This window comes from Aedes aegypti, chromosome 3 (genome assembly GCF_002204515.2).
Source record: "Aedes aegypti strain LVP_AGWG chromosome 3, AaegL5.0 Primary Assembly, whole genome shotgun sequence".
NCBI classification, from domain to species: Eukaryota; Metazoa; Arthropoda; class Insecta; order Diptera; family Culicidae; genus Aedes; species Aedes aegypti.
The window spans coordinates 87,407,659-87,468,606 of NC_035109.1; the positions used below are offsets into that span (position 1 = coordinate 87,407,659).

Sequence of the window (60,948 nt, forward strand, 5' to 3'; positions counted from 1 at the left end):
CCACTGTCGATCGCCAATTGCATTCCTCTGCACTGCCGCAGTGTTCCGCTGGCCAATCCTGTAGCGTATCATCTGGTGATCGTTATGGCTGTACTCTTCACTTACTCTTCATTTCATGTTGCCCGCCAGTGAGGGGTTACAACATGTTAGGTCGATTTTCTACTCCCGTTCGTGCCTTCGTTGCACAATCGTGCGTCAAGCTTTGCTAGAGCTTCCATTAAGTTGTAACCTCTGGAAGCCGCCTCCAACCAGCACTGATTTTCGATCAACTATCTCGTCTGACAACTCCTCCAACATTCGACTAAATTCTTCGAGCCTCCATCTTGGAAGCGCGTAGCAGCTGCAAAAGTAGATTCCGTTGGTTTTGGCAATCACAAACCCCACGTTTGAGCTGGCAGCCACCTCATGGATAGGAAATCGCCATTCGATTGGCTTTATTGAGTGGTACTCGATACGGTTCAGATATTATCGCAACGTCGCACATAGTTTTTGTTGTCGATTGCCCCAACAGCTGCTGTACGGTGTCGCAGGGATTCAGGCTGATCAGCGCTACCTCCGTTATTGTTGGGCTGCGACCGCCTTTTGGTACGCATGACCGTTGAAGCTGCCCGTCGAATGAGTATTTCCTTCCTCCAGTGAGCAGAGCAGGCAGATTGGTCGATTCTTGCAAGTGACCTCTTTCTCCACATTTCGACGACGAGTCTCAGTGGGCATATCGACCGGCCAAATCTCATCTTGCCTTTCTTTAACAGTTTGTTCGCTGTGTCAACTGGTAGCCAAATCGTCGCTGACAGTGTGCCGGCGTACGACTTCCTAAGACGGATTGCCATGGCTTCCTCTCCAAGGATGTTTTGTTTACGCAGCTCCTCACTCACCTCGTCCACGGTTATCTCGTCCATATATCTGCACTCAACAACTGCTTCCTGAGTAAGCGCTTTTACGTCCGCCTCTTTCGCCAAAGATTTCGCGACAAGCTCCTGACAGGTCGAGCTCGCGATCACTGGGTCACTCTTCAGCTCAAACAGTATTTCCCCTTTCTGGGTGCGCTGCGTTCTAACCACGTTTTCTCCGAGGTCGTTCAGGTACGGATCGTCCTTAACTTTTCGAATGATTTCAGCGTACGTTGTTTGGTTATTTGCCTTAACAAGTATGGCATCCCCTTTCAACTACTAAGGCTGCGGGCGTCACTTCGCTTTCTTCTGCCCGTCCTTTTTCTTCTCCACCTAGCCATCCGTCATCGTTCCCGTTGATCTTGAGTTTTGAGTGTTCATCTTCTCCTGGTACTCTCTGTCTCGCTCTTCGTAGGTTTGTCATCTCGTACCTTCGAGGTACTAAGCTTGTCAGCCGCTGCTTGCTCCGTAACCTTTTTCAATTCCTTTTTGGCAAGCTCTGCTCGCATCCTCAGTGCTTTCTGCTCGCTCATGGCAGCGTTGACAGAGGATTCGATGTTCGTCAGCCTGATCTTGATCGCGGTATGCACATTGTGCCGATCCCTCACGAACTGGATGAGCTCATCGACCTTGACATCCGTCAACCTCGAATTTTCAGGTTGTTGCCTTCCTTGAGCAGCGTTGTTGCTCGATTTCTGGACTATGAATACCTAATCCTCCTTGTAGTCCTTATAGGAACTCTGAAGAAATTCCTATAGGAACTATTGAGCAAATCCAGAAAGAACTCTGAAGAATTTTTGGAAGAACTTCGTAAAAATTCCTGGAGGATCCAAAGAGGAAATCCAAAGGAATTCAAGGCAAACATTTTGAAAGAATTCCTGAAGAAATTTCTAGTGGAAAGAAACTATGATAAATTCCGAAAGAATCCCAAAAAAATCATAGAGGAACTTCGGATGATTCGGCGAGGGAATTCCGGATTGATTATTAGAGGTGCTCCGGAGACGTTCCTGTAGGAACTCCAAGGTTATTGAGCAACTCCGGAGTAACTATGGAGGAAATGCGAAGGAATTCTCAGTAGAGCTTCAAAAGAACTACCGACGAATTGCTGGAGCAATTCCGGGGTTAGGTATGGAAGAACTTAGGAGCAATTCCCGGTGGACCTCCGGAGGAACTTCCGACGTAATCTCCTGAGGAATTACTAAAGAAAATCCCCGGATGAGTTTTAGGAAAAAAAAACCTTTGAAGCAAATCGTCAGAGGAGTTTCTTTAGGAATTTCTCGACGAAATCCCTGGAAGTCTAGACAAAATCCCGAGAGGAATTTCAGGAGAAAATCTCCGAAGGAGTTCTTGGGAGGTATCTCCGGAGGAATCCTTGAAATTTCCAGAGGAAATCCCTGGAATAAATCTCCGGTGAAATTTCTGGAGAATATCTCTGAAAAATCCCGGAGGATTTTTTAATGAAAACCCCAGAGGTAATCCCCAAAAGAATTTGTGGACGAAATCCCCAGAGGATTTCTGGGACGAAATCCTCGCAGGAAGTCTTGGGGAATATCCTCAAAGGGATTCTTGAAAAAAAATCTCCGGAGGGATTTCTGAAGCAACTGCAACTTCAAATGAAAGCTATATCCTTTCTCTATCAATGCCACAAAATTTGCTATGTGTTTCAAAGGAAACATGCGACACATCGCGTAAAGAAATACCTAAGATTTATCAAAAAATGAACTTTTTCGCAAACTGTTTAGCTGGCTGGCGTACGAGGGGTCCACCAATTTGAGAAAACCGAAAGGACCACCCTTAAGTTTTATCAAAACTAGCGATCAGTGACATAAAATTGGAATTCTAATGATGGGTGGCGATGGCGGCCTGGTTTCAGCGAGAATTGCTCATTGGGAGAAATCTCCGGAGGAATTACTCTTAGAAATCCTCTGAGAATTTTCTGGAGGAATTCCTAGAACAAATCCCCGGTGCAATTCCTGGATGATAGCCCCGGAATAATTTCTGGACGAAATAACCAGAAAAATTCTGGAGAAAACCTGCAAAGAAGTGCCTGGGGGCTATCTCTGGAAGAATCTTTGAACTTTCTGAAGAAATCTGTTGCAAATCCCAAGTGAAATTTCTGGAGGAAATCTTTGGATTCGGGTTCTCTGAAAAAAATCGTCGGAGGAGTTTTATTATGAAATCCCCTGAAGAATTCCTGGAGAAAATCGCCTGAGTGGTTCTTAGGAATAATCATCAAAGGAATCCTTGAAATTTCCGGAGGAATTCCTGGAGGACATCTCGGAGAAAACCTCCGGAGAATTCCCTGGTGCGAATTCCAAAGAAATTTCTAGAGGAAAACTGCGGATCAATTCTCTAAAAAATCCCCGTAAGAAGTCCTGGACGAACTCCCCGCAGGAATTGCTTTTGGAAAACCTCTGTGAAATTTGTGGAGAAAATCCTCGGTGGAATCCCTTCAGGAAATTTAGTGCAAATCCACAGCGAAATTTCTAGACCAAATCTCCTGGAAGAATTCTTAAGGAATACCTGGAGGAACTCCTCGAAAAATCCTTAACAATTCCAAAAGGAGCTATGAAGGAATTCCAAAGAAATCCCCGATTGATCTCTGAAGGAACTTCGGAGGATGTGGTGGGTAAAATTCAGAAGAATCGCTGAAGAGGAATTTCAGTAGCAACTCAGGAGGAATTACCGATGAAGCTCCGAAGAAATTCCCGGAGGAACTCCGATGGAATCCCTGAAGAAACTCTGGATAAATCCTAGAGAATCATCAAAGGAAATCTTGGAGGTAGTACGGAGCAATTCCTGGAGGAACTCCGGATGTGTTTCTGTGGGAACTCCGGAGGCATTTCTAAAGAAACTCCGAGATAATTCGTCAACTGCTTTTGGAAATCGAACGAATTGCATTTGGAAATCTCCTGATGAATTCCTGGAGAAAATCCCCGGAAGAGTTTTTGATGGAAATCTCTCTGGAGTTCTGGGAAAAAATCTCTGGTGCCAGTCTCCAGCAAAATTCCTAGATGAATTCTCTGAGAAAAAAAAACCTCGGAGAAATTCCTAGATTAAATTCCCGGGGGAATTCCTATGGGAAATCTCCGGAGAAATTTCTGGAGCATATTTAAAAAAAATATCTTTGTTTTGAAATTTCAAACTGCTCTCCATCGTTCCTAGAATGGTTCCAAAATCGTTAGCTTTCTTCCGGTATCCTTTGCTTTCCAGCCTTTCATTTTATATCACTCTCAATCTTTGCACCTTCACCTGTTTCAGGGTTGGACCAAACTAGTGATTTAGACTACCAGTTTTGCAGTTGTGTAAATCAATAAGACAAAAAAAAAGAAACATAAGTTTTGGCTCTGCAAAGCGTTATACGCAATAGGGTCCTAAAATGTTTAATAAAATCTTGTTTTTATTCAAAAACACGAAAGAGCATGTTACTGCAACTATTTTAGCAATTTTTCCCGCTCAAATAATGGCTATATCATATTTAAACTTTAATTTGAAAATTGGATACATAAATGAACCTTGACACTTCTGATCATGTTTGACGTTCGCTTAGTCGACAAAAACACCACAGGGGTTTTATTTTTAACACTGGGGTTGTTCCTATCTGACATTTGGGAAGGGACTCGGAAAACAAAATACACCCAAAATTTGAGTTTAAACCAAGGGGTGTGACAAAATTTTAAAAAAATGTTTTTTGTGCTCAAACAAACGAAAAACATTGAAAATTGAGTTAACATGTGTTTTTAGCCTTAACTTAGGGGTTTGGCACTAAAATGGGGACAGGGCTTTAGGACCCTATTGAGCCTTAAATAAACGAACTAGTAAAAACAACATACCGTCAAACAGGGTGACTTGCAACACTTTTCAACTACAATCAGCCAAAACCATGTTCTAAACATCATCTAAAAATCTAAATTCCTTATTGAACTTTTAATGGCCGGCCCGCCTACAGAATGAGATGACAGAAGATTGAATCGAATTATTTTATCATACAAAATTAATAAAAAAAGATGAAATTTTTTGAATGTCCTCGTGCGGGGTGACTTGCAACACTCAATGCTAATTTAGATTTTGGTAACAAAATGCTGATAATTTGTATAAGTCTCACGTATTAACTATTGTTATTCATGTATTTCAAATATCCGAACCAGTACAAGAGCGTTTTGATTACTTATTTGTAAGAAAATGATTGGAATATTTATGTATGGGAAAATGAGTTATTAAATCATCAAGGTCCAATATCTTAAGCAAACAATATTTTTAATGAGTGTTTGTAGTTGATTGATGAAATATTACTCTTTTGATAATAAAGTAGACCTAACGCAAAACTTTTCCACTTTTATAAAACTCAAAATTGCTTGAAAATCAAGTGTTGCAAGTCACCCCGCATTGGTATATTCTTATAAAAAGTACTTTTATTATAAAGTTGTTGCTACAACTTCGTAAAATAAAATGCGTCATATTATCACTTATTAGTTATAGAAACGCCATGTAGAGTATTAGTTTTTAATTTATAAAAATATATCTACCTCATTTTTTTAGGTCACGATTTGGACCTTCCATCAAGTATCAGTTTTCAAGACATTTAAAACAATAATGTTTAATTTGTAAAAATATTTCTCATAACTGCTTTAACTGTGGCCACTACTTGCATTGTGAGTCACACGTATTGTAGCACCAATTTATAACAAATATCCTTTTGATATTTGTGTCGTCCACAAAGTTGTATGTGATCGCTTACTCTAGAACGTAGCCAAAGCTCCAGAGCTTCATTGATTTTCGACGGACTTGTGACAAACGAATCAGATGAATACTATACAGTAGCCTCTACTAGAATATGATTCCATACTAATCAGATCTTTTCTAGAGTCAACTAACTGTTTCAATAGTAAACAAAATTGATAAACAATCAACTTACTATTAAATGACAAGGAAATCTAGTTTTGAAAGTTTAGTCCATTTCCACTTGATAGTTTTGGAGTTGTTCTATTTTTATCATGAAATCAACGATTTGAACCACTGTGTCTCCCAAGAGTCGGGTTCATACGTACGTACTAACCTACCTGCATGGTCGGAAAAGTGGTGACCGGAAGTCGAGCTTGTAAACTTTCAATCAACGCTCTGCTCGTTGCACCACCCAAACAGATGTTGAAGCAGCGTTTTCCATTTACAACAAATCATCAGAGATTAAACCAATCGTCTGCTGTTGTTCATAATTGGATTGCTCCATGCAATTTGTTTGAAGTTCAAAAGATGTCATCGGCTCCCGATACGATCAATCGGATTTCCACCGGGTCGTGCAATGATTTGTGAACATGCAGGGAAATTTGATATTTTCACGGTAACAAAACAAACTCATCATCATCATTCTTCGTCTGCTGATAGGCCGGAGGATACGCGAAAAGGACACAAATGCTTCTTTGTATATGTACCTAATTCTGAACCGATACCACCTTGACTGTTGCTCCAACCGAGCGATGAAATATAATGCTTTTCTCTGGTTGAACAGCCAGGCATCTTAGGAATTGATTGATGAACCTTAGTCACGAAAACGTGCGCTCGTTACATTGTTGAACATTTTCCATCCCTGACACTTCAAGTGGTTATCCCCAGAACCTCTCACTCCGTTGCACACTCTTCTGGAAGTGATTTCCAAGAAATGCAGCGAACATTTTCCATCACAAGCTTTTGATTTAGGATGCTTCACGCACATTCACGACACTGATGTAGTTGGTGTTGTCTCTGGATGTAGAATAATAGTGGATGTCGTCGGAGCTGGTTTGCAGTGCTGGTGACGAAAGGTTTCACGGATGATGCATCTTTGGGTTGCCAACTTGTCGTAAGCAGCTCGACTGAAGATAGGGAAAGCATTACAATGTAACAAACCGGGTAATGAACGATACAGCCAAGTAGAAACTTAGCTGCGACGGCCGGAGTATTTCCATTTGATTTGAAAAATAATCGATTGGTTATAGTGGGAAGACAGTTTGAAGGGGATGGACTGAAATTACCTGCGGCAATATTTACAAAGCAATTACCTTGGGTAAAACCATTCCAAATTAAAAGATTAAAACGTTTACCCGACGGAAGAAATAAGCTTCTGAATGAGCATGATTCAAATTTTCCTGATGAGTGTGATTATTCAGCAAACGATCGATATCTGAATAATGAGAATTGTTGGAGATTCTGCTTGGGGCATTCCGGCTACAAAAAACGTTGCCATTCATCTGCTCTGGTCTGCCTGGCCAATTCGTTTGCGAGAAAGACAATCCCAATAGTTGGACTTATGGTTATGCGGATACAAATTTTGGGTAACTTCCTTCACAAAACAGATGTCCTTAGCGTGAGAAGAACCTCCGCAAATCATGCATTTCGCATCCCTGCGGCAATATTTTGTACCATGCCCAACTTTTGGCACCGATAACACTGAGGGGTGTTCCTAAAATTCCCTCCACGTTTCTGGAACTATTCCCATGTCACACGTACATCGAACATAAGTCTTGCTTTTTTCTAAAGCTTTATTTTTATTAGGTTCACTTTTGCGATTTTGCAGGCCATGTTCCGGCAAGTCCGTGAACAACAATCATCCAACGGGAGGCTCAAGGTGCCCGACCTTCAAACGAGCCATTAACGAAAAGTCACAGTGCAGGTAACGCAGCTGAACCTGGACCACTGTGACGCAGCTCAGCAACTGCTGTATCAGTCAGTTGCTGAGTGGGGGACGGACATTGCCATCATATCGGACCCATACCGAGTACCCGCCGGCAACGGCAACTGGGTCGTGGATGGATCCGGAAAAATGGCGGCGATATGGACAACGGGTAAATACCCTGTCCAGCAGTTGGTGTCTACTACCTACGAGGGCTTCGTGATCGCCAAGGTAAACGGGGTCCTCTTCTGTAGCTGCTATGCGCCTCCGAGTTGGTCGACCGAGCGGTTCACGCAGATGCTGGACTGTATGACGACCGTGCTGACAGGGCGAAGGCCAGTAGTAATAGCGGCTGACTTCAATGCCTGGGCCGTAGAATGGGGAAGCCGTAACACAAACCAGCGAGGTCAAATCCTGCTAAAGGCACTGGCCGTGCTAGATGTCGATCTGGCTAATGTTTGTACCAAAAGTACCTTCAGCCGTAACGGAGTGGAGTCGACTATCGACGTTACTTTTTGTAGTCCTGGCCTAACGAGTAGTTCGAACTGGAGGGTAGACAAAGCCTACACTCACAGCGACCACCTGGCGGTTCGCTACAATATCGACTACAACAACAGCAGGCAGCGGGTTGAGGAAGCGGCTAGGTCAAGGCCAAGCCCTTGTAGGTGGAAGACATCGTACTTCAATGATGAAGTACTTAGGGAGGCGCTCCGCCGTGAGCGTAACCTACTCGGCCTAAGCGGGGACGAACTAGTAGCGGTGCTTACGCGTGCATGCGATGCGACCATGCCTAGAAAAGTCCACCCTAGGAATGGGAGACCACCGACGTACTGGTGGACTCAAGCTATTGCGAACCTGCGCCGTGCCTGCCTACGGGCCAGGAGACGGATGCAGCGAGCACGTACCGAGCAGGAGCGTGAAGAACGACGGGCGGTGTTCACCGCTGCCAAAGTCGCGCTGAAGTCCGAGATAAGGGCAAGCAAAAAGGCCTGCTTTGAGGGACTCTGTCAGAGTGCCAACGCGAACCCGTGGGGTGATGCCTACAGGATCGTTATGGCGAAGACAAGAGGTGCAATTGCTCCTACGGAGCAATCTCCACAGATGCTGGAGGGGATCATCGAAGGGCTCTTTCCGCGCCACAACCCTAGCCCAGGGCCTCCTTTTGTAGAACAACCGGGGATTGGGGCTGGCGATGAGGATAGAGTAACCGATGAGGAACTTGTAGGGATTGCAAAATCCCTAAGCATGGGGAAGGCACCAGGTCCGGACGAAGTTCCAAACCTGGCCCTCAAAGTCGCAATCTTGGAGGCTCCCGGTATGTTCAGATCTGCTATGCAGATATGCCTGGACGAGGGAGTATTTCCAGATGCGTGGAAGAGGCAGAGCCTGGTACTATTGCCAAAGGCGGGGAAACCACCCGGTGACCCGTCGGCGTATAGACCAATATGCTTGATTGACACGGTGGGGAAGGTGCTCGAGAAGATCATCCTCAACAGACTGTCGAGGTATACCGAGGGTGTAAATGGTCTCTCAAGCAACCAGTTCGGCTTCCGGAAAGGGAGGTCCACCGTAGACGCTATTCTGACGGTTAAGAAAACCGCTGAGATAGCACTCCAGTAAGAGGAGGGGTATTCGCTACTGCGCAGTAGTGACTCTGGATGTAAGGAACGCATTTAATAGTGCCAGTTGGGCGGCTATTGCTGATGCGCTCCTGCGTCTGGGGATACCCGAGTACCTGTACAAGATTCTCGGAAGTTACTTCCAGAATCGGGTATTAATCTATGACACAGAGGTGGGTCGGAAGTGCTTTCACATAACCTCAGGAGTCCCGCAAGGTTCCATCCTGGGTCCGGTGTTATGGAATGTCATGTACGACGAGGTGTTGAGATTAAAATTCCCGGCGGGTGTGGTCATCGTTGGCTTTGCCGACGATATTACGCTGGAGGTCTACGGTGAATCGATCGAAGAAGTGGAATTGACTGCAGCCCACTCGATCGCAATTGTGGAGGAGTGGATGAGCTCCAGGAAACTGGAATTGGCTCACCACAAAACCGAGGCTGTTGTTGTCAACAACCGAAAGTCGGTGCAGCAAGCAGAAATCAGGGTAGGCGACTGCACAATCGCTTCGAAGCGCTCCGTCAAACACTTGGGGGTGATGATCGACGATAACCTTACCTTTGGTAGCCATGTCGATTATGCCTGCAAGAGAGCCTCCACAGCTATTGTGGCACTGTCCCGGATGATGTCCAATAGCTCTGCGGTGTACGCCAGTAAGCGTAAGCTTCTGGCCAGTGTCGCCTCGTCCAGATGAATGTCTTAAGTTACATGAATTTAATAAATGAAATAAATAAATAAATAAATACTGAGGTATGGTGGCCCGGCTTGGGGCACGGCTTTGAGTACCGAGCGGGTTGCGAGCGCGTACCGTACCGTGTCAATATTTGGATAATTGTAGGGTTTTATCGTAAAACAATTAATTCTCGCATAATCTGGGATAACGCCCTAAAAGCCATTGGTAACCATGAATGTAGCTCGTTGTTTCTGAGCAAACGAACGAATAAGCATGCAAATCAACAATACTGACAGGTAGGAAATGATCCTTTCTTCACCATAGCGTTGTTAACCCCTCTACCGGCAGCTTCACGTATTACCGCTAAAAAAAATATTCAAACTGCGATATCTTTTTTGTTGCTCGATATTTTTGCACCATTTTTTCACAAGCTCTCAAGAAACTCTTCTAGTTTAAGAATATGTGTCGATATTGATAATTGATTATCTGGATCCTGAGATATTCCAAAATTCCTTGGGGGACCGACACATAGCCATAATCCACGTATATATAACAAGCTACAGATTTTTTATCGTATTCGGATATTCATTCCTCGGAATGGTACATTAATACGAGTATGTTGTGAAAAAATGAAACAATTTGGTGAAGCCGTCTTTGAGTAATGACCATTTATGTTTCTGGCACCACGCTGGACAAACAGAAATTTTGAAAACTCTAAAAAACCTCATATTGTAATTTTCAGATTTCTCCAGGAATACTGAACCGATTTGTATGTTTTTTTTTTTTTCTTATTAGCTTCTTATAACCTGTCGGTGTATAGCACACATTTTTTTTTTTTTTTTGATAAATTGACCAAAAACAAAATGTCCGCCAATAACATTTTATATGGAGAATGTCGGTCCCCCAAGGAACATCGAAATATTTTCAAAACTAGATCACCAATGATTAATATCGACACGGACTCTCAAACTAGAAGAGTTTTTTTAGATCTTGTGAAAAAATGGTGCAAAAATATCTAGAAACAAAAAAGTTATAGCGATTTGAATATTTTTTAGTGGTAAAAAATGAAGCTGACGGTAGAGCGGTTAAATAACATGTAACTTCATTCAAATACTCAGAAACAACGAGCTACACACATGGTTACCACGGAAAGCAATTCACATACCAATTGTTATATGATGTATCATAAAAGAAGATATTCGTGTCCATATCGACCAAAATGCGGACAGTATTGAGGTTTCGAAGATTTTTTTGCGAATCATAGGAAACTCAAAGTCAGGTAACTGAGCGATACTAGAATTTTGCGCCCTTCAAAAATATCAAATGATATTGCGATATATCGATATTTTGATTCAATATATCGGTGGTATCGATACTTCGATTCGATATTCGTATCGAATGAAATATCGATACTTCGCAATATTGGAACGTCCCTACTTAGTGGTCGACCCTGCCCGCTTTCAGCGGACAACGGGAGGTGAGGACCACCCGGGAAGCTGGCAATGCGCCAGCATGCTACCTTGGTGGACCCCCCTAAGCGTGTTATCGATGTTCGTTGCTGCATGGCTACGCAGCTAACCTGGAGGATGCGATGTGCAATAGTCCCTCTCCGAAGCAATGCCTTCTTGGTGGTCCCGGAGAGACGAAGGGTTTGGCGGCAATGGAAATGGTTTAGTGGGTCGGGAGTTCTGTTTGATCTTCCGACCTTGACGCTTGCTCCTGCGGGAGCGGGTGACGAGGGCAGGATCAAATATGTCGCGCGTCGGTCGAGTGAAGTGAAAAAGTTCCGCGATCGGTTAGTTCTGTTTGATCTTCGACCTTGACGATTTCTCCTTGGCAGTGCGTCAAAAAAGCCCGAGCAGTCGTCAGTTGTTTTCCCTCTCGGGTCGTGCGCCTATTTTCTCTGAGTGCTTTTATATAGCCGAGCAAAAGAGTTAAGCTGAATGTGGATTGTTGCTGCTCAGTCAAGGATGACGGATCAATTGGTGAGCTCGTTTCATGCTACTATTTCTAATCAATAAAATATGTATGACTGCACATTTAATCGATACAACGGTAGGACGTAAATATGATTTTTCAACAAACTATGAATGGTTCGTCACTGTGAGTGTCGACATTAACTCTAATTCATGAATTATTTATGTTTAACATTTTTTTGTTTACAAAACACCCCTTTCTTTTTATCTTTATTTTTGTAATTATAAAAAAAACTTTGAATGGTTCGACACTACAAGTGTAGACTTGCGAAAGGTTCACTTTATTCAACAAACTTTGGATGGTTCGCCACTGTAAGTGTCGGCATAAAAATAGGAGTGTTCTATGATGTTCCAGCCAATCGAGTTTTTGTTTCTTTTCAAATAAGTAAAATATAATAACACATGCTTTCGTCCTGACAGCTGTAGGAATGTTACATTTAGATATTTTTTCAACAAACTTTGAATGGTTCGTCACCTCAAGTGTCGGCATAATTTTCCTTTACATAGAAATTGTTCATATCAAATGAAAATATTATATTTTCATAAAAGCATATTTATATTTGACAAAAAACTATTTATCATGGTCTAATCACTTATCAAAGTGAATCCTTTGACCCAACGATCCTCCCCATTAACAAACATCCTTCCCAGTAACCTTTGTGGAGATACAGAGGCAAACACGGTCTCCAAATAGCAAAGGTTACACACTAACATTCCTTCCCCCAATCTTACCTGACTGCAAGGACGTGGCCGGCGCCGTTATTTAACCTGTATAAATAGAGGCACTGAATTATGCACACCGAAGAAGATTATGGCCAATCCCAGCCGAACTTCTAGTTGATTCTTTGTGCATTTTCACTGACTTCGGTCAATCACGGAATAGCAACCATTGATATGTGTAGTCAGTCTAAGCTAAGCTAAGCTAAGCTAATGGAAATGGTTTAGTGGGTCGGGGGTGTAGTCCTGTTTACTGCTTGCATGTAGTAAATGGTCCCCAACCCTACACTCCCGGACCTCGGTCCGGAGTCTGTTGAGCAGATTATCCCCCCATTGCTTAGAAGGAAAAAAAAAAGGCCATGAGTCAAGGCATTACGCATTATGAGACCATCGTGTCTGGAAAGTTCCCGCTAGAAATCTCGTTAATGCAGATAGACAAACAAAAGTTTCGAAAATCAGACAAAAACACATGCCAAAGCGAATCACTAAAGCACCTGAGTGATTCTTTATCCTATCATAATTTGATGTTTTTGCATCAGCAGAATCAAATTCAACTAAGGTCAATCGTGACTATACTATATGATTCGAATGAACTTAGGCTTCATTTAATAATGGTGATTGCGATGATCCCAAACCACATTCTGGAATAACGCCAAATTGTCGATTCTATCACCCTTCATTGTTTGCTATGAATGTCGAGAGCCACATAAAAAAGCGTTGCATTATGCTGCTCAACCTATGCTAGAAGAATGCACAACTGACCGGAAGATGTCCGTTTTGGAACCAGAAAAAAAAATAATCTAGAATAAGTGCACTTTTTGATTTCGCATTAGCTCTACACTTTTTGCCGCCGTTGGGACAACTTTTGACGCTGAGTATCATCAAACATTATCAGGTTAGCTATCGTTAGTGCATTTTTTTCTCGAAGGACTGCTATACTACTCATCCATTTTTGCTTCCCTACTGAATAAGGTATCAGATAGAAGCACGTAAATCGTTCTTCGGTATCATGCCGGTGCATCGAATAGGTATGCTGTTATAGAGCATTTCCAGCATAAGACGCAAATAAAAGTTGTTTTTTCAAACCAACTTCTCTCAATCTAAATGAAGCTTTGCGCATATGATAGTGGCTATCCGATATAATGGGTGGCATGAATGAAATGTAATAAAGTACATTATCGGTAGTAAACGCTATGGAACACGAGTGAAACTTGTTTGTGTCATTTATCTTTCTACACCTTTCGAACATACTACAAACAACGTGTTACTATGCATAAAGATAGCATTTACTACAAAACTACTGGTAGTTAGTTTGAGTGGTTGCTCATGTTGTACTCATGCTTTGAGATTGTTGAAATGAATGGAATAATTAAAATATGAGTAAAAATCACGGGAAAACGTTTTCAGCTTTGATATTTCGAAAGGTATTTTGAGATTTTTGTAGAGAATTAGGAATTACGAACATAATCATGAGATTTCGGTAATGAATTTTGAATTTATTTGTGAGATCTGGTATTCTTTCTGGCATTACATCCCAACTGGAACAGAGCCTAATTCTCAGCTTTGTATTCTTATGAGTACTTACACAGTTATTAACTGAGAGCTTTCAAAGTCATGGTATTTCTGTAATAATCTCTGAGATTTCAGTGAGATTCCTGCATTTTTGTAAACTTTAGATCCCTTTGATTTGCAGTTCCATTGGGATTGTATAAATGTAAAAGAAAATCCTTAATTCAACCACTATTGTGAGAATTTATTTTAATTTCTAAGAATCCCAGGGATACAACCAGGAAACCTACTGGAATAACGAGAATACCAGAGAAATACTTATACTAACAGGCCGTTTTTTTTATTCACAGAGGAAGCTCACAATTCTACCGCTATTTCATCAAATTCTCAGTACTGGAATCGTGAAAAGGTTAGGAACTTTATAATTTCACAATTGTTGTAATCTAGGATACAGATTTCTAGCTGAAATTCAAGAATTCTCAGAAAAATCCTTGTTGTCGAATCATTATAAAACTCACATGCGCATAAGGGGAATGGTTATCGCAAATGTACACATCAAATGTAAAGTTACATAACCTACATGGGCTTGTGTTCATGATCGATTTCGCGATGTCTATATTATTCTTCTTCTTCTTCTTGGCATTAACGTCCTCACTGGGATAGAGCCTGCTTCTCAGCTTAGTGTTCTTATGAGCACTTCCACAGTTATTAACTGAGAGCTTTCTTTGCCAAAGTTGCCATTTTCGCATTCGTATATCGTGTGGCAGGTACGATGATAATCTATGCCCAGGGAAGTCAAGGAAATTTACATTACGAAAAGATCCTGGACCGACCGGGATTTGAACCCAGACACCTTCAGCATGGCTTTGCTTTGTAGCCGTGAACTCTAACCACTCGGCTAAGGAAGGCCCCAATGTCTATATTATTATGTAATTCAAATCAGCATCCAAATGTTTTTGTGAAAGTTCATTTTCTATTAGTACGGTCAACAGTGAAGATTTTCTTACTGATGGAAGTTTCAGCACGATATCTGTTGACGTTGTCACCACCATTACCAACACTCTTAATCAATTAGTTTCTAAATCTTGATCCGGGTAGATGGGTGCGTATCTTCTACAGATGCAATGGATTTGATTCTCTTCTCAGAACAAACATCCCGTGGAAAGCTGGTCAAGCACTACAATTCTCATTATTCTTATCATTGGAAGGAGATTTTTTTTTCCCGCGGCTTTTGCGTAACTGTCTCTGCTTACGCCACCTCCTTTTGGCCCTTCGTACAACGGTATTATGAATTCAAATTAGCTACATACATAAAGTGTCTATCTACATACATATAATGTCATTGTATTTCTTTCGGGCTTGTTGGCACAATCTGTTATTATTTATTTAATATTATTCATCTTTTATTCATCGATTCTAGGTCAAACCATTGAGTTATTGCATGTATTCATGCATATTTTTATATTTTAAATTATTGTATTTAATTTTATTACATAACAATCACTTAATTCAAACATGGGTGATATAGGGAGGGTGTATCAGGGCATCATTGAAGTTACAGCTGGACAATGGAGTGGAGTGCCAGCCGAAGTCAAGGGTTGAAGTAACCATAACATCCTTGTAGATGGGTTCTTCTATCCCAGCAGTTGTAATGAATTTGACGCGCCCTTCTTATAACAAACCATCCCGTGGATAACTTGACAGGTATAGCAAATTTTATTATACTTTCCGTTGGATCATATTATTGGAAGGAAATTCTCGACTTCTCGCGGGTTTCGCGTGAGTGTCTCTGCTTACGGGTCCGCCACACCCCATTTTGGCCCTTCATACAATGGTATGTTGAATTCAGATTGATAATGAAAATTGACTGCACTGTTAAGTGGAACCGCATGCAGAGCAAAACTCAAGAGCTGGGATGGTGGCTACCTACATACATACCGCGTGCTCCCAACATTGAAGGATTATGGGAAGCTTCCATACGCTTAAGAAAGAGGTCGGCTTGAAACAGCTACATTGAAATCTAGACCTCTGTCTCCTTTATCTAACGATCCCACAGAATTTCTTGATTGGTTCAGTCATGAAAGCCCTTCCTGAGCCTAACCCAACTACCATTCCCACAAACCACCTTGACCACTACCAGCAAATACAACAAATGTTCCAACTTTTTGGCATCTATGGAGCAATATCTCACGCAGCTGCAGGTTACAACGAACAACTTGCCAATCAGGTTGGAAGTATCGCACAGTGCGTTGCTCCATAGACAAAAATCAAATTTCAAGTTATTTTATCTGGTGATAATAAGTGTCCACAAGTGCTTATAGAAAGCATCCGTTATTGAAACAAGTATTTATAAGCTATACAAAGCACTAAAACTACTACATCAAGCGTCGAAAGTGACAGATGTCGGAGTAGCAGAAAAACTAAATTTTGTCGCATGTTTTCAGCAATCCTTTTAACTAGCACGGAGAGTGCTGAAACCAATCTATTCAATCAAAATATTAAAGAGAACATGGCTGAAGGTTGGTAAAGTATATTTGATGTTATAAAAACACCAATTTTTACTTTGAATATGAGAAATCGGCACGATTAGTTGGCTATGGAATCAAACTTATGAAATACTAACATGTAACTTTAATTATCGATTCAAAAAAAGTTCCACCGAGTTCCACCTTAAATCACGCCCAGACATGTTTCTTAGAGTGTCGTCTAAGAGGCCTGAAAAATACAGTTGCAACTACCTGCAACTCTTCGAGATTTTTGACTATTTCTAGATATACTTCTTAACTAGCACAAGCATGAAAATGAGTAGTTTGTGAAAAAAATCCGAAAATATTGCAACGTTATGTGGTCGCGGCTCAACCAAACATTACACCAGAGGAGGCAAAGGCAGCACGCTGCTCTAGAGTATGTCACCGAACTCTGATGATGTTGAGGAGAATTATCAAGCCTGGTTGGCGTAATAAATAACAGCCTACACCCGATTCTGTTTTTGGACGAATTTTTTTTTTTTACACGGCCGTGCAAAAAAAGTTTCCATACGTTTTTTTCCACCAAAACCTTATTTTTGGATGAAACGTCGAAAAATGGGGTTACTTTTTTGCACGGTTTTTGAAATTTTGAACTGAAAACTTTTTTTGCACGGTACGCATCCCCCGTGTAAAAACAGAATCGGGTGTATTACGATGGAAAATTAAAAAAAAATATTACGCAGTACAACACAGAGGAAGAACACGAATAATCATATGTGTAGGTAATAAGCCGAACCATCAGGTAGCTTGTATGGCTAGGAAAGCATTTGTTCGGGTTAGTAGCCAATAAAGTTTTTGTTGCATCTGGGTTCGGAGTTTTAGTGGATGTTAGAGGCAAAAGTGGTTCTTGCAAGTATTCGTCAACCAAGTTTCGAAGAACTTTGCCGGGGTTTTATGCGGAAGGCAGATTTTTCCTACGCTGAACAGCTTAGAGTAGCTGTGTGAGACCGATTCAAGGCTTGTTGTAAGTTCAAGAAATTGAAGGAGCTAAATCCAGCTTTTTTTAGATAGTATTATCAATGAACTAAAACTTACAGCTAGGAATAAAAAGTTAAACATTTATACTGTTATACACACCGCAAAACACATAACATGAAATATCTATTTAAGTACACATGCAGCTACTGATAACACTTATAAAATTGTTACCTACCTTTTTCCGTGTGGGCCCAAGAGTGTATTTTTCGTTTTAATTCCTTGTTATATGCTGAAACCTCTAATAAGATATCATTTTTATCAAACGCATAGTTTTTCAGTTATAAATGTTTGCTTTAGAAATATTAATTTGATTTGATGAACTTTTTTTTCAAAACGTAGACTATGAAATTCAGATATATGAAAAATTGTTATTTAGGCTTCATTCATTTCAATCATTTCAGAAAATGGAGCGTCTGTGCGATTTGCATTTTGAGCTGGAAATGCTCTGTACCTATGTGAAATTATGACATCATGTAGAATATTCTCCTGCTTCGGCAAAAAATAGTACCCCGCTTATCGTCGTGCCGGTACTATACTAGGAAGCTATGCAGCAACTTTTACGCATCAATTTTCGGTCCGTTGTACAACATTAAAGCGAAAATTGCGCGGTACTCGAGTGAGAAAGAGGCAGTCGCGTTTATCAACTTTGTCATCTCTGGGTTGTTCCTGTTGTCGCTGCTGCCACATCACGGATGGAGGAACTACATCCATAGGGTAAGGTGGGGTTAGAGTTTGATCTTGGTGGTAATATCAATATTTCCAGTAAACTATGACAGTTCAGCGAATGTTCAAAATACTGGCTATAATTTTGCTGTACAATTTTGGTTTAAGTTAAAATAAAATTTTAACATAAAATTTGCGTTTTCTTAAGTTCAAAAAGTGGTTCAAAGACTAGTTAGTTATACCATTTCTATTAAAATGTGGAAAACTCTAATTTTCAATAAGGGATGGTACACAAATTATTAAGGGTATGCGATATGGATTTTTTCCATGTCGATACGAAACGAAACGATACGCGGAATATCTTGCGCTGATAATGACGAAACGAAACGAAATTTAAAAATATTTCGTAAAACTCGATACGAAATCAAATATCTCACGGAATTTTTCGAAACGAAACGAAATTTTTGAATTTGTTTCGCGGAATACACGTTTAAGTTTTTTTTTCTTGTCAAAAGCTGGAAATTTGACAATAAGCATAAAAAACGTCTTTTTAAATCCTCTCTCATATGGAAACCTTAGCGTTGCTCAGTGGAATCCCTACATGTTTTGGTAAGACTTTTTTCTGTTTGTTTGAAATCTTCATTTCAATGTTTCATTTCAATATATCTGGCACCCACACAAGGCAATGAGTGGGTTTATTTTAAATGTTACAACTAAGATGTGGGTTGAAAAGCACTTACCAACATTTAAAACAATCTCAAAAATATTAAGAGGAGCCTAACATTAATTTGATTTTTAGAAATGCCTTACAATTTGTTTAATCATGTGGATGTGATGTTATGCTAATATATACCATAAAACATGGAACAATGATATTCATTTTACAAATTTTTGCTGTAATTTATGCTTTGTGGCTTGAATGAATGTGGTTGGGGACACAAGTCGATAAGTGATCATGAAAACACTAAACTGAGAAGCAGACTCTGTCCCAGTTGGATCATAACGCCAGAAAGAAGAAGAAAAATAAGTAGAACAGAGGAATCACTGGAATATTTAGTAATTGCTTTAGTATTTGCTGGAGTATTGATATAATTAAATTTTAAAGAATCCATCAACACATACCTAAGAAATCAATCAAGATAAATTGAAAAGAACTGCAAAAATAATAAACTCCAAGAAATATTGCGACAGCAACTTAACCAGGATTGCCTGTTAGGGTTAATTTAGAAATTCCTAATAAATTTTCTGGAAAAGCCTTGCATAAACTGTAAATTAATTCTTGGAGGGATCAAATCTGGATGAATGCAAACTTTTAGAGTAAACCTTGTAGAAAATACTGAAGGTATTTCTATTATTTTGTAGAGCAAATACTGGAGAAATGATTCTATTCCAAAATCTGTGGAGGAATTTCTGGACGATTTCTGGAAGAATTAAGGATTGTTGATATTATCTCATTTTCAGATTCTTTGTTTAAAACTGACTACAAAATCACATTTTCACTAAATTTTTAGCCTCGAGAGTAATTTAAAAAATATTTGAAAATTTCTAAAAAAAAAGTTTTTAACCTGGACTTCATAGCATAGAGGAACCGCAAATAAGATTGACAAGTTCACCCATGTTCGTTCAGACAATCCGTCTTTCAATGAGCTAAATTTAATGTTTTGCTTATTTTTTTTCTCGAGATTTAGATGTGCGAAAATCGAAAAAAAATGCGCTTTTCCATTGTGAAATACCCTAGGTACCCCACTAAACTTGAATCTAAATCCGGAAACAATTTTGATGGTGCATGCAAATTTATAACTGATTTGTGATTTTTACTAAAACAAATCATCAAAATCGATCGAAAGATGGAAAAACTAGAGAATTTTGTAATGATATATAATCAATATTCGCATTTTTTTTTTTAATTGGAGGTCGAGAGGAAATTTTGTCACGTTATAAGAGGAGATAGGGAGTTGGTGTTGTGGTACAGCGTGAATAAACCTAGATTCATTTTTTGATATAAAATAATGTAAGGTACCGCGGGGCAAGTGGGAACGAAAAAAACGATAGTTCAAACAAATTGTTCAAAAAAATTTTCAAATGTCAATATTTTTCAAATCCAACAACACAATCACGTTTTGGCAACATATTTGCTGGTATGTGCATCGAATAATTTCGAAATTGTGAAAACCTTGGAAGAAAGTTTTAGAATGAGCCAATGGATGCAGTTACCTCGTTAAGCGGGGCAAGTGGGACACATCCAGTTCCATGCGTCAATCAACATCAGTAAGTCAACCATTACAATAATAGGATTGACAAGTCATAGATTTTTAATTTTAAGTACATATTTGATGTACATAAGGGATCAACCATAAAATACGTTACGTTTTAGGAAGAAACCCTTTATTTAATAGTATGTCACCTCACATTTAATATTAACTGAAAATTCCTCAATAAAAGCGTAAAGAGGAATAAAAAATGTAAAAATATATCATTTATAAGTTATTAATTAAAATGTAGCACATAAACAATCAATAATTGACGAAATTATAAATATGTTTTGTTATTATTTATATGCATGGTAGAAAACCACCTTATGGGATGGAATTGTTTTCCATCACTAGGTACTTAATTTGGTAGAAATAACAAATAAAGTTCAAATAACATAGAAAAGTAATCGTTCTCATGATTCATTTAAAATTTCAGCTGTGTGTTTGTTCAATTTCGGAGTCGTATTTCAAAAATAAAACATTAATTAAAAAATAAAGAATAATAACACTTTTCTTCTCCCTTTTATGCATTTACGTAATTTAAGGTTGATTTTTTTTGATAAAAATCATTTGTTTGAATGTTTTAGTGCTACACTCTAGCAAAATGTATGAAACGTGTACGAAAAGTTTTGATTCTGGTTTTTGTTATGATAGGTCCCACTTACCCCAGATACAAATATATTTTGGGGTAAGATAAACCATCGCAAATTTCATATGAAATAAAAACAAAATACTGGTTTATCGTTATCAGCTTGCAATAATACTAAAAATTATAGCTTACTGATGGAAATTCGATTTAAAACACATTTATTTTTTGCGAGTCAATGCAAGACGTGAAACGTGTCACAATTTGTCATGCAAGTTAAAAATGGCGCTGAATTTACAACTGTTACATGAACCACATGGTAATAAAAATAACAATATGTTTAGTACTAAATACATTCCTTGTCATTGTATCTTCAACTTTCTAGAAGAATACCCCCATGAAAAACTTTTCCTAGTTGAGCTATGACGAAACGCCCCACTTACCCCGGATTCTCACTTGCCCGGCGGTACCTTATGCATCTTCCTTGTATAAGATGAATATAAATCGAAGGCATATTCCAGAATTTCAAGACCACAAATCTAACGTACCCGACAGCGGTACATGCTGAACACTTGATCGATTGGCCATCGAGTAACCAAACGATAGAGTATTCAGCTTGAATGGACGTCTGGTTCTTTAGATTTGTGCTCTTGAAGATTTGAGGTGTGGCCTTGGATCACCCAAATCAACACGATTTTTTTACGGCGACAACGACAAACAATCGCTGCGTGCTACATGTAGAATTTTATGACACAACAACGAAATCGCGGAGATCCTTTACTCATTGATGCGTGCTATTAGTTTTCTCTTCTATACTCCACTGCACTGTGACGTCACGCATCAATTTTGACAGGTACTGGTCCTGTTGTTTACAGTTTGGACTTAGTACTTTTTTCGAATCATTCTTAATTTCGTGAAAGTTTGCTGCGAGGAGAGGTCAAATCCACTGCAGATACCCACGGATCGTATTATTCTATCATCCTACCGTGGAAAATCGTCACCATCAGCATGCTGGTGATAGAAATGCAAAGATGAAAAAATGATGGAAAAAACGACTAAGTCCGAAACGTAAACAACAGGACCAGCAGCTGTCAAATAAGTGAGGTTATGCTCGTCATATGCAGCGCTCTATTCTCCCGCTGTTCTTATGCAGAGTTAAGGTGAAGATGAATCGAAGCCAAAGTTCAAATTTTCAAGAGCACGGATCTGGAGCGCTCCGCAGTTGAAAATCTATCCCATTGGTCACCACCAGCAAGCAAGCATTTCGATTAATTTTCAAAGCGAACTGTTGTCAGATTTTCTCGTCTTGTGCACTTGAAAATTCGAAGTTTGGCTTTGTTTCATAATCACTTTAAACACATTTGTTCCATTCGTAGGAATTAAAATGTCATACATATGCCTAGTAGCGTTGATTCATATTTGTGGGGCATTGAAACCCATACCACAGTTATGAATCTAAGATAAGGGCTTATTCACAAATTTCATAACGCTGAAGGGGGTGGGTGGGTGTCCTCACGATGTTACGGCTCATACAAAATTTATAGAATATTCATACAAAAAGCGTTACGAAGGGGTGGGTGGGTGTAGGAAATTGCCATTTTCAGCGTTATGAAATAAATGAATGAACCCTAAGACGATTCCTAAAGAAACTAAGATTCCTAAAGGTAGGCTTTCACTAGCACACCATTCGTTTGCCTCGCAGATAATTTGCTGTTATAGTGTTCTGATTCATGATATGAGTCGATTTGATCCATAATACGGACCCATTTTTGACTGTAGCTAGGAGTAGAAGCGAACGCTTTGCTATTTTTTTGTTCGAAATTAAACTCGAATTTCGCGAAATTCCGTTTTATACCGTTTGTTTTCAATTTTCCGTGGAAATATTTTAACAATTTGGCGAAACGAAACGAAATAGCAAAATACAAATTTCGCCTGTGCGAGTTCCGTGGAATTCCGCGGAATTTCGTTTCGAAGCGTATTTGACGGAATCATTCGGTATTTCGCATACCCTTACAAATTATGTCACGCTAAATTTCGACTTTTTAGACCCCTCCCCTCCCCTTTGTCATGTTTTTTGTATGAATCCTTTGCAAATTTTGTAAGGCTTGTCACGCTTGGCTTGACACAACCCCTCCCCCCTTGCAGCGTGATAATATGTGCATGACCCCTAACACCAAACAAAAGGCCTAACTAACACAAACAACTTTGAGGATAACATCTCATTCTAAAGCTTAAAATGCAACTTTCCGTGTAAAACTACTTTCTGGACCATAGAGCAATGGATTGAAAACTCAGAATTTGGTATTTGTGCATTTTCAACCGCTATAATTTTTCTGGAAATCTGGATTATTCCACTGAAGTCGAACTGTTGCCCCACCTTACTCTACCTTCTATCATAGAGCCGACACACCCAGTGACTGGTTGGCTTGAAGCTGTCTTGTTGCAACACACCGTTGAACAGACAGAGCATTGGGGACATGACACGTGGAACAACCGAACAAGGACCCGAACGAACGTTCATACTCTTCATGCTGCAAAATGTGACACTTGTGAAAGTGTAGATGCTTGCTTCTGGAAATTTTAACCTTCAACAGTGAGGAGCGCGTGTCCTAGACCGAAGGCAACAGTAAGAGTTCATAAAGTTTGAGCTCATGTGTGATACGTTTTTATGCCTTTTTTGATGGTGTCTAACATGGCCTGGGACAACGACAGGACATGTGTCAAATATTAGTGAATAGTGGGTCTCAAGCAAAATAGCTGAGAGGGTATACCTTTGAAACACGGAAGTGTGTGGAGAAAGATTGATAATGAATAAAATACGACCACGTAGTTTAAAAACGATTCCTAACTTTATTTCTATGTTATCGACGCTTGGAGAACGTTATGATCAGGTTTGTTTAAGTATTGAGTATTGCTTAGGTATTAGGAATTGCTTAAGTATTGATCAGGTTAGCTTAAGATTTTAAGGATTGTACCCCGTTTGGCATAAAGTCGTTTGGCATAAAGTCATTTGGCATAATGGCCGTTTGGCATAATGATTGGATATCGGCGTTTTCGAAGTTTTTACGAAGATCAACATCACCCAGCCAAAAGTAAAATTTTTTCGTAGGTTCTCAATAAGCGTGGTGCTTGTTCAGAATTCCAAGATATGTATGTCAATAATTGTAGTGACATTAGAGAGAGTAACTAAATAAAGCTCGTGACCGGTCTGGTGGAAGATCTTTTCGGAATAATAATTTTCTCCACATCCCAGAACATAGAGTACCGTCAAACGGGGTATCTTGCAACAGGGGTGAAACTTGCAACACTTCGACATGTAACCGAATAGTCGTTTCGTTTAGCATTGAGTTGAATTATTATGATTTATTCCGCCGTTTATTGACCTTAGGTATACAACAGAAGGTTTTGACAAGGGTTTGGGTATCGTTTCTTTTTTGGTGAGTTTGCTGGAGGTGAAAATCGTATTAAAATTTGGATTGTATAAAACTAATCTTGAAAAACGTTCTTCGTACCACACAAACGGTAGATATATGTCATTCGAGGCATTTGTAATCAGTTACAGTACTTAGTAGTGTACAAATTGACAACATCAAAGTTTTGATAATTTTTTCCTAAAACACTATAAAAAATCAAAAACGTTTTTGACTACCCTTGGGGGGTAACTTGCAACAGCAATTTTGATCTCAATTGTTTGATATTTCCTGCCGTTTGTCATCGAAAACACATGAAAAGGCAAAATTGAACATATATTTAACATGTAATTTAATAATTTTTGAAAAATTTAAATAATCGTATTATTATTAGATTTAATCTTATTTTTTTCATGAAAATAAAGAATAATTTAGAAAATCTGCAAAAAAAAAATAACTTACAGATCAGTCATTGGGAACTCTCTGCATAAAATATGATGAAAGTTATGTCAAACCAATTTTACAGATCAATATGTTATACGTTGCTTTGATTTAAATATGTCTAAAAAATAAGTTAAGTGAAGTAAAGCCTAAAATACCATTGTATTTGTAAAAAAGGTGCATTAAAACGTTTTGATGGCTTTCCAATAACTGTCAAGACTTATAATATGCTAGAATTTTCCAGTGTGGACACCCTATGCAATGCCAATGAAGCATTCAATCAAATTGATTCAATACTCATAATACAATCGATAATAATTAGTTTTCTAAGAGAAAAGCAGCCTATTTCTGATAATTGTCATGCTTTAACTGTAGACAATTATTAAATGACCATAATAACACATTATACGATACATTTTTAATAGTGTACTTCAGGTACCATTGTGTGTTGCATGTTACCCCACATCAGGGGTAGCATTAAAAATGCATATTTTTCGTCTCTCCTGTTTCCAGAAAACTAAATACTGATAACATTAATACCGCGTGGTATTCTTTACGTAGCGATTAGGGTACCAGATGGTTTTTGTCTCATCTGAATCCTCAATTTTTTCGTCCATATAGCTTTGAAGTTGAAAATTGTTGCAAGTTACCCCGTTTGACGGTATCTTTGAGCTTGTTGCGATATACATATTTCAAAAAAAGTAAATTGGCAAAGAAAGTTTGCAATCATCAATAAACGGAACGCTCAAAGAATATTTCGCTGCAAATCCAGCGTCCCAGTTTGGACGTAACATTTGATGAAAATTACTTGGTTAAAGAAAGGAAAATGTATTTGCAAAATCTTATCCCAAGATCTATAATTGCAGCATTATACAAAAATAGTCTATATAAGATTTTTTGTTTAAAATGTTTAAGACTCTAACGCAAAAAAACTTCTTACACCATAACTTATATGAACAACACATTTTTGAAAGAAAAAATTTGTAGCAAAACTTTTGAATTATTTAATATAAATTTTAATTTTGAAAGTGTACATCAAAAACACTCTCTTTTATAGAAAGAAGGTAAAATTTGTGTTTGAAATAACATTTTTTCCATCTCGAAAGGAGATCATGTGTTTGCAAAAAAAATGCGTTGAACATTCGCAAATTCAAAAGTAATTATCATTCTAACAGCAGATCTTGCAAGAATTGATAAAACAGGAAAATATAAAAATGGTTAACACATAGCTTAAGTTAATAATAAAATATATAAAAAAAACAGTGCAAATATAAAGAACAGCCTATTTTTAAAAGAAGGCTAAATTTATGATTAAACCAAGAGAAGATTCGACGCGTTCAGCATAATCGAAGTGATTGTGCTACTTATCCCCGAATGTCGTTTCTCCGAATGCCAATTCCCCGAATGACCATTTTCCCTGAGTACCCTTTCCTCCGAATGAAACGTTTCCCCCAAAAATCAGAGGGGGTTGTGTACAAGACACGACCGCATGACGTTAACTACGCCAATTGATTTTCTGCATTTGAATTTTAGTCGATTGTCAAAGTTGCAGCCTTCCTATAGTTCGAAATCTAACATCATATCATGACGGTCGCATTATTTTAGATTTTCAATTGACACCCAGTATATTGCCGTAAGACGTAGTTAACGTCAAAAGAAGAATGCGCAAAGAAGCAGGAATCGGTCTGCTTTTATAATGCTCTTACCAACCCAAAGGAATCTTGGGTTTGTTTGCGTAAGAAAGGAGTCGACATTTTCCCAATTTTCGACAGTCTATCGTCAAAAATCGAAAATTTTCTCCATTTGAGTAAAATGTTGTATAAATTTCCGACCAATTGGTGGGAAAATATTGAAAATCTACCGATAAATGGCTGAGTTAATAGAATTCAAAATCTTACATAATTTCATGACGGTCGCATTACTTTAGATTTTCAATTGACACCCGGTATATTGCCGTAAGGCGTAGTTAACGTCAAAAATTTAAAATCTTTCAATACATGGGGAAAGAAGGGGAACCAAAGCTGGCAAATTTTGCGTTACGTAATATTTGAATCATTCCTTAACAATAGAAAATATATTGCATCTCAACGGCACTGCAGCAGCGTCCTCGGAAACATCCTCAAATTGCCATATTGTCCATTATTTGTAATAAATCAATTATTGTATGCTGCTATGAGATGAATTAAGAAATTATAGCAAGTATGTGGTACACACATTAGGGAATATTACACAACTAACTCTTTAAAACACATTTGTTGGCTCTGGAAAGGGCCGATTGAATTGTTGAATTTGCGAACACGGACACATTTTGATGGGGCACTGGTTGCGTCCTCCTCGCCCGATGAGATTTGCGGTGCGGATAACGATGTGCGCTTCAACAAGCGGCTTTGGTCGATTTTCTTCAGCCATCTCGTACAAACAGCTTGCCTCTGGTAGCGAGGAGCTGAGCAGGTTTGGAGGAGCTCTTACCAGCTCGAAAGCGAAAACAGAATGAAACCGAATTCAACGAAGAAGGGATGCTTTATACCCTTAGAATAGCGGGTGATGCTCCTCCTTTCAAATTCTTCGTTTTCTTATCTGGGAAATAGGCTATTTGAAACTGATGTCTGGGTAAGGGATGTACAAGATTAGCATTATGCTGTTATTGCATCCCGACGGCACTGCAGCAGCGTCCTCGGAGACATCCTCAAATTGCCGTATTGTCAATTATTCGTAATAAATCAATTATTGTATGCTGCTATGAGATGAATTAAGAAATTATAGCAAGTATGTGATAAACACATTAGGGAATATTACATTTGCGTAACATGGACACATTTTGGCGGCTTTGGTCGATTTTCTTCAGCCATCTCGAACCAATTAAGGAATATTACACAATCAACTCTTTAAAACACATTTGTTGGCTCTGAAAAGGGCCGATTGAATTATTGAATTTGCGTAACACGGACACATTTTGACGGCACACTGGTTGCAATCCTACTCACCCGATGAGATTTGCGGTGCGGATGACGATGTACGCTTCAACAATCGGCTTTGGTCGATTTTCTTCAGCCATCTCGTACAAACAGCTCGCCTCTGGTAGCGAGGAGCTGAGCAGGTTTGGAGGAGCTCTTAACAGCTCGAAAGCGAAAACAGAATGAAACCGAATTCAACGAAGAAGGGATGCTTTATACCCTTAGAATAGCAGGTGATGCTCCTCCTTTCAAATTCTTCGTTTTCTTATCTGGGAAATAGGCTATTTGAAACTGATGTCTGGGTAAGGGATGAACAAGATTAGCATTGCATCCCGACGGCACTGCAGCAGCGTCCTTGGAAACATCCTCAAATTGCCGTATTGTCAATTATTCGTAATAAATCAATTATTGTATGCTGCTATAAGATGAATTAAGAAATTATAGCAAGTATGTGGTACAGTGATGGAAAGTGGCGAACGCTTCATCTGAACTGGAACAAAAACAAATCCAAACGCTCCCGAGCGTCAGAGCGCTGGCTTACTCGCATCTGTCGACTCCCGAGTAACTGAAGCTAAAAGTGATTCACGAACGTGTTCGGAGCTGCTCAGAGTCATATTGTGCTTTTGAGAAAAAAACTGCTTACCCTCCGAGATTTATGGTTTTAAGGGCTTTTGACTACAAACTAGTAGTTTACTATCGATATGATGGTTATACAATTAATATGATTTTCAAAACCATAACAAATCACACCTTGCTCGGTTACTCGCGAGTAAACGCTCGCGAGCTTGTTGCTACTTCTTTTGACATGTTCTCCCGAGCAGACGGGTGCGGGCTTACTCACACCTAGCCAGATCCCGAGTCTGTGATGTTTGTTATGCGTTGGTATACACTCGTGAGCTGCTTCGTGATGCGAACTTTTCCAGCACTGTATAACACAATTAACTCTTTAAAACACATTTGTTGGCTCTGGAAAGGGCCGATTGAATTGTTGAATTTGCGTAACACGGACACATTTCGGCGGCTTTAGTCGATTTTCTTCAGCCATCTCGAACAAATTAAGGAATATTACACAATCAACTCTTTAAAAACACATTTGTTGGCTCTGAAAAGTGCCAATTGAATTGTTGAATTTGCATAATACGGACACATTTTGACGGCACACTGGTTGCAATCCTCCTCGCCTGATGAGATTTTCGGTGCTGATGACGATGTGCGCTTCAACAAGCGGCTTTGGTCGATTTTATTCAGCCACCACGTACAAACTTACCTTTTCGCCCCGATTCCTGCAGCGCCAATTCTGGAAGTGCGAGTCCATTGAGAAATCTTGAGCGATTTCACAATCCGGACGCTGGTGTTTTGCCGCCGCTTGATGATCAAGAGCTTGCCTCTGGTAGCGAGGTGCTGACGGCGCACTGGTAGAAATCCTCCTCGCCCGATGAGGTTTGCGGTGGCGATGACGATGTGCGCTTTAACAAGCGGCTTCAGTCGCGGCGGCGTGTTGTTGTTCCATTCGCGTTCCATCCATTGAAAACTGAGCTGAGAATGCGAAAGGCATTCGAGACTTGCTTGCCGACCATGTTCACAATCTGACGGCAAAAAAGAAGAATGAGCGAAGAAGCAGGAATCGGTCTGCTTTTATAGTGCGAAGCGGAACGCAAAAGAAGCGTGGAAAACTGCTTGCACGTGATTGGTTGCGTAAGAAAGGGGTCGACATTTTCCCAATTTTCAATAGTTTATTGGCAATAATCAATAGTTTTCTCCATTCGAGGAAATTGTTGTATACATTTCCGATCGATTGGTGGGAAAATATTGAAAATCTATCGATAAATGACTGAGTTATTAGCGTTCAAAATCTTACATAATTTCGTGACGGTCGCAAAATTTTAGATTTTCAATTGACATACTGGGTTAACGTCAAACGTCACTGGGTTAACGTGGTTAACGTCAAAAGCTGTGCAGTTTAAATAGGTGCTATAACAGTCTTCAGTGGCTGGATGGTGATCCAGAAAGAACGATAAGCAATCAAAAGAAGGAAGTATTCTGTCATTTCCGGCTACACACATGTTGGCAAAAATGCTGAGGACAGTAAAACTCTAAAGAACCGCCAATTAAATAAAAAAGGATGCATATCAAATGGCCAGTTCATTAACCCCTCTGAAATGCATAAAGTTATGACAATTATTAATGCCAAAAAAATTTCGGGGAAATGGGATATTACTTAGGGGAACTGGCGTTCGGGATTACGACATTCGTGGAACCGATCTTCGGGGAAAAGTAGCACAACCCATCGAAGTAACTGCAGTCATCGATTTCTCTTTTCGCTAATAACTACAGCAGATCAATGTTATCAATTGCCGCCCTTTTGTCAGTTGGAAACAAAAAATATCTTAAAATAAAGCTCCAAAGAATAGCCTATGAATAAAAGAAGGTGAAATTCATTGAAATTTTAAAACAACAGTTTTGTACCTTTAATTATAGTTGTATCATATTGAGCAAAAAAAAAACATAGAATAAAAAGAAAGAAGGGTAAATTTGTGCAAAATATATCAAAATATAAAGTGCAAAAATGTATTCCAATAGCGGAACTCAAATGAAGAATCAATATTTGAGAGAAGGGTAATTTTTGGATAAATAATAAAATGCTATTGGCAATAACTTTCCTAGTATGCTTTAGTTAGGTTGTTGAATAAAGTGACATGTTGTATCAATTGACTCCACAACAAACCTGTTATCATCAGAAAGATTGAATATAAAACGTAAAAACGAATGTCATCTTAAGAAATTCTTGGTATCAGACTCATTATGCCAAACTATCATTATGCCAAATGACTTTATGCCAAATGACCCTTATGCCAAACGACTCTATGCCAAACGGCTTTATGCCAAACGACTTTATGCCAAACGGCTTTATGCCAAACGACTTTATGCCAAATGACCTACCACCGATTATAAGTATTGATTAGGACTATCGAAATAAGTATACTTAGGAGATCATCGGGTCTCAGTTGCCTGGATAAATTTAAAGAAAACCGCTCTTATGGAAATTCAACCGAACACCAATATTGAAGAACATAGGGTGTTTTATGTAATTTGGACAGAGCGTTACGCGTATATAATTTGGCCACTTCCATTTGATTTTGCCGTAAATGGCCAAATTATATACGCGTAACGGTCTGTCCAAATTACTTTGATCACCCTACAAATCAAGTCTTTTAGCTTGGCAGCATTTCAATGCAATCTCTTTTGATGGGAAAATGAACACCCACGTTGTTTGAAGCCAAATTAATTCCTTAAAGGTCAACTATATCAATGTTCAATATCAAACACATCCCATTCCTGTCTACTAAGCACACCCCAATCATAATTTGCCACAGCATTGCTTTTCCTTTCTTGCAATTTTTCATTGATGAAAAGGGTTCTGTTCATCCGGGTTGCTTTGTATTTGACCACTCAGTTATTCGGAATCAATTAATAGAGTTCGTTTGGCATTCTCCTAGAAGGTACCTTCAAAGCTCAATGAATAGCTCAAAGTATAACCTTTAATTTGTTTCATTTCTTCTGTGTTCGATTCTCATCGAAATTTGAGTTTGACCTTTAGGTCCTCTAATTGAACCATTTGAATAGTGTACATCTATACCAAAAACTATAAATCATAATTAGTGACCATCTTCAAGCAGCAAAAGCAATATAAGACTTTTGCCATGAACAGCAGTATTTCGAAGTCAGTTTGATAATAGGACATGTTTTCTTTATACGTATGCATTTCAATATGATGATCTTCCTTGGGGTAAGGGAAGGTGGGAAATTCTTGAAGGGGTTTTGTCTACAAACGTAACTTGCAAAAATATAGACCGAAATTTGAAATTTCTACTAGGAGAAAATCTAGTTGTACAATTTACAAAGAGATTTTATAATTCTTATATCAATGTTGAAAATATGACTTTAAAAATGAGTAGAAAACCGGCCTTTTTGTTAAATGACATCTGAAAACAATGAAAAAAAAAATCAAAGAAACAGTCATTCTAATCATCGTGGAAAAATTTGTGTTCACCAATAATGTTGGCATTATTATTTGTGTTTGAATAAGCTATGAACTATTTGAATCGGTTGAAAAATGACCGAGATATTGACAAAAATTACATGCGTGCGCCAAAATTGCGTGAGTGCTCTTCAAATAATATAAGAAGACGATTCTAATGATACATTGATTTAAATTTGGTCGATCCAATGCAGAGGAAATAAGCCATGTGTTTTTAGAGTTATTGAAAAATGTCTCAACTTTGAAAATTTAGTATACTCAATTCAAAAAATGTTTTTGGAAAAAAATTCTACGAAGTAAGAATAACTTGTATGCGAACAAAAACTTTTGCACAGCAGTTTATATCTAATTTTACAGTGAATTATGAATAACAACATAGATAAACTTCACTTTGATTAGGTTATCACAAATTGTAAACTTTATTCGGATTACACACATCAAAATAAATAATATAGCACAATTAGAATGAAACCTATCTACACACAAAACACCACCATCCAGATCTGAGGAAGTTCAAGTACATTCGGCAAGTTGCCTCCTTCTCCTTCAGTAGACGTATCCACCGTGATAGCCGGCCACTCCGGTGTAACCCAAAGCGGGCGAAACAGCTCCCACAGTCGTCCCGTAGTGCGGGTACGAGTGGATTACCTTGCTATAGGTCGTGGTAGCTGGTTGGACAATCTTTCCGTAACCGGTTGCGGTGGTGGCCACCGGGATACCGGCATATCCGACTCCACCGTAGCCAGTAGTGTATCCCGGGTAGAAGCCTGTGTACTTCGCGTAGTCGTATGCGGGGTATGCTGAAAAGTTGAACAAATTAGTAGAAGGAAACATTGACGAAGTCAGCAATATCTCACCGGCACTGGCAACGGGAACCGTCGCGTATCCAGCTTTGATGACCGTGGTGCTCGCAACGGGCGCCACATATCCAGCCGGGTGGTGATAGCCGGCGAGAGCGGCACCGGTGTAACCGAGATGGCTGCTGTCGTAACCGAGACCGGACAGTCCATAGCCAAGACCAACGCCTCGCTTTTCGTTCCTTTTGCTGACGCTGTCTTCCGCCATGGTCGCTGCAGCGATAGCGGCGCCCGCATCTTCCGGAGCAGCGCTAACTGCGGCGGCGCACAGGGTGGTGAAGGCAACGATTACCTGTTGGTATAAGAGAAAGAGGGCAATTATTATAGGTTTCTTTTTCAAACGTCTTTTAAACTTCCCATCTGGGAAAGATTTTGCTCATCACATTAATGACTTAGAGAACATCTAGAACTATTTTTTGAGAGCTTTCTTGTCGAAATTGCTGTTTTTACCATTTTTACACTGAGACAACAATTACATACGATCTCAGGGCGTCGACTCATTTTTGAAAATTTAATTCCCCGATTTTCCAGTCGATTTTTATAAAAGTTCCTAGAAATACAACTAAAATAAGAATTATTTTATTATCTTGAAAAGATTGCCTTCCAAGATACCATTAACTTGACCCTTATTGAACAACTGATATTGTTTGATGTTTGAAGATAGATTCTATTTAGAAATCGTGTAATCTGAATCTTATAAACAAACATCGCATGTTTTCATAATAATAATGAAATTCAAACTTCATGTAAAAAAATTCAGCTCTTAGTAGCTCTACATGAAAATAATGCCAAATCAGTAATTGATATAGTTTCAATAAAATTTTAAAACTCTTGACTTCACACACTCTGTATCATAATTTTCTTTTACCAGGTGTCTGGAGGGATTCTAGTAATTTTAGCAATTTAGTAATCTTGTGACCTACAGTTATGCCAGATTTGAGTTCCAGAACAGAATAACATTATTTGCTTATGCTGTGGTCTTGAGAAAGAAGTGGCAGAACACAGTTATTTTTTGAAAAAGGTTTTAAGCAGAAAACAATAAAAAACAAACGAAGAATCCGTTATCAAACAGTCACAGACTGAAATACTGAAAAAAAAATATTTCTTCCGATGAATATCTGAGTGCACTCTAAAGAAAACTCCACATTTGACATTTTTAGGAAAATTTTAAGTCTATTTCATGCAAGGTATAAGGTATGCTCCATTAATTTCTAATGGAAACCCAGTCTGATCCTTGATGCGAACTTTTGAAGAATCCTAGTTTTTTGGCAATATACAAATTTCTAACAAAATCTTTGGGAACTGGCTGAAATTGTTTCAGAAGCAAACATATTTTAATGATAGCATGTCATATAACGAGGGACCCCTCACACATTATTAGACTTCAAGCCCCTTAAAGCCAAATCCGGTTATAGCTTTTATAGGTATCCTATAAAAACATTTTTGGGGTTCAGGTGAGATCGTTGGCGAATATCGTGGATATCGTAGTAGATTTCTCATTTGAGATCCTTGGACGACTCCAGATTCATGAAGAATCTCTGTCAAAGGATTTTTGAAAATGACGTTCAGTGAAGTAAACATAACTTTGGTATTTTTCAACCGATTTTGAAACTTTTAGCAGCATTATCTTTTAAATTGAATTAATGAAATCTTTGTACAACATCGAATTTGTCTACAATCCAAACTTTTCTTAGTTAAAAATACTTTTATCCAAATTTTTCCTTATTTTACTAAAAAAATATTTTTGTTCGACCATAACTTCATTAAAACTCAATCGATTCCGAATCTTTTTACATATTTTTGAAGCAAATTTAGTTGACTATAAACTGTTCATAGAACACATTTTTCTAAAAAATAATTTTGACTTGGGTATTCAACAAAAACTACCCAAAAACATGTTTTTTTAATGAAAAAATCAAATTTCTTTGGATTATTTAAGTTTTTTTTTTTGCCGGAAATTGCATTTTTTCTAAAACTTAAATATATAAAGCATCTTGCCTTAATTACGAGTTGAATAGTGCATATATTTTTAAACATATGCAAACATAAGGGGTCATGCACAAATTACGTCACGCTCCAAGAGGGGGAGGGGGTCAAGCCAAGCGTGACAAGCCTTACAAAATTTTTGAAGGACTCATACAAAAAACGTGACAAAGGGGGAGGAGGGGGTCGAAAAAGTAGAAATTTAGCGTGACATAATTTATGTACCATCCCTAATTTTGATGAAAAATTATTTAAAAATTGTTGCAAAGTCCTTCCCAAAAGTTTAACAAATGAGAAAAACCAGTTTCAGCTTTAGAGATTGGCAAAAATTTGAAAAACTGACATTTTTCGTAAAAAAAATTGTTTTTTTTGTGCAGTTTTTGCTGAACAACTTGGCCAAGACATTTTTTAGTGAAATGTGATGTATGAAAGGTTTAAAACCAATTGAATTAGCTTCAAAAGCATGTAAAAAGATTTGGAATCGGTTGAGTAATCATGAAGTTATGGTCAAACAAAGTTGAAATTTAAGTAAAATGAGGGAAAATTTGGAATAAATTACTTTTAACTGAAACTTGTTTTGATTTTAGACAAATTTGGTGTTCAACAAAGTTTTCACAAATTTAATTTTGAATGTATTGATGCTAAAAGTTTTAAAATCGGTTGAAAAATAACAAAGTTATGTGTACTTCATTGAGCGTCATTTTTTATAACCTGAAAATTCAACTTCAAGACGCTTGCGCCACCTCTAAATGTTAATATTTTTGGCTCAGATTTTGAGGTTTCTCTTTTAATGTGATTTAAATTCAGTAGAGCACATGAATTTTGGTTTTGAGAACTTTTGAAAAATAAGCCGCACCCTACTGACCATGTTTATTTTCTGAACAGCTATTTTAAAAGTTTTGAGAAAGCATAAGTTATAAGCTTTGAAATGCGTTCGGAACTCAACCCGAATTTCGGATATTTTGTCCATTTTATGAAATTTAGCTTTACCAAGGCTTATTTATTGCTGAACAATGTGTTTGTTAATCGTCATTTTGGCCTCTATTGGATCAACTGTTCTTATAATGTACTGAAGCTGGATTAGGATTTCATACGATACTTATTCAGCTCTTATTCATGCTTATGTTAAACATGTGGAAATAACTGAATTGCGACGCAGGTAAAACGTTAGTTCGTCTTCTGAATATCCTTTTATACATATACATTTGTTTAGTGGAATATTGGCTTTTTAATTGGAGGAAACATGTCTTGTTCAGCTTATTAGTAAAACAATCTTGACTAGTCGAATGAGAATCTTTGGAAACGTTTAATCAGTGGCGATTCAACTTTTGTTCATTCTAATGCATAACGTTGAACATTGACCTAAGTTTGTGTTCAAAAAGCACCTTCTCAGCTCTTTATAGAGCAATTTTTTTTATTCAGCTGTCATTACCATTATTGAACAATAATTAAACATGCATGCTTGTTTGTGGCTCTGAATTGTTAGTTGGGTGAGCAGCATATATGCGCCAACGAACGATAAGTACGATGACATGGAGGATGAGTTCTATGAGAGCCCGGATAAGGCCTACGGAGAGTGCCCAAAACAAGATGTCAGGATAGCCATCGGCGACGCAAATGTAGAGATCGGGAAAGAAGATTTCTTCCGACCCATCATTGGAACGAAAAGCCTCCATTCCGTTACCAATGATAATGTGCTAGTAACCTTCGCTGCTGCTAGAGCAGTGGTTCTCAACCTTTTCGAAGCCGCGACCCCCTTTGAAGATTTACGAAAGTCTCACGGACCCCTGAAGATGGATGTTCTTAAAATCAATGTTTATGGAAACACTGAATCTTTCCAATGATTTACCCTCCTGGTCCTCACGCGGTTGACCACAACAGATCTTAATGAAGAAATCGTCAACGCTAGAATCCTGCTGTAATGTTTTGAAGAAGTCCACTATGTATTGAGTCATGAATCTACTTATCTGTTTTTCCAATGATATGACAAGGAATTTCCATGAGGCATCTTGAAAAAAAATCAACAATTAATGCAGGGAAAGTGGGATAAAACCTTGGGATTTTTCGTCATCCGATTGTCTGAAACACAACAGTAAGTTCAGAATGAAGTTAAGAACTTTGGCGCTTCCATGATCCACTTTGACAGGGGGAATTTTCTCGGCAAAATTGTCTGAAACATGGCAATAAGAATAGCTTGAAGCTAACGAATATTGTGATCAAATATGAGCTCAGTAGTTCTAAAAACCCCTGTAGAAATGGATCAAAAAAGCAAACAAAAAATATTTTACATGGAAACACTCCGAATTCTGCTAATAAACCGTCAAAAATATTCCCAGGAAATAATTACAGATTTCTTGTGTTCCTTGCGAGTCGTAGGAAGAATTATATTTAAAAAAAAACAATCTTCTTCTTCTTTTCTGGCGTTACGTCCCCACTGGAACAGAGCCTGCTTCTCAGCTTAGTGTTCTTATGAGCACTTCCACAGTTATTAACTGAGAGCTTACTATGCCAATGACCATTTTTGCATGCGTATATCGTGTGGCAGGTACGAAGATACTCTATGCCCTGGGAAGTCGAGAAAATTTCCAACCCGAAAAGATCCTCGACCGGTGGGATTCGAACCCACGACCCTCAGCTTGGTCTTGCTGAATAGCTGCGCGTTTACCGCTACGGCTATCTGGGCCCCCCAGACAAACAATATCGTCAGTAAATCTTGAAAACTTTGGATCTCGCCAGTAAGCTGGCAATATCTACGAAGGATTAAGCCGCAAATATTCCAGATATTTCCTATGGATACCTACAGAAATTATCTTAGTTTTTGATTTTCAAGTTCAACCTGGATATAATTTTCATGGATGTGCGTTAAGTAACTATAGTTGACTTGCAATTCTTAACTGTCATGATTGCATTGATGGTATTTCTCAGTATTTTCACAGTTGCAAGGAAGGAACAAAATAGGTTCCAGTTCAAAAGTACTTCACAGTTCAAAAATTTTTAACTCGGTGATAATGTTCTCTTGAAACCAAGTTGGATAAAAAATTCATCACATTTTTCGCGTTACAATTCTAATAATCAAATTTGCAAACAAAACGGGCTTTGATACAATTCAATAGCATCTACTAGCACCCACAAACTATGCAAACATTGTCAACATTATCATAAAACTTACTGTTATAAACCCGATTCTCAAAACGACTAATCATCGCTTTTTTCAAATCATTCATTAGTCTTCTGTTCAAAACGGCCAATTATCTTGATCTCCGTCAAGAGGGCCTACAATCGGAAAGTTTTGCAAACTGTCATTGGCCTCTCACCATACTAAGGCAAATGACAGTTTGCAACTCTCTCTTGCTCATTCTTTGAAAACCTAGCCTTGGGACATGGCACGCTAACTAAATTCATAAATAGACTTTCAAATCAAAAATGGTCCAAGCATTTAAAAACTAATAATGTTTTTCCACTTTTTTGGCAGTTTTAAGAATAAAATCAATTATTAACATGCAGGGAAGGTGTACCGGTATTCGTCATATTCCAGTTATTCGCCACCCCGGATTATATACCGTTTTACGACATATATAATTACCAATTGTTTAGTGTTCACTAAATTGTTTTAAGATAATACGGAAACATTCTTGGAAACCGCAAAATTTTCTCAGAAAATAATAGAAAAAAATAATTTTCCTAAAAATGTTTGCTCATTTGCACCTATTTTTCGCCATGGTGTTCCTGATTCGCCACCTTCCATAAGAAATCAACGTAGGTGGCGAATTCAGGAACTGAAATTAAAATCGTGGCGAATACTGGTGCAAGTGGTCCAGTATTCGCCACCCCCATTTTTAATACAAAAACAAAGTTTCTGATTAGTTTTTATATTTTCCCTGCTGAGCATGGATTGAAAGCTTTCGTTTAATGTATTGACAGTAACCAAAGGTCATTTGATTTATGTATAAACAATATTTTCCTTAGGGTGGCCAAACTGGTACACCGGCCCTAGTAATAATAAATCATCAATCAACGAGCAAGAAATCATATAGATTGGTTTAAATATTGATAAATGGGAATTGAAAATGTGGTAAACAATATTCACATTGAATTTTCACTGAATCAACGATCTAAGGATTGGCCCTTTTGAGATGTTACGCGAGACTTATTCATCAATAGAGGTCCCCAAGCAAACTGTCACGAACACCAACGCACAATCAATCTTACACAAGTCGATTTCCTCAGAATGAAAACGTATCGATGTTTGTTTGACGCTATTGAGCTTTCGGTCAACGGCAGGCCAACAAGAAAGTGGTTGTTTTGCAGCAATTATGTTTATATTTGAATTCTCACAGCAAACAAAAGCAATGTTGTCAACATTGCACTACTACGCAGGCAACTGGATTAGTCTATTAGGAGAAACGACACTTGCTCTCAATGGCTTCGCGGACCCCTTGAGAACTCTTCACGGCCCCCTAGGGGTCCGCGGACCACCGGTTGAGAAACCCTGTGCTAGAGGGATGGAAATCAACAGTACCTACTTCGCACGAAAGAATATCCGCAAACACACCTGGCGACTCACGGGTGGCGATGCCTGCTCCCAAATACATGCTGGTTGATGGGCGACATTACTCAGATGCAGTGAATGAAACTATCGCGGAAATGAGACGAAAATTGGCATTTTTCAAGCAACCCTACAATTAGTTCCCGCCTTTATCTGCGAGAAACAGATTTCGTGAACTGCTATAATTGATGATCCAACTTTATCGGCTCTAAACTTATCGCGATAATTATCACGAAGGAAATAACAAAAATGTTTGCCGCAGACGGGGTTCGAACCCATGTCCATGAGCAAATATGTTTACTGGAGTTGTCGACAGGCTGTGGGACCCTATCCACGAAGCACTGACAACAACGGCGCGGGAAGTGATTGGCACTGGTCAACGACGTAGACGAAACGACTGGTCCAATGATGAGTGCCAGAGAGTGACAGACATGAAGAATGTCGCCAGAAGCCGTATGCTTCTGGCCAGTACCGGACAGAACAGAGAGCGGTACAATGCAGCGAGAGTCGAAGAAAAGCGAATCCACCGCAGAAAGAAAAGGCATCACGAAGAAAGTGTGGTAGCTAAAGCTGAAGAAAGCATGAACCGGAATGATATGGGTAGATTCAATGCAACGGTCAATGGTGTGCGGCACAATACCGTACCAGTGCCCGCCATGTGCAATGATCGATAAAACGGCGGTGGCTGCCAGGTTGAAGGAGCACTTTCAGCAATTGTTGTATGGTGAAAATGGAAATGTAGCGAGGAACAGGATGTACATTGATGGTGAAGATCAAGCTGTGGACCCACCGACCATAGGAGAGGTTAAAACGGCTATAAGCGAGCTAAAGAACTGTAAGTCTGCTGGGAAGGACGAGATCCCGGTCGAGCTTCTCAAGCACGGAAGTGAGCAGTTTTATCAGTCGATCCATCGAGTACTTCTGAAGGTATGGGAGGACGTAGAATTGCCCACCGGCTGGTTGGATGGCCTCATACGCCCAAACTACAAGAAAGGGCACATACTGGAGTGTACCAATTACAAAGGAATTACCCTGCTGAATTCGGCGTACAAAATTCTGTCGCGCATCCTATTTAACAGACTGAGATCGCTCGAGGAGTCCTTCGTCGGCAAATGCCAAGCTGGTTTTCGTGAGGGCTACTAGTTTAGCTTGCGAATCATCCTAAATAAATTCCGGGAGTATAACTTGCAGACTAACCATTTGCTTATTGATTTCAAGGTGGTGTACAATTCAGTGAAAAGTGAAAAAAGCTTCTTTGTGCTTCTTGAAGTACTTTTGAAAGACATCTGTTACGACTCCAATGCACAATCGGTCCATTTGGAAGGCTTTGCGGCTAGCCGAAAGCATGTGGTTACATGAGACATTGAGTCTTGGATGCCTAAGAAACTTTGAACAAAAGATCAAACATTTTCACCGGTTTAGTACGGTACTCCTCCAACTGCGCTTTTGCACAACATTGTTAATTGTCAGCGGCGGCATATGTTTTTTTAGTCATTAGTGCGTTTGCAACTGTTTCTTCACGTAGCAATTTACCTTTCGATCTTTTTGATTCGATCAACTAGTTCTTCTATTTGATTTTCGATCTTTTTCATACCAGTGCCACTAGATTTAGTATAGCTAGACATCAAACTACCAATTACCGTACACCGCTCACATATGTACAGATAAGCGCTGATGTCAGAAAGCAAAGCTTGGCTAACTCGTATTGAATGTTTAACGATAAACTTTCGACGATCGACGCGCCACAATATTTCATATAACGGAGGGTATTAGAACTAACTTGGAGGTGATGATTTGGAGGTTATTTGGAAGTTGGAGGTTAAAATCACCTCCAAACACTAGCGATTTTGCGGTGGGATGTTGACGTTTGATCACGAATACAGATGTTGTGGAACCACTTAGAACAAAAAATACAACATATCTACCCGATTCTTGCCTCCTTTTTCTTCGCTAGTTATCCCGTCTTTTTCCTCTGAACACGCGGTTCGTCAAAACAGCAGGCGCCACTCATATTAGTGATATAAATACACTCCAACCTCTTTTAACGACCGTTTTTTATCGACGGTTCTTTTTCCGACCACTTTTTAACGACCAAAATTCAGATTAACGACCGTTTTTATAAATGATCATTATCTTAAAAAGTACTCAAAGAGGATCATGATGTTCAGCAAAATTGTTCAGTAGTTCAAGGGCTAACATATGGTGGTCATTCAATTGCGGAATTCTGCCACTAGGCGGCGCTAGTGAGCATAGAACTTTTGTTTTGCGGATAGCTCACGATCCTGATCACTTAAAGAGATGGCGTCTTCGGCAAAGTTGTTCAGTAGTTCAAGGACTATCATTATAAACGCTATGAAGTTCAAAATTTTGCCACCAGGCGGAGCTAGTGAGCATAGAAATTTTGTTTTGCGAGTATCTCACGATCCTGGCACCTTGAAAAGATGGCACCTTCGGCAAAGTTGTTTAGTAGCTAAAGCTCATTATAAAAGTTATGAGATTCGAGATTTTGCCACTAGGCGGCGTCAGTGAGCATAGAATTTTTATTTTGCCAATAGCTCAGGATTCTGGCTACTTAGAGAGATGGCGTCTTGGGCAAAGTTGTTCAGTAGCTCAAGCGCTATCATTATAAACGCTATGAGATTATAAATTTTGCCACCAGACGACGCTAGTGAGCATGAAACTTTTGTTTTGCGGATATCTCAGGATTCTGGCCACTTAGAAAGATGGCGCCTTCGACAAAGTTGTTCAGTAGCTCAAGGGCTATAATTATAAATGCTATGAGATTTTACATTCTGCCACCAGACGGCGCAAGTGAGCATAAAACTATTGTTTTGCGGATATCTCAGGATCCTGACCACTTAGAAAGATGACGTCTTCGGCAAAAATGATCAGTAGCTCAAGGACTATCATTATAAAAGTTATGAGATTCAAAATTTTGCCACCAGGCGGCGCTAGTGAGCATGAAACTTTTGTTTTGCGGATATCTCAGGATCCTGGCCACTTCGAAAGATGGCGCCTTCGACAAAGTTGTTCAGTAGCTCAAGCGCTATCATTATAAACGCTAAGAGGTTCGAAATTTTGCCACCAGGCGGCACGAGTGAGCATAGAATTTTTGTTTTCCCGATAGCTCAGGATCCTGACCACTTAGAAAGATGGCGTCTTCGACAAAGTTGTTCAGTAGCTCAAGCGCTATCATTAAAAACGCTATGAGGTTCGAAATTTTGCCACCAGGCGGCGCTAGTAAGCAAGAAACTTTTGTTTTGCGGATATCTCAGGATCCTAGCCACTTAAAAAGATGGCGCCTTCGACAAAGTTGTTCAGTAGCTCAAGCGCTATCATTATAAACGCTATGAGGTTCAAAATTTTGCCACTAGACGGCACTAGTGAGCATGAAACTTTTGTTTTGCGGATATCTCAGGATCCTGACCACTCAGAAAGATGGCGCTTTCAGCAAAGTTGTTCAGTAACTCAGGGACTATCATTATAAATGCTGTGAGATTCATCCTTCTTAGTGGTCAGGATCCTGAGATATCCGCAAAACAAAAGTTTCATACTCACTAGTGCCGTCTAGTGGCAAAATTTTGAACCTCATAGCGTTTATAATGATAGCGCTTGAGCTACTGAACAACTTTGTCGAAGGCGCCATCTTTTTAAGTGGCTAGGATCCTGAGATATCCGCAAAACAATAGTTGCATGCACACTTGTACTGCCTGGTGGCGCAATTTCACTTAAGCAGTGTTGCCAGCTACGAAAAAAAATTTGAACCCTTCATGAAAAACTGGATTACAGTTGAAGAGTATTGCTATGTTGCTAAGCATTATATTTTTCTGTTCCGCTCAAGTTTGATGGTTTTGATCTTTACTTTATTCTTCTTGAACAGTGTTGCCAGCCACATGAACATTTGTGATTCGGCCGACTGTATGGCACGCAACACTTCCTTCAACTTTGGTGAACATTCGGTACCGTTATCTTTAATTTTTTTTTGGTATTTGCATATCACACCCCCATAAAATTGGCTCTGTTGATAACAATCGTGTTGCCATCTATTACCAAAATATGAAAACTTGAACGGCCATTTTGAAAAGTTCCCAACTCATGCTTCAACTTTGCCGAATACGTCGAATCAGTATTTCCGCATCTGCATTTTTCAAAAACGTTGCATTTTTCAAAAGCATAATTATAATTCTGATTTTTTTACGACCGATTTTTTTTACGACCCCCCGATAACGGTCGTAAAAAGAGGTTGGGGTGTACTACGCTAACGATTCTAACTGGATTTATTGTACCCTTTTATCGACTGTACGACTAGATTTTAGTACTAGATTGGCGGGTTGGCTTGCTGCCTGCCAAACATTTTTCGTCAAATTGAAGCTGTATCGCAAAATGGTCGAATCCCGCGGTAAAATCTAAACACGCGTCTAAACCAGTGTTTCCGAACTACCACACATGAAGATCAGCTATTTGTAGAATCCGGGACAAGGTTCTCTCAAAAACAGCAGGACAGATGCATAAATTACAACATAATCATTGATTTCATTCTCCCAGTACAATAGTGGTTTCAAATGGAATTTCAAGAAGGATTCTTTGAAAACCAAGTTGAGTATTCCCAAATTGTTCACATTGCAGAATTTTCAAAACAGTTCAGAAAGAGGTTTTACGGAGAAAAGTTCCAGGTAAGAAAGTATATTACTATGAATTACTTCAATTCTTTTGTTGATCTAGCTTTTTAATTCTGTGCAGAACTGAGAGCACAAATTTATGTTGAACCAGACATCGGTTCGAACTGAAAACTTGATCGACTGGTCAGTGGTCACTCACTGATGGTGATCAATCGAATCGAATCAATCGAAGTTTCTAGCTTAAAAGGCTACTTGGTTCGCTAGATTTGTGCTCTTGAATATTTGAGGTATGGTTTCGATTTATCTCCACCTTAAAGACTAAACATGGGGAACAGCCTCAGGTCTACTTTATATGACAAATAAATACTAAGGAAAATGTGTCAATTTGGCTTGTTTTGTTTGAAGTTACTGTTTCTATCGTAATTCAATTGAGGGAAAAAAGAATGCATAAGTTAAGTGTTGATATTAAAATTTTTAAATCCATGCTTTAAAATAATTAATATTAAGCTTTTTGAATATTTCTTTGTAAAGCTCTTACATATCCATATATCATTATTCTACCGATTTCCGTAAAGAACAGATTAAAAGCCAAACTGTAATGACGGAAACATGAACAAGATGGTGATTATAAAAATCACACGTTCCCTTTCTTTGTAAGGCATCTCAAAGGGTAATATAAATCTCATGAATATTTCAGATGATTTCGACATCATCAACACACTTTCCGCATGCGACATACTCGTCACATGTATGTCAGCATAATTAAGGGTGATTAATAGGCGGGCGTGACGAAAACCCATCTTATTTTGAATAAATTACTGCTGGTAATTAGATGTGACTGATTATAAATTGATAACTGAACAAAAACGGGTTGCCTCAGGAATGTCAAAAACCTCTGCGGATGACTCAGGCCTTTCTATCATATCAAAAATTAACTACGATATTGATAAAGTTCGATCTGATAATTTCATCGAAATTTGATTTCCCAATGGCTTCCCTTTTGCTTGCAGAAAAGGTTTTTCACGGAAAAAACTTATTCTTACAATCAATAACTGCAGGGATTCACATCTAAAGCCATCTATAGATATGGTCATCGAATCAAATAAGACTGAAGTCAAAGTACAAATACATGATAAATGATACGAAACTTCGAAAAATTGCTACTGCAAATGTACTGCAAAATTCCAACAATGCATTTGTAGTAATTTTGTTTGCTCTAAATACATATGCCTTAGAAAAGCTAAGCATACATCTGTCTATCTGCAACACTTTTGCTGGCTAACTTTATTAACATTGTGGTACAAATTCAATCGAATATTCATCATATCTGATGACGAGAACAGCAACAGTAGTGCCTCAAACATTGTTTCTTTCGTCGATCGTCATCTAATAGAAATTTTCCATCATGCCAACTCGGAACAGAACCATCATCTGAACCACCAACTGGACAGTATCCAGTCGGGCATCCCATTTGTCACTGCCACAGAATTGACACGTACACACTTGCCATGTGCCCCTGCCGCTCCATTTCCCTGTCTAATTCAAATATCCTCCCCCGCCCCCAAGTTCCCACCGTAACCAAGATGATAAATTAAACAAACCACACAGGTTTTTGTTCGAATTGACATTGCATCACAACCCGAGGGACAGCTGTTGTGTGGCATCAGGCTTGTACGCAACCAGCCCAGTCGGCTGTGTTTTAGGGTGCGGCTTATTTTTCGAAAGTTCTCAAAACCAAAAGCTCGTATGCTCTTCTGGGTTCAAATCGCATACAAATAGAAACCTCAAATCTTAAGCCAAAAATATGAATTTAGGTTAGACAATATGGCATCTAGTAAAGAGTATTGAGTGGTCTTTTGATTCTGTTGTATGCTCTTTCCGAGTGAGCAACGAAATCAAGACCAATCGTGTTCGTTCCGCGTTCTAGGATGGATCACCAACTGGTGAGCTCGTTTCATGCTTATGATGACACATTTTTACGTTGCAACGTTACGTTTATGTAATTTTCAAATAAACTTTCCGTAGCGATTGTAGAGATGCAGAGGTATTTTCGGTCTCTAGAAGCAACAAACATTATCTATCCCATCTCTTACTTTCAATATTTTTGGCTGAAATTTTGAAGTTTCTGTTTTGAGCTAAGAAAGGCCCTTGATGTTTTGATTTGGGACCTTTCGAAAAATAATCCGCACCCTACTGTCCTTCATCTCTTCCCTTAGTTAGTTAGTCACTTCCCCACCCCCAATTTCCAAGCTATTTCCATCCTGATGGCCGACCGACAGATATGACGACAAGTTCCGGAGCAGATGATGAGAAATGAATTTTTCAACATCTGCCCGAAATTGTCCTTGCTCTAACTGAAAGATGGACACACAATCCGGGAAGTAAAAACCGGAACCGATTTCTGTTCTGCTACAGAAGCTGGTATGGATTCAGCTCTTCGAATCTCGAAAGTCGACGACAATTTTAATCGAAATACGTCTGTCACATTGGTGCCTTGCGGTATTTGCACGGCACTTGAAGGCTGGTTTCACTGAGTGTACAAGAACTGGGCAAATTCTTGTTCGTTTGACAAATTTCAATCATCCGAAATGTGTTCCAGAGTATGTGTAGCGGACAAGAAATGGACAAGTTTTGGAATGTAGAGTTCTTTTGCAGCAATGTCCCATGAAATGCCTAAGCAACAAATCAACAAAAAATAGACTATACAGTTGAAGTGTTGGTTTGAAGAGATCAGTTATTTGAATGTCTGTTGAGAACATCATTTTGATGCTTTCAAGCTCTTTTAATTCGAATTGTGCGCGGTTTCAAACTGCATAGCAAGTTTTTGTGCATTTTCGCAATTGGTTAGTAATAATTTGTTTTCCTCTCTCAATGCCGAAAATGTCTTCTGATTTTTTTTTCTAATTTCTAGATAATTTACAAAAGTGCTTAGAGCCAGGGTTCAATTGAGAAATTTAATTTAACAAAATATTCTTTCTTTTTTTAGTAAAACATTTTTTTTGTAGATCCCGTCATATAATTTTAATAACAAGATCGCAAGTGCATTGGAATAGCCTTCTCCTCACGTTTTGAGACAGATTAAGAGTTTAAGATCATCGTATATATAAGATCTGGGCAGCTTGATATTTTTTTTCAAACTGACTTGCGATAATCGACTAGGAATAAGTCAATTTTTTTTGTCATTGGTGAATTTAATGCCAAACATTGCTCATGTAATAATTGGCAAAGTGATTTCAATTGTAGAGTTTTATTTTGATGAGGATATTTCGTGAAGCAAAATTCGAATTCATGATTATAATTTTCGCAAGTCAGTTTGAAGAAAATTAACAAGCTGCCCAGATCACTGAAAAGGCAATAGGCATCTATGAAAGTATATTTACCAAGCTGTGTTTCAACAGAAGCACCTAAAGTTTCAAAAACCTTTAGTTTCAAGTGACGAAAACAGTTGATGTTTCATACGCCTATGAATGATGATTGCAACTCCACTACATGCTCCATCCAGTCGATCATTACGATAAACAAAAAAGTTTGGATCCAAGTTTGAGTTCATTGGAGTGTACCGTTTTAATTTCGTGACATTCCATTATATAAAACTTTTAACTTAGGTTTGTCAATAGATATACCCATTTCAATTTTACTTAAAATCATTTGAAAATAATGTTTTATTCTACTGTACTTTACAGCACACACCCCTTTTCCAGAAATTAACACAACTTTCTGAAAGAATAAGATGTCAAAATCGCATCAATTAATAAGATTTCCACTTCCAACGCTTCCAAAGCACATCAACCAGTTGGCAAGTGACAGACTTCAGGCTGGTTTTCCATTCGGTCCTTCGAAGTGTTCTACATTTCCAAGAAATCGTCCGTCATCGCCGCCTTCGCGCCGACACGTCTCACTATTCACCAACAACCGTTTGAACATTGAACCTTTGAAAGTTGAAAACTTTGTTCCCATCCTTGGCCACAGCGCTTTGATGGATATCGCTGCTGGCGATTTGCATTCTTGGAATGTGCGTTGTTCCAGACTTGCCCGAACGCGCAACGAATAATGGCGACAAGCGTCATCACCGTCGTTGACGATGATAGGCATCTTCTGTCAGCATCGGCCAACAATTTCGTGTTGGTTGGAAATAGAAATCTGGCAGCGCTGAAGGGCTTTGAATTCGTTTGATTGGAATTGATTTTTAAGTACTGATCTCGGATCGTGCCTTATTTTGAGTCATTAGGATTCAACATTTAAGGTGAAGATGCATCGAAGGCTACACTATTTTTCCAGAGCACAAATCAAGAGAATCAGACAACCGATTGCGCCTCAAATTTTCAGCACGGACGGATGTCTGGTTCTCTTGATTTGTGCTCTGAAAAATTCAAGGCTTGCACGGCAACGCGGATCTACTCAAATCTGAGTTGTTTCAACGCAAAACCGTAGTTGAGCCCAATAACCCAAATTTGGCTAAATTCCCAAGGCCTCCATTAGGTACTTTGGCTTTGAAGCCATAAGAAAAAAATACTAAAATTTGGTTTGTTTCAACGCAAAATTTAGTTCATTCAACCCAAACTTGAGAATAATGCATTTACCCAAATTTGGCTTATTGGGCCAAACTACCCCCATTAGGTAGGTGCAGTTCTCTCTATTTCCGACAACATTGGTGGGAAGAGAGAGAATACCGAGAGATTTTGGTTTGATAAAATAATCGATATACTTAATTATGGGTTAAGTCAACTCAAAACTTAGGTAAACTGTTTTTTTTTTCGTGTGCCTTCGATGCATACTCACGTTAAAAGAAAGCAACTTTTCTATTTATAGATTACATTTTTATTACGTAGCTGGCAGCACTGCTTTAAAAATATTGTTGAAATTAAATCATCTAATTTCACTTATAATTTATCCCTCGCATTACGCATGGTTAAATTACTTCAAAATTCTTTATATAGCTGGCAGCATTGCTCAAATAAAAAAAAGAATAATTAAATATTTCGAAGTTATAAGGGGCTGTCCACGTAGTAAGATTTTTGGGCTTTCCAGACCACACTATTGGCGGTTACCCCAGACAACCAGAATGTACGCATAACCTAATCACCTTTTGCGTTATGCGATGCTTATATGTGCAAAGTTTCACGTATAAGATGTCGCGAAAAAGCCTTATACGTACAAAAGTGGAGGCGATATACGTGCATATTTTATATGATGAAACATAACATGCAATGCGAGTGTGTAGATTTTCTTGCGAATTAGTATGTACTCTTATGCGACTTAATTTATGATAACAAAGATTATTTGACAGCTGTTACGGATTGATCCGACTAACATTGTACAGGTATACGGGACGAAATGGAATGTACGTATGAACTCATGAAATAGCGTTTTATGCGAGGAAACTCATCATTCCAACGATTTCATCCACCATGTAGTGCGGGAGTGAAGCCGTCTAGACAAATAAACGACTTTTTTCGTATACTGCTATGCGACTTCTGGTTGTCTGGGACCATATAGAATGGTGGCCAAAAATATTTTTGCCATCTCATGTCATATATATGAGTTTTCGAGACCAACTTTTGAGAAGGACTTATAGCGAAAAAAGTGCGTTTTTCACCAATGATGTATATTGGCCACTAATGCAATTAACGATGTGAAAACCATTATATTTTACATAATAATGATGATATGAATCATTTAGCGATATTCAATTATCCCCTGGAATTATCTTAAGCTGATATCAAAGAAAAAATGCAAAAACATTGAGAAAAGTCTACCACCCCTAACTGAGAGAAGTGCAAATATGTGCAGCTAAATTCTTCACGATCCTTATGTTTACATCTTTGAAGTCCTCACATTTACCAGAACTAAAGTACGAATTTTTATTTCGTTTTATTTTTCTAAGATAGCTAAGAAGTTGGCTTCAATCATTGTCAAATGATTAAATATAATCTTATAAATCTTATAAATAAAAACCATTTGAGATATTGAGATCAGTCAAAAAAGGCCTTAAATATCATGTCTTGTGACTGTTAAAGGTACGAAATTCTTTATGTAGCTGGCAACACTGCTCAAATAAAACGAAGAATAATCAAATATTTCAAAGCTACAGGAAAACAATAACTGCTGGGACGAATTGGAGTAGGTATCAGCTGTATCATGCTGTATTACAAAATATACTGTTCGCTGGCAGCACTGCTAGTTATTTCAAACCAACTCTAAGACAGGCATTCCGAATCTTTGGTAGAATTGGTACCCCCGTAACTAATTATGCCTCACTTTGACCTCCTCTTACACCGGCTAATGTAGCTAAGGAGAAGTTAATAGTATCAATCAGGAACATAGAATAGGGGCCTTCCATAGCTGAGTGGTTGGAGTCCGCTACAAAGCAAAACCATGCTGAAGGTGTCTGGGTTCGATTCCCGGTCGGCCAGGATCTTTTCGTAATGGAAATTTCCTTGACTTCCTCGGGCACAGGGTATAATCGTACCTGCCGCACGATATACGAATGCGAAAATGGCAAATTTGGCAAAGAAAGCTCTCAGTTAATAACTGTGGAAATGCTCATAAGAACACTAAGCTGAGAAGCAGGCTCTGTCCCAGTGAGGACGTTTATGCCAAGAACAAGAAGAAGAAACGTAGGATGAGGGATAATGCATTATTTTATTTCAAATTCCTCATGCTCCCCTAGACACCATTTTCCCATATTAATTTCCTTTTTACAGCAGTGTCCAAGGGATTCTTAAGGGAAGAAGATTCCAGGGCCGTTTGGAATACTTTTCAGAGTTTGGAGTAGATTATATACATTTGATACCTCTCCAAATCCCCAATTTTATTCAATATAAATCCAAGACACCCTAATGCCCCATTATGACCCTCCATTACACTAGCTTATGAAGTTCAGAAGAACTGTATTCGTGTCCGAGGGGTTTGAGGGGGCCAAAATTGCTTGCCAGTAGCGTTCATGATACTTTTTAGCAGGAGCATGCAGGATTCCAGCAAAAGCCTAAGTGTAAGGGGGACTATTACACTTTTACACTGTAACCCCATCACATTCTTCATTTTATAACATTTAAATTCCCTCTCTAATCATGCTAAAATTCATCATGACCCCCTAGACACACAGGACATGGTATAATTGTGATTTATTGTATGAAGAACATTTCCCAAGAACGAGTTTATTTACGTCACTCATTGTGTCGTCATGTTTTACATTTTAGACACGATAGTAATTTGAAGAACATGTTCATATGGGATGAGAAGACGTTGAACAAATTGCGCTTGTATCACGCTTCAATTCAAGTGTACCAATAGCCTCAATGGTAGGGGCGTCAGGCTCATCCTGGTGGTTCGATTCCCGTTAAAAACTTATTTTTAAAACAGTATAAAACCTTTTTTCTTGCATTTTAGTCATTTTTTAAAACTAGACTGACACACTTAATAACATTTACCCAAAAAATTAGTAAAAATGTGTAGTTTTTACCCTAATCGATTATAACCCAAAGCAGATTTTGTAACAAAACAAGTTACAATTTTAATATGCTATAGTGCAAATTGTTAGTTAGTTTTTTTAACAACATCCGGCATCTAATTTAAAACAACCGGTTTTACAAAAAATGATCGTAACTAAATAACACATCAATTTATAATTTTGATAGTTTCAGCTAGCTGGGTAGTTTGAACCTATGGAGGTTTTATCTGCATCCATTTGCCTCCATAATAACAACAAAACCGGAATGCTTGTTTTCTTGTATGTCATATAAACATTCCGTTGTATGTTATATAATGATTATGATTCATCGTTAAATTAGACCAAAGGAGTCCGTTGAACCAGTAAATAAATAAATAAGTAAAAAAATAAATACATTACCAAAAATTTAATATAACTCTTCTTATTTGCGTTTTGTAATGCTATTCACTTGTACAATGTTGTATATTTTGGCTATTTACATAATTTTGTAGAACATTGTTACCATAAAAACTTCAAGTTTTGAAAATATTTGAATAAAACGACATTTCAACTTCATTTTATGATTTTTTTATTTGCACTTCAGTAGAGTTACCAGATGGAGAGTTGGTGTTTTTAGCACAGTTGTTTCAATTTATATAATTTACAACTTAATAAAAGATGCCATGTTTGCAAATCGCAAAATAAAAAAGTTGAAATTATCAGCGCCATTTGTGGCGAGACTCTAAACTAAATATTATGGCCACCCGATGCGCCATATTATTTAAACATTTTTATCCAAGGGCACCAAACCGATAAAAGCACGTTTTAACACGCTTCAGAAAAAAGTTCACGATTTTGGGCATTCGTCCCACTGTGCCCTCTTACACTGGCTAATAAAAATCAGGAGAAATGTAATCGTGTCCAAAGTGACAGAGAGGGCCTTATCCATGTTCAGCAGAGTTTACGGTACATGTAAGGATGCTCACCTAGTAATGAGGAATAATAATAGGGGAGTAAGTGGAATGGAGGTCTCTTACACATTTTCCTGACAGCCTTTCTTATTCTTTATCTTATAACATTAAAATTCTCTCCCAAATTGTCTTAAAATCGATCATGATCCGCTATAGGCACCATAATGACACATAATGAACCCCATCGTTTACTTAAGTTCAGGAGGTGTAGTTAATTCAGTTCAGGTTTTAAGCACAATCGTGTCCTAGGGGGTTGAAGGGGGCAAAAGAAGCGTTTACAATATATATTTAGGCAGAGCATGCGATTTCAGTACGGGCGTAAGTGTGGTGGTGGTGGTGGTGGTGGTCTATTAAACACTTTTCTGTATCCCCTCTACATTCCCTATTTTATTACCTTCATTTACCCCTTTGCATTTTAAATTTTATTATTGTCAAATAGAGTCCTAAAGCCCTGTCCCAATCTTAGTGACAAACGCTTAAGTTTAGGCCAAAAACACATGTTTATTCAATTTTTTGATGTTTTTCGTTTGTTTAAGTACAAAAACTATTTTTTATGTATTTTAAGATTTTGTCACATACCTTGGCTTAATCTTAAATTTTGGGTGTATTTTGTTTTACGTGTCACTACCGAAATGTCAGCTAGGAACAACCCCAGTGTTGAAACTAAAACCCCTGTGCTGTTTTTTTTTTCAATTGAACGTCAAACATGATCAAAAATGTCAAGGTTCTTTTTGGAACCCAATTTTTAAATTTAAGTTTAAATATGATAAAGTCGTTATTTGAGCGGGAAAAATTGATGAAGTAATTGCAGTAACATGCTCTTTCGTTTTACTAAATAAAAACAAGATTCCATTAAATATTTGAGGACTCTATTCCCTCTCAAATCGCTTTAAATCCATCATGTCCCCCTAGACACCATTATGACCCCATCTTACACTAGCTTATGAGGAGAAGTGTAATCGTGTCCAAGGGGGCCAAAATCGTTTTCTGGAAGCATTTACGTTTTTTAAGGGGCACACAGGATTCCAGTTGGGACACAAGATAATTACGGGTCTTTTGCACACCTTCATGTAACCCCTTAAAATTTTCCATTTTATTATCCTTCCAGTCCTCGTGCGGTAGATTCTACCAGAAGCACTGCGCTGATACTGTGTATGAGAAGCGAGGTTTTTTTTGGTGTGTTGTACATAATACAACTGCGCCACTAATAAAAACTGAAATTCAAACTCCCTACCAAATCACCTTAAAAATCCATCATGCCTCTTAGCCGCCAAAATGCTCCATTATGACCTCCCTTGTATCTACACCAGCTGCAGCTTATGAAATTCAGAAGAGGTGTATTAGTGTTCGAGAATTCTAAGGGGACCAAAATCACTTTCCAGAAGTGATTGTACTATTTATGTGAAGCATTCAGGATTCACATAGGGGCATAAGTAGAATGGGAATATTGTACACCCAGCCATTCCATGAAAAACCGATCTAGTGAGTCTCAGAACTCCGTGAAAATTTGCTATTTTGTTCCTTATCCGAAATAAGGATACACGTATTTTTGGATTTTTTGATTAGGGTGACCATTTCCGAAATAGGGTGACCAGAAAAATCGCGATTTTGCAAAATTTTTATTTTTAAAAAAATTATAACTTTTGAACTGTTTGACCGATTTTTAATCTTTTTGGACGAAATGAAGGCTAAAGATTTTGACTTTTCGGGAAAAATATAAAATTTCATAAAAATTGTGTTTTTTACATGAAAAAACTCAATAGTTTCCGTTTATTTTCGTGTTTTGAAGGCCTCGAGACCAAAGGGGCTATCGCTGTTCTCATTTTTTCTTGAAAGTTCAGAAAATTTTGCGTATACTGCCAAATTTTCAGCGATGTATGTTTTTTAGTTTTGAGATATATTTTTTTGAAAATAAAAAATCAGTCATTTTTTATCGGCACACACTGTAGGTCTCAGCGCATTAGATTTGTAATGTTTAAAAAAAAATTATAACTTTTGAACAGCTTAACCGATTTCCAATCTTTTTGTATGGAATGGAAGCTTAAAATTTCAACTATTCAGACAAAATTGAAAAATCTGATAACAATATGTTTAAACGTGAAAAAATATAAAAATTTCTAGTTTTTTTTTAGAAATTTTCATTTATTTTAATGTAAAAATTTTTTTTCAAAGTTTTCCATTTTTTTCTATTTTTTTCTGAAAAGTTGAGACCTTAAGCTTTCATTCCATAAAAAAAGGTTGGAAATCGGTTGAGCTGTTCAAAAGTTATGATTTTTTTTAAACATTACAAATCTAATGCGCTGAGATCTACAGTGTGTGCCGATGAAAAATGACTGATTTTTTATTTTCAAAAAAATATATCTCAAAAACTAAAAAACATACATCGCTGAAAATTTGACAGTTTACGTAAAAATTTCTGAACTTTTAAGAAAAAATGAGAGCATCAATAACCCCTTTGGTCCCGAGGCCTTCAAAACACGAAAAAACGGAAACTATTGAGTTTTTCATGTAAAAAACACAATATTTGTAAAATTTTATATTTTTCCCGCAAAGTCAAAATCTTTACCCTTCATTTCGTCCAAAAAGATTGAAAATCGGTCAAACGGTTCAAAAGTTATAATTTTTTTACAATAAAAATTTTGCAAAATCGCGATTTTTCTGGTCACTCTATTTCAGAAATGGTCACCCTAATCAAAAAATCCAAAAATACGTGTATCCTTATTTCGGATAAGGAAAAAAATAGCAAATTTTCACGGAATTCGGAGACCCACTAGATCGGTTTTTCACGGAATGGCTGCACATTTTTGTCACCTCTTTCCATTCTCTATCTTATTAGATTCAAATTCACTCTCAAACCACCTTATTTGTTCTCAAATCTCCTAAAAATTCAGAATGTCCCCGGATAGATTTACACTTGGTCTTTCAAAATGTTCAAATTTAGGCTCGTTTGAACGCTTTTGTGGATTAAGTGAATAAGTTGCATTCGGAAACTCAAATTGATGGACCCCTCGTTAATTATAATCACAACCGTTTTTGAGGACGCCTCCAACTTTGACAATTCTTGGTTAACTCAAACTGCCGTATTTCAAAAAAAAAAATCTGAAGGGTCCTCAAAAATAATTATGATTATCACTAACGAGGGGTCCATCAATTTGACTATTCGAATACAGTTTCTTTACATACTTCACAGGAGCAGTCAAACGATCATAAACTTGAATACTTTGAAAGACCAAGTGTCATTCAAGGGCCGGTCTTATCGAGAATTACTCCTATTGTTTTCGCCGTAGATACTTCTAGTTACATGTATTTCATTGTATGAACCATGAGATTTTATGCAAATTAGATTTTTTTATTGTGTTTCAGTCGAAACCCAAAAGCACGGTGAATGGAGCCTATTCAATATTTATGGTTCTTATTACCGTGCATTAGTGTAAAAGGCTTGAAATTATTGGGTGATATTGGATTTATTGTGATGTCGTGATTTAACTACTCCATATTCAATTTTTGAGCGAATATGGAATGGTTTGGTCAATACAGTCAAACCTCCTATAACGATTTCATTGAAAAAATAATTATTTTGCCATTTTTTCGACTTTGAATACCCTTAAAACTGAGTGCGTACACTACTAGCAACATAGTTGCTCCACCAACAACGTTTCTTTAAGATACAAAATTAAATCATGACGAAAACTAAACGCATGGTGAATGGTGCACCAGTGTGCACGGTAAATTGTGATATAGCACGGTACGAGGCGACCTTAACATTACATTTGTAAACATCATTGTTAAGTATTTTTGTTATACATCGATAATTTTAGATTTTTCCCTGAATTACAGTATAATTGTACGCCACTACGAGTATTCTAGTTCGCTTTAAAAGATTTTGAAAAATAATATAATATTTTGAAGCGCAAATTTTTCTCAAATGCACGGTGAATGATACCTTGACGGTACCCACATTAGATTGTTAATCACAGTTGTTGCAATATTTAATATTTTTGATATCTCATTCAGCAGGTTGACAGTGTTGCCAGCCAATTGTTTTTAAATAATTTAACATTAGCTGAATTTGTAATTGAATCGCAGTTTATTTTCGTAAACAGTGTTTTTCTGTATTTCATAATACTTTGTTATAATGCTGTTATTATTGCACACTCGAATTCACTATCTGACTGTGCTTCCAATTTATTGGGATTTATTTGAATCTAATAAAACAGTGTTGCCAACTATCAACAGAAATGTGAATTATTTATGGAGAGGCTTTAATTTTCACTACAACTTTGCGAAACATTATGACCGTTAAATATAAAAACTTAGATATTTTTAATTCCTTTTTAGTATCATTTCACACATTGTATTCATTTCTTATCTCTAGGTGTTCTGTGTGAGACAACATTGTCATCCAAAATTGGTAAAGCAAAGTTAAGCTTTTGTAAACATTTTAAACAACATATTACATTTTATTTACCGTGGCAGTTCAGAATTTTAAAGGCTGAGTTGATTTCATCTCCTAATAAGAGAGAACAAAACGCTTTCAATTGACTTAACCAAACTTAACCAAAATATATAACGTATGAATCGTGGCAATAGATGGATTTAACTATTTTTGTCCAAAAACAATATTAGTTTTAATCGACATTTGTTCCAATGAATTAACATTGGATATGCTATGTAACTCATTAGTACTGAAACAGGGAGGAAACTTCAGAATCATTTTCAAATTTATTTTTTTGAATCCTCTGCAGAGCTTTCTTCCTGGTATTACAACAGCTAGTCCATATTGGTACAGCATACAACATCGCTGGCCTGAAAATTTGTTTAAAGATCAAAAGTTCGTTCTTAAGACAAAGTTTTGATTATCTGTACTCAGAAGATATTGATTATTTATTACAACGGTCGATAATCTGATTGTCAGTTGTAATAAGGGATTGATATATGATTTTGAAATTTAGAGTTATCCCCAATAGGTGAATCGATTTGGACATTTTCCACATCTTTTCGCTTAGCAGCCTCCTCAGCTCGTTATTGACTTGCAAAACTAATTTTGCTTGAAATTTAACTCACGGAAGCCGCAAATTTCTGGAACGGGGAAGAAACAAAGCAGTGAACGAAAACTCTTTTTTATTTTTGTTCTGTTGGCGTTTCGTGTCATCTCGGCCGGCCGACTCTCAAGAGAGGAGCGAACTTGGTTATTATTCAACGAGCTTGTGATAAATAATACCGACTTGGATTGCTTGGAGTGCATATTGGAGGAGGTTCGGTTCGGGATGGTCTCTTTTAACCGGCCTTTTTGTGAAGAGTGATGCTAAAAAGCACCATTAGTTGGCACTAAGGGGATCGAATAGCCGTAGCGGAAAACGCGAGGCAATTCAGCTAGACAAAGCAAAGGTTCGTGGGTTCAAATCCCATTTGTCGAAGATCTTTTCGTGTAGGTAATTTTCTCAACTTTTCTGGACATAGTGTATCTTCGAGCTTGTCACACTACATGCGAATGCAAAAAATGGTCAAATGGCAAAGAAAGCTCTCAGTTAATAAATGTGGAAGTGCTCATAAGCAAACTAAGCTGAGAAGCAGACTCTGCCCGGTTAGAACGTAACGCCAAAAAAAAAACAAGTAGTTGCCATTGCACCACACTGCGGAGGATATTTTAAAACTTTTCTCACTGCGATGGTGACGCTTTGCGAATTGAGCTCCAGAGCGTGTTGACTAAGCACGGAAGTGTGAGAAACTATTTAGGGCAAAAAATACAACCGTGGGAGCATAAAAGCACAAGACTTCGGCAGAAGTTTGTCTTGCTCGCTCGCGGAAAGTGAAGTCCAGTTCTTGTGAAGTTGCCGGAATTTCCGGTTGGTGCCATGATCGTGGTTTAGGGCGATGCATTTTTCGATTTTTTATATGGTGGAAAACAATTGAGGGATAATTTGTCATAGATATTGGGGGACTCATTCCATCCATTCGAAATCCGACGTGGACAATCGACCACTCATCAACTTTTACGTGTAACAAATGTGATTCGTTCCAATTCCTATTCTACTGGTCCTGCTCTTCTAGACATAGAAAAAGCATTCAACAGTGTTTGGCATAAAGGCTTGATGGTATTGCTAGAATTATCCAAAATTATGTGTGAAATAGTGCAGTTCAGGTATTTCAAGTATGATTTATCAAGCTTTCTACTGATCTAATGCACCAAGCACTTAAAAAAGGGCTTGTGCTTTTATTTAAAATATAATTTGGTTTAAATTTCACGAGTAAATTTAGATTGAAACGAATTTTTCAACATGCTTGCAGTCTCCATACAAAACATCATTTCTGTTGTATGGCAAGATACAATACATTTCTTAATCATCAAAAAATATAGTCTGAGCATCGAAAGTATTATGAACTATGTTGAATCTTTATCACTTGAACACATGAAGAATTCGGCGACAAATTAAGTAAAAAATGCCAAACAAGCTGGTAAACTTGCATGCAAGTTGGCTGGTATAGTCAAATTTTGCATTTTCAATAACCAATATCTCAAAAAACTAGACGTGCTATGATGTTTTCGAAAACGGAAATGGATTCTGTAACCCTTAAGAATATGACTCGAAGCAATACCTCAACTTTTTCAGAGCACAAATCTGGAGAACCGAACACCCGTTTTAGCTGAAAACTTAATCGATTGGTCACTAGCGATTAAGTTCTCAGCTTAAACGGGTGTTCGGTTCTCCAGATTTGTGCTCTGAAAAATTCGAGGTTTGGCTTCGATTTATCTTCACCTTAATTAAATAAATAGTGGCATTCTGGTGCTGGAGACAAAAACGAGTTACAAATTCAACGAATTCTGGACCTTAAAAAAGTGATTTCACACTAGTTGTTCAGTAAGCTTTATCAGCTTATGTTTAACAGGTTCCTCCCGCATTGTTCAAGCAGCTGGGAGGCTCCAGTACACCATTATTAGGACAGTTCATCTTCTAACGTCTGAATCGAAAAAAAAATATTCTGATGCTGAACATGTTTTCCAATTATTGCACTTTCACTGTCCGTCACCCTATTATTTTATAGTGTATCTTTTTTTGGCATAAGATCTTCCGAGTGTACAGCACTCAACGGCAACGGTAACTGAAAAGTTCTAACAAGTGATAAGAAGTTCCTCGATGTTCCACCCAAATCCCGGTCGAAAAAAAAAACGCTAAAATAAATCGCCAAACTAAATCGCTGCAACAACTGGAGCAGCAGCAATATGCACCTTTTTCGCTCGTTTCACTTGTATTCAGCCGAGAAAGTCGAAACACTGTGCAATTTTTAGGGTATGTGTACCATATGTTATAATTCAATTATTTTTGTATTTTCAATCATGTTAAGTGTTGATGTGGTTTGATATCAAATATATCTTGATGTTAAAGCATTCCAAATGTTCAAAATGTGAAAGTCCTCAATAATTCACAAAAGGCCAAAACGGGAACCACTAAATTCATAACAGGTACATTTCCCCTACAAAAAACCGTGTCATTCCCGGGATTTGAAACACATTGCCAAGCAAAAACACAAACGGGGATAAATTTCACTCACCAGCACTTTCATTGTCGGGCAGAGAATTAATTAACTTGCCGCTGCACTTGACACGGAACGGCTCGAACAAACTGAACTTGTGAACTTCCGGACGAACTTTTAATCACTGCTGGCCGACTACTAACGAAACTCTCGAACCTGAATTTAGCAGAGACTTCTGCAGATTGACAGGCTTGGCGGAGGAATAAACTATTGTTTAGTGGAAGACGGTAGTCTTATATGACTATTCTCCGCTAGAAGTCATCAAACGTTCAAGAAAGTGGGGTTCATTCATTCAGAACCACGCTAAACGACGGATTGGCTGGCGGGAGGTGGCCGTAGGGAACGATTATGTAAGAATTTTCACACCCACTACGCTTCAGCTGGCCCGAAAGTGATCCGTTATCTTACACGGAGTTCGCGTGCATAGCTTTGGGAGGGAGCTTCGGCCGGGGAGCGACCTGAACTTCATCTCGTGTTTGGTAAACAATTGGTTTAACTAGATGCACTGGGTAAGCCACGGTGTGTCTAAAACTGCTATAAATGAACAGAAACGGCCACCAATTTTTCACCCACGATTCGTAAGATATGGTGTCTTAGCATTCTCTACATGCGTAAGGAGAGTGGGTTCAATTCCCGCCTCGGCCGGAAAACTTTACATCAGGAATATTTTCCATCTTGGCCCTTGGGCGTTGCATGCTAGCCCGTTGTCTGCTTCCTTCATAGGGCTAAATGCTCTCTGGATGTATTAAATTAACGGGTTTATGTCTTTTAAAACTCTTAGGCTATTTTTTTAAGCACTCTGGAATAAGGACTGTTCATTTTATAAAGTGAACACCTTGTACATGCAATATCTTTTTAATTTATCAATCAAATCGCATTCGGTTTTCTGAATAAGAGAGTGCTTGAAAAAAAAATAGCCTAAGAGTTTTTTTAAAAAAACCATGCAAGAATTCTATTTGTTCAAATGCATTCCTTCAAGAATCCATCCACGTTTCCTCCCAGAAATCGTAAATTCCTTGGGAGGTTCTTCGAACAAATCTATTTTTTTATGAATTTCATCCACTCTTGCAGTTTTACCAAACATTGCTTAATAGGTTTCTCAAAAAATCGCCATGCAATCTTCAAACGATT

General features: G+C 38.2%; 1 protein-coding gene across 1 annotated transcript; it reads right to left on the reverse strand.

Annotated features, from left to right (window-relative positions):
* Window positions 1-32,274: 32,274 nt before the first annotated feature.
* Window positions 32,275-60,041, reverse strand: LOC5578560 (shematrin-like protein 1). The gene is made up of 3 exons (XM_021851406.1): window positions 59,836-60,041; window positions 32,737-33,028; window positions 32,275-32,679 (listed from the first exon to the last, which is right to left on the reverse strand). The coding sequence occupies exons 1-3, from the start codon at window positions 59,845-59,847 to the stop codon at window positions 32,426-32,428; spliced, it is 558 nt and encodes a 185-aa protein (XP_021707098.1). The 5' UTR covers window positions 59,848-60,041; the 3' UTR covers window positions 32,275-32,425.
* Between the last annotated feature and the right edge of the window lie 907 nt (window positions 60,042-60,948).

What these genes read in the sequence shown, in the direction of transcription:
- LOC5578560 (XM_021851406.1), bottom strand. An exon ending in GGTTCCCGTTGCCAGTGCCG is followed by an intron (nt 32,680 to 32,736) that starts GTGAGATATTGC and finishes TCAACTTTTCAG; the next exon opens with CATACCCCGCATACGACTAC.